Source organism: Canis lupus, chromosome 2 (assembly GCF_011100685.1).
Source record: "Canis lupus familiaris isolate Mischka breed German Shepherd chromosome 2, alternate assembly UU_Cfam_GSD_1.0, whole genome shotgun sequence".
Lineage (NCBI taxonomy): Eukaryota > Metazoa > Chordata > Mammalia > Carnivora > Canidae > Canis > Canis lupus.
The window spans coordinates 29,915,675-29,987,763 of record NC_049223.1 but is presented as its reverse complement, the minus strand read 5'-3'; the positions used below and the strand labels follow the sequence as shown (position 1 = coordinate 29,987,763).

At 38.1% G+C, this 72,089-nt stretch overlaps 1 pseudogene; it reads left to right on the top strand.

The window, feature by feature from the left end:
* The first annotated feature begins 13,553 nt into the window (after positions 1–13,553).
* Positions 13,554–51,208, top strand: LOC111094191 (annotated as a pseudogene).
* The last annotated feature ends 20,881 nt before the right edge of the window (positions 51,209–72,089 follow it).

Sequence of the window (72,089 nt, the reverse complement as noted above, 5' to 3'; positions counted from 1 at the left end):
GGGGAACAAAAGGAAAACAAAAAAACTGAAATAATGAGGAACTAATTCAAAAACCATAGAACAGGGGATCCCTGGGGGGCTCAGCGGTTTAGCGCTGCCTTCAGCCCAGGGTGTGATCCTGGAGTCCTGGGATCAAGTCCCACGTCGGGCTCCCGGCATGGAGCCTGCTTCTCCCTCTGCCTGTGTCTCTGCCTCTCTCTCTCACTCTCTCTCTATGTCTATCATAAATAAAAAAATCTTTAAAAAAAAAAAACATAGAACAGTAAAAAGGGGTCATCCTAACAGGTATCAGAATGTGTTATAAAGCCTCAGTGAATAAAGCAGAAAGTTGCTGCCACATGTATAGACAGAAAAACTTATGCAACAGAAAGGAAATCTAAAACCTGGATTAAGTTTATAAACCAATGTCGTGTATTTAAAGGATGGCATTTCAAATAGGCAGAAAAAGGTATTTCTGCTTCTGGTGGTGGTGGTGGGCCCAGATATTCAAGGCCACTCTTCTAATGAACAGAACAGTAAAAGCCAGATAAAATGTCTTAGAAATCAGACTGAAGTTGTCAGAAATCTATGAAAAATTATGATGCCAAGATCTGAGATAATAAGGCATCCCCAGGAAGTGATCTGAGATTTGGAACAATTTTACAACTAGAAGCATCTCCTGCCCCAAAGAGAGTGAGATGCAGGTGAGTATGTGCCACAGAATGGTGGAGTGGGGCCCCGAGAATGGAGGTGACTTCTGGTAAATGCCTAGCTTATCTGGACCCCAAAGATTACACCGGGGAAATGAGAATTACTTAGAAAAATACTGACTCGGCTTTAGGTCATACCTCTCTTTCAAATTGCAAAATGTGATTCAGGATGTGTAGAGTCACTAGCCTTCTATAAGAAGCTAAGAACCATCCTCCCAAAGGAGATAGCAAATTCCTCTGCATGTTTCCAATAAGTTTCACAACACATAATTCACAATAATCAGGCAGTTGAGAAGGAAATACACACACATACCACAAAAACAAAAACAAAAAACAAAACAACAACAAAAAAAAAACAACACAGAAACAGAGAATACAGATAAAAGATTTAACCTTCATGGACCTTGAAATAATTAGTCTTAATATTATCAGAGAAATGAAAGATGAGATGAAGAAATTCTCCAAAAAATTAGACTTTATAAAAAGCAGCAAGTGGTCATCTAAAAAATGAAAAATATAGCAACTGAAATTAAAGACTCACTGGATGGGTAAAAGTAGGTTAGACTCAGGAAAACAATAAAGAAGAAAAAACTGCTACATAGATCTATAGAGGGCCTCCTGGGTGGCTCAGTGGTTGGGCATCTGCCTTCGGCTCAGGTCATGATCCCGGAGACCCTGGATCGAGTCCCACATCAGGCTCCCTGCATGGAGCCTGCTTCTCCCTCTGCCTGTGTCTCTGCCTCTCTCTGTGTGTCTCTCATGAATAAATAAATAAAATCTTTAAAAAAAATGTAGAAAATGGGAGAATACAATGCACAAGAGAAAGAATAGCACAGAAGCAATACTTGAAAAAAAAAATGCTAGTAATTTTCTGAAAATGAGAAAGGGGATTGAGCTGCCAGTTAAAGGAGTATATGAACTACGAGCAAATATGTGATTTTCATGTAGTGCTTGATGACATCATGATAAAATCATAACCAAGGGGACAAGAAACTCTAAAAGCAACTAGAGGAAAAAATACAGACAACTTTCAAATGAATACCTTCTGAGAATAAGTAATAGGGTTAAGAAAACAATATATGGAATCCCTGGGTGGCGCAGTGGTTTAGTGCCTGCCTTTGGCCCAGGGCGCTATTCTGGAGGCCCAGGGATCAAATCCCACGTCAGGCTCCCAGTGAATGGAGCCTGCTTCTCCCTCTGCCTGTGTCTCTGCCTCTCTCTCTCTCTCTCTCTCTCTGTGTGACTATCATAAATAAATAAAAATTTAATAAAAAAAGAAAGAAAACAATATATTTGAAGTGCTGAAAGACACTCCCAATCCAGAATCATATATCCAACCAAAATTCCCTTCAAAAGTGAAGGTAAAATAATAATAATTTTTTATACAAACCTAACAGAGTTCATCACTGTTAAATATACACTAAAGGAAATAATGAGGAGTGACCTTCTGGCCGAAGGAAAAATGTCCCAATGAAAGCATTGAGCTGCAGGAAGGTGTGAGGAAGGAAAGGTAAAGATTTGGGCAAACCAAATACATATCAAGTGCTTGAAATTTTTAAAAATAGTATCTTCTGGAATGTAAAATGAATTTAGACTCAAAAGGAAAAGCAAAAATATCTTTGAGTTTGGGAGAGAGTTAAATGAAGTAAGAATTGCAAGATCTTTGTCTTGTCTTAAATGAGGTAAAAGTGTCCGTTTGTGTTAGGTGTTCATAAGTCAAGAATGCATACTATAGTGTCTCTGATAATCTATGAATAATAATAAAAATGGTTTGATTAAAAAGCTAAGGGGAGATAGAATATAGAAATAATCTAAAATATTTACTCTAAGGGCGAAGAAAGAGCCTAAAAATAGGAAGTGACTACTACGGTGGTAAATCTAAACACAAATTAATGAGTTATTACTTTAAACACAAAAAGTCTCTAAGAAAAAGGTCAAAAATTGTCAGAATTAAAACACACTTGCCTACCTGTTCACATTTACACACTAATTCTGTGTTGTTTACAAGAGATTCACTATAAGACTATGTATAGGTTCTACAGGAGATGATATGAGATCAAATAAATTGTGAATGCATATATTGGCGGGGGGGGAAAGGTTTGCAATCAATGAGCTAAACCTCACTTTAAAAGTAGGTAAACAACGGCAAATAAAACTCAGAAGGTACAATCATGAAAAACAGAAAAAGTAAAATAATAATTAATAAAAAAATAATAAAACAGAAAATGAATGGACCACAGAGAGGATCACTAGAGCCAAAAATGTGTTCGTTTTAGAGAGCTGGTAAGTTTGTAGTGAAGCTGTCCTAATAAATTGTACTAGGACAACCAGTTCCATCTGAAGAAAACAAAAGTAAACGTGATGTGTATCTCCAAATGTGCACCAGGTTAAGTTTCTGATGGATAAAGACTTAATTCTTAAAAAATGGAACCATGAAAATAATGTATGGAAAATAATGTACGGAACAAATAATGCTTCTTCATATGTGTGAAGTAGATATTTTATAATATCTGAAATCCAGCGCACATCAACAGAAGTTGATGAACTTGATTACACTTAAAGACACGGGTGGCTCGGTGGTTTAGCGCTGCCCTCAGCCCAGGGCCTGATCCTGGAGACCTGGGATCAAGTTCCACGTCGGGCTCCCTGCAAGGAGCCTGCTTCTTCCTCTGCTTATGTCTCTACCTCTCTCTCTCTCTCTCTCTTTCTCTCTCTCTCCCCATGTCTCTCATGAATAAATGAATAAAATCTTTAAAAAAAAAAAAGGTCTATTATATTAAAAAGGAAGCTCTTCATATGCAAAGATAAAACTACCCAAGAACTGAAAAAAAAATGTTTGGGTCCATATTTCAGAAAAAAAACATAGTTATCCTCCTAATAAACTGAAGGTTCCTAAAAACAAGATATAAAAAATTGATTGTAAATGATGAAGAAGTCTAAAGAAAACCGAGGAAAGGCCATGAGTGAAGAGGAACCTTTAAACAGAAGAAAAGGCACTTAGCTCCCCAGATGCTACCAGCAAAGGAAAGTTCTGATTCTCAGCAACCCTAGTTTTCACTTTTGGCACAGTTTCAAGTGTGAGCTAAGCCCTGCTGGTATGGCCTGGGCAGGAGGGACGTGCCCATCTGCCTTGGCGTCCACACCCACGTCCAACCCCTGGACAGGCACTGTGACAACACGGTCGAAATCTCAAATGCATAACTGCCTCTGAACCCACAGTGTAGCTCTTTGGATTTCCCATTTATCCATTGAAATATGTGCCATGGGACACGCAAGCAAGGTGACGCAAAACATTGTCAACAACCTCAACGTTCATTAACAGAAGGTTAGCGAAGTAAAGTATGATGAATCCATGCCGTGCTGAGCTATTGAATGGAAAGTTTGAAAGAATAAAAAAGGACTCAGTGCTGTAGGGAAAATCTGTAAGATACATATTTCTAGGTGACTCAAACAAGGGACACGGTAATGTGCCTTTTATGAAAACATTTTTTTGTTAAAGGCCTAACATAGCATTGTACACCTGTACCTACCTGTCTGAACAGGTGTGTGGAAATCCTGGAGACGCACAGAAGCAGGGAGACTAGAGGGCTGGCCTGGGGGCACTAGGAGGAGGAGCCAGATGCCTTGGGGACAGTGACCATAAGGCTTTCTCAGTGCACATCTTTAAACATAAATACGAAAGGCATAATAGATATGCACGTACCTGCATATATGCATATGAACAATGTCGTGGGTTGTGCAATTTCAGCCCCTCCTTGCAGATTCTCAGTGGAGGGCACCGCAGAGCAAAAGCAGAAGGGGAGTCATTGCCTTAGAACTCCATGTGACCAGGATACGGCGGGGCAGCCCTCAGCTCCCACCCTGGTAGCACGTCTGTTGCAGAACCATGTGATATATTACAAAAAAAAAAAAAAAAAATCACACGGAAATAGAAAATAATCATAAAATGAATTAAAAACATAAGGATTGGAAAGGCAGGACAAAGCAATCATTATTCGTAAGAGATATAATTGCCTCTATCGAAAAGGCCAAAGAATCTGCAAATATTGAACTAATGTTCTTTCAATTTGCTATCAGTGCAAACAGAAGTATGTTTAATGCCATGTTTTTCATTAAACCAATAAAAGCTAATTTAGTCCGCACTGAATTCTAAAGTGGGAATAATTCATTCATCTTAACCCTTTGCTGTGGGTGCTTCCTTGAAGTGTCCTGGAATGGTTTGATATGTTAGCTTGTTCTATCCACTTGGACCAAAAAACTGCAGAAAACAGGACCATATCTTATGCTGGTTTTTAAGCCCCTGGACCATCTCTGTCTTTGGGTGAAGAGTTTGTGTACAATAAACCTACCCCTTTGTAGACAGTATTCAAGTTGAGTAAATGCAACAGGACATCTGCCTCCTAGATGCTGTGAGTGATCAAGACCATGCAGTAACCTGGGGCACAGGGTGGTCTCCAGACCAGCAGCAGCAGCATCACTTGGAGCTTAGAAACACAAATTCGAGGGGCACTGGGTGGCTTAGTGATTGAGCATCTATCTGCCTTTGGCTCAGGTTGTGACCCCAGATCTTGAGATTGAGTCTCATGTCGGGCTCCCCAGAGGGAGCCTGCTTCTCCCTCTGACTGTGTCTCTGCCTCTCTCTCTCTCTGTGTCTCTCATGAATAAATAAATAAAATCTTAAAAAAAAAAAAAAAACAGAAATTCTACTTTACACGGAAGGTCTTGGGTGGGTTTTACCACACTCTGCAGGTGCTCCTATGCATGCTGGAGGGTAAGGGTTACTGGTCCAGAAGCCAGAGTCAGGGTCCTCAGTGAAGAGGCAAGATGGCACAGTTATCTTAGAAAATTAATCATCTCATGACTTGTCTCAGACAGTAATTGTGGGCACCAGTATTCTTCAACAGTCTTGTACTCAACTGATTATTTTGTGAACAGTTGCTCTTGACCCCCGATGCCTAATGTGCAATCCCCTTTTCAATCCTCAGTGTGCAGGAGCTTTCTCGTGCAGGGCTTGTTGTAGCTTCAAAGGGTCTGGGGCGATCTCTAATATTCTGCATTTATTTTTTTTTTTTAAGATTTATCCATATATTTGAGAGAAAGAAAGAGCAAGGAGATGGAAGGGGTGGGCAGAGGGAGAGGGAGAGAAAGAATCTCAAACAGACTCCCTGCTGAGCGTGGAGCCCAACACAGAGTTTGATCTCATGACCTGACCCTAAAGCAAGGGTCAGACACTCAACCTACTGTGCCACCCAGGTGCCCCATTCTGCATTTATTTTTAATAAGCAATGTAATTAATCTCGCTTCTGTTGGAGGGACCACAGTTGAGACATATCACTATGTGATTGTAAATCCTAACTGTGATTGTAAATCCATGATTGACGTCATCTGGGAGATTGTTAAAAAATCCAGACTCATAAGTCCCATCCCAGACCTACAGAATCATCATCTTCATTTTGGCAAGATTCCCCAGTCACTTGTTCTGCGCCCTAAAGTCTGAGAAGTGCCATTGCACGTGGTGCATGAGGACACCAGGGGCCAGGACTCTGGCAGTACATCGGCCGAAGGGAAAGTAAAACAATTTCCAAATCATTTTTGTCTGATTTCCTTTCCTGACACTGTTGAATTATACCATGTTTATTCTATTTCTTGATTTCCAATTACTTTTTTCTCCTTCATGACTGCAGCTCTGGAAAAAAAAATCTAATCTGTAATATGTTTATAATATTACACATATAAATAGCTCTAATTAAAGCTCAATGGAAAATATATGGAATTAGAGATGAAATTGATGCAATTAACAATAATTTATCTGGAACCCTTTATGTTTCAGTATATCAAAATAAATTAGTTGATTGTAGGAAGTTAATAATTAATTTGAGATGTTTATGGTAAGATATTGACCCAATAATGTATTCTGTTTTCTTTCTAGATTTTAATATTTATATAATTTAGAAGTTGGTTTAAAAAGGGGGGGATATTTTAAACTCTTATAATTGGATCTATTTCTATTAATTTATAGTCAAGAGGAGTACATTTATTTAAAATAGAGAAATACCATTTGCATTGCATTAGCATTTACTAAGAGGGACAAAATCTTGGTACTTATTAGTATAAAAGAGCTTATTAGACATAGCCTTGAATTGATTATTGTATTAGCAAACCTTTTTTTTTTTTTTTTTTTATCATGGCTGTTTGGATACCCAGCCATTTTTCTTTTACTTTGTCTTTGGAGTTATTTTTCTTTACCTATGCTTTTTTTTTTTTTTTTTTTTTTTTTTTTTGCTTGTGATTTTCATAATTGATTCATCCTTTTTTCCATATTTATGCCTTACGGACAGTCCTCTAGCTCTTGGAAGTATACTTTCATGGCTAAAAGTATCTAGATGCCTCATAATTAGTGATATTCTTAATTAAGTATCTAAAGGCTGCAGAAGGCTTGCTTAAACCAGGGCAGAAACTGTGGGCAGTGGGATGGCCACAAATCCTTTGGGAAACAAGATGGGATAGAAACAAGCATTGGATAGATGTTTGAGACACTGGGGCAGGAGGTACTGGTAGGTCTCTTCATCTGAATTACAAACATGACTACCTCACACTCCATCACCTTGGAGATATTTCTTAAAGACCACATCATCAGAATTACAAATGCCCTGGAGAGGAACACACTTTTAAGTTCCTTTGAGCGATCTTTAGATTTCAGAATGCATGAGAATAAGACAGCACTGGAAATGGATAAGGGACCAGACCAGGGAGCCATGAGTACACCACACATGAATTATCCCTACATAATAGATTTTCTAACTCAAGAGTTTTTTAAAGTAAAAGACAGATTCTATCAACAGGCCTGTTATGAATAGAGAAATTTGCATTCTAAAATTTACATTTACATAGAGAGAAAAGTTCGACTAAAGAACCATAGAGTAAGAAAAAGATGAGGACACTGGCTGGGATGCAGACCCTACTCTAGACGGGAAAGCCTGACTGTCCACTCTGCGTCGATCTGCTTCACTTTGGTTAATTTGCTTCATCTCTCTGGGCACAAGTTTGCTCACCTCTTCAGTAAATTGGACCAGATGATCCCTAATGTCCCCTCATTGCCTTTGTTTTCCAAAGAACAATAACAAGAGAAAAAGAAAATGAGTAATTTAAATTTTCCCTTTAACTAGTTTTAAAATTACCACCTTAGGCTTACAGATCTGGAGTTATTTTCTATGACTCAGTGAATTAAAAAAATACAAAAAAAAATTATTGGAGAAAAGGGAAAATGGTTTAGGCAAAGCAATAAAGTCATTATTTAATATTGAAGCTCCAGGCTTTGTGATTTTGAGTAGTTTGAAGCTGGGTGAGTATTTTATTTCTTCCCACATATTAACCCATTCTTTAAAAGAGGTAACTTCCTGCCTTCCAAGGACTGCAGTAATTTCTGACGTCTTTCAGACATTGTACTAATTACATTATTAACTGCATATGAATTTCATTTTTAAAAGTAAGAAATGAAATAATTGTTAAATTTTTGCCTGAAGACTTGAGAATGTCCTACATAAATTAATGACTCCCATTAGAATGAATTTCACTATGAATGCACACGTGAATAATAATTATTGATAGGAATAAAAGAAATCCACCTCGTTTTAATGTGCCAAAGTGGTAGTAATGAGTAAGTACAGTTACACCTGGATGAAATTAGCTAGAAAGATGATCACCAATTGTTTATAAATGTTGGTTTTAGAAGGAATTGCAACTTTCAAATAATTTTCTTTGAACAAATCGTATTTCTTTAAATAATCCCAGTATTTTGCTCCTTTACTATCTTAAGGCTCAAAGATGATAATAGTGTTTGGTGTTTGGACATAATACAGAGTGAGTGAATGCTACTGTATGAGATAAAAGCAAAAAACTGTGGGAAACAAGATGATAAGAAGCCGCATTTGCGCATATGGGGGAGCACCCTAAAGAGGCTCTTATCTCAGCATTAGAATGTCCTTTATCAATTTGCCAATTAATAGTTCATTATAGGGATGCCTGGGTGGCTCAATGATTGAGCATCTGCCTTCAGCTCAGGTAGTGATCCCAGTGTCCTGGGATCGAGTCCCAAATCGGGCTCCCTGCATGAAGCCTGCTTCTCCCTCTGCCTATGTCTCTGCCTCTCTCTGTGTCTCTCATGAATAAATAAAATCTTTAAAAATAAATAAATAAATAAATAAATAAATAATCAACAAAACAAATCTTTAAAAAAATAGTTCATTATAACAGTACTTTAATCAATAAATCCGTAACTAATAATGTAAGACTTAATTGAATTTGCACGTCTGCTATTTTGGGATTCAGCAAAATTGGGACTCTTCCTCACCAACTGACCAGGAGTTTCTCTGAGAAGGATATTTCAGGATGCCAAGAGACAAAGAATCAGCTCTATAGTTTGTTAAATGGTACTTCGTCAAGGAGGTGGTGATAACTCTTGGGTGTTACTCCTGCTGCTTTCTCTCCTCACCTCTGGAGAGCCTTGCCCCCACCCACAAACCTGCAAGCTCATCAGTCAACAGGGAAGCACAGGGATTTGCCCACAGCTCTCAGCTCAGTTTTGTGGAGAAGACCAGATGACCAGTCTTATAAAAGGTGTGTGCTGGGGGAGGGACACCTGACCCCATTCGGCACCGTGAATCTCATTGATCAGTCACGGGAGCCAAGCATTCACAATTCCCTTATTTAATCTGAGGCTCATAGGAAGATAGCATCTGATTGAAGCTCTCTTAATGAGGCACCAAGAGACTGTATTTCGCTGTTCTATAATAAAAACATGGAATAGAGGCTTCTACAGTCTCCTAACAAAGAGATTCTACAGGTTTTACGTTTCTTTCTTTCTTTCTTTCTTTTTTTTTTTTATAGAAAGCCTCTGGGAAAGAAGTACATCTTGGAATAATGTACTGAAAAGCAATAGACAATGCTCAAAATCTATTAATTCTGATTCCACATTTTTTAGAAAAGAGACATTATAACATGATGAATGCCAGGTTTCTGTTGTTACCATTCTAATGACAACAAAATGGACTTGGCCCGCCTTCATAACAGCATCTTAGAAATATTAGCATATTACAGTGAGATCTTATATTTTATGTATGTTATATAAGAAAGAGATTTGCATAAGTCATGTTTATTAAAAGTTTCTGGCCAATTTGCCCCATTCTGACATGTTAGAAGAGCAGAAATTATGGCTAGTGATTAAAAACCACTTTTTCCATGCTATACCTAACATAGATCATGAACATTGTGTCACAATGGTTTGGTTGGGTTTTTTTTTTTTTCTTTTCTTTTATATCATAATGGATGACTGTTGTCAGGGAGGAAAAACTTCTTCTGCCCCTCTAGGTCCTTCTAGCTGGACTAAGAGTCAAACTGATATGAGACCATATTCACAAGAGAAAATCCAATTTAATTTCATATGTACAGGGAATCCACACAGACATGGAAATTTCACAGTGAGGCAAAATGAAGTATAGAAGTCATCCTGAACAAAGGACAGAGGGTTGGGGTTCTGGGACTTCAAAGGGAAGGAATACAATTCACAGGAAAATGAAAAAGAGCAAGCGTTTGGTAAACCGATGTTTGCTGGGCCACCCAGAAGCCACTGGACAAAGAGAGGGCCTTGATGGAACAGACCTTGCTAGGTTCCTTCCAGCCACCGCACCTGCTTCCTAGCATAACGCAGTTATCCGTGGTGAGTGCCCTCTTCCTGGAGCAGGTCCTCTACCTAAAGTCTCTTTAACCTATTGTGGAGAAGGTAAAGAGCTTTTCCTGAATCTGCTGGATTTTGATTGCTTCTAATTCAAGATAATCGTTATGCCAAAGTGACCCATCTTGGGGCAACCTGCACTTGGCCCCTACATTATGTGTAAGAATATCTAACCCAAGGTTTGGAACCAGTGACTTATTAGAAATCTGTATCTCCCACCCTTGACTTTTTCACTTTTGCAATGAAATCTCCAGATATAGCCCCATAAGGCCAAAGGAACAGATTTGCAGTTCAAGACAAATCATGGACCATTATTTTCCCAGTTGGGGAAAGAAATGAAAAATGAAGAATGTCATCTATTAACCATATTGTACAGGGCAGCTGGAATATGAAGAAATAACCTGTGGATTTATTGATAAGGACGTTCTTTTGAGTTTAAAGAATTTAGAGAATACAGAATGTAGACGGAAATCAGAGCTTAAAACAATCTTATAATCTGATAAAAATTGAACACATTTCTTTTGAATTGGCATAATCATGAATCAGGTATAGACAAGGGTGTCCATAAAAGTCCATAAGACTTTTTTTTTTTCTTTTTGTCAACAGATAGATTCTGGAGGTTGGGTTGGCAGTTAATACAGTTTGCTCTCAAGATGAGACACAGAAACTGTAAAAAGTCAGCTAGGATTCCTTGGCACATTTAAAATGATGGAAAACCCTACCATTTTCCCCCATCATCTTCCCTTGCACTATTTTTAAGTCTCTTGGCTTGTGGGCAGGGATAGTTGGGGCAGGGATAGCTGTGCCTACTTTATTATTTTTCACAGCATCTGATTCTTTCCACTCACCCCATGCTGTCCACTTTCTTCAACCACTTTCACAGACACATTAGCTTGTGGGCAGTGGTTTACTGCTGAGCTATTCTCCACTAAAAGCCATCAGTAGCCCCGCTCCAACTGAGAACCAAAGAAGGTTACAATAGAGTACTTTGCTCTAATCAAAGTGGGAGACCATGGATTTATAGCTATGTCCGTGTGCCTGTTCTCAAGGGGGTTCCCATTAGAAACGCACAGGAAGCCTTAGAGCAGGGTCCCTAGCATGAGTGGTCACTGACGTTAGTGGACCATGTTGAGTCCTTTAAAGGACGCTGTCCCTTGAGCCCTGCTAGACCACATGTTCTCAAGTCCAAATTGTTTCTAAGTTATTTAGAACTGAAAGGCCATAATAGTATAAAAAACAATTTTGTAGATTACATAACCATCTCTGATTGCAAAATGCTTTCAACCCCTTAGATCCCTTGTTTAACAAAGTGTGAAAGATGTTGGTTATTGTGTGATGGAAATAACACAATTTGTTGTGTTCCAACAGTGCCAGCCAGTCATGACATCCAGGTGACTCTCAAAATTCATGTGAACAGTATATATTCATTCTCCAAAATCATGAAGGCATAGAGGAAAGACTAGGGAATCATTAGTGGTGAATGGTTGTGCAGCAAATTTATGTAAAAGTGCATGGCATCTATTTTTGATCTGAGACCAGTAACCCATGGAATCACAGTCTTAAAATATTTCACTTACTGTGCAATGAAAAAATTGTCATTAAATGAACATACTAACATGAGTATTTGACCTTTCCACCTGTCTTAGAAACTCTGAGAAACTATTTTAAATGAATAAGAAAGCACATTTATAGTAACCTTTTTCTCTCTCTTATAAGCTTATTATATATTTTAGAAATGAAGGAATTTCTTGTAATATATTCCTACAAGTAAAGTAACTTTCAGACTCATACAACATTTATATAATTTTGTTCAGAAGAATATATTATGGCTTATTTTAAACTGCCTAACTATTGGAATAGTATTTGGGCATAAATATGGACAGGACAAAGTGCATAGATTTTAGTCATATAAATATTTTCTATCCAATTCTATTGGCCAGAAAAGATAGAATTGTTATCCACTCATAGAATAGAAAAATAAGACATAAAATACTCTAAGTTGGACGTCCTTCAGCAGCTTTGGCCAAACTACACAGATGAGTTAAGCAAGCTGATTTTTTTTTTTTATACTTGATATTTGGGTAACACTACTTCCTCACAACTTTTAAAATTTATTTTGCAGTTTCCTGCACTAAAAATTACAGAAGCTATGACTCAAGTAAAAGAAAATTTAGAATTAGATAAAAACTCAAGAAAACTTTGATTGGGTTCCCGAGGCTCCTTGAAATTGAGTACCTCACCATTCTAATTGAACAAATAAATATCAAGATATTGAACTGAGTTCTATTCGCCCATCCAGGGAAGGAGATTTTAATACCAGATTCCCTCAATCACCCTATTTGGTTGTGTCTTCACTCCCCTCCACATCCATAGGTGATCTGCTGATTAGCCAGGGGAAATCTCCAGCGGTGGGAAGAGGGTTTTAGCCTCACAAGCGCTGTGTTTGGTATTTAGTTTCATTAATAGCAATTCTGATCTCCTGCCTGGTGCATCCAAAGAAATAGCGATACAGATGTGTTAGGTGGTAAGGGCAGTACTCTCTGTCCTATGCTAGTGTTCTGTTATTTCTCAATAGATTTTCAACAGTCTTTGCACATCCTCAATTGCTCGATATCTCTTCCATTATCCAAGGTCAGAAAAAACCATATGGCTTTATAAAGATCAAAAAGCAGAGTCAGGAACCCACACTTTTAAAAGTGAAGAACTCCCCCACTGCCTATTTTAGAATCAAATACACATGGCACACTAACTGTAAAAAATTTACATGGCCAACTGAACCTACTTGGAAGTAGAATAATGTGTCTGTTAGGGCTGAAAGCATAAGGCCACCTTCCAACAGGAAAGTAGTAGAGTGTAGACATTAAGGGAAAAGAAATTAAGGAAACTGGATTGAGAGACTCTGAATGGTAGGTACGAATGACAGAAAATGGAGAAATTAAATGAGAAATTAACCTCTCAGTCTCTGAGGTCACTCTTAGTGTTGAAATTCAGTTGTTTTAAAGAGTCTTTATTACTGGAGACATGATTTTCTCATAGCCAAGGGGAAAGTTCAATTACTGCACCCAACTAATCGTCCATTTTAAATCATTTTTGTGTAAAGATTGAGTGTATTGGATGGATTTGTCATACTCAGAATGAAACTGGTACAGATGAAATGCCTGTTAAGGAGCATTAACTTCACTATTTTCTCATTTGCTATAAAAGCCTGGTAAGTACCAAGATTTGGGATAGACTGGGGCTTATTATCAGCCAAGTAGGGGAGGGAAGAGCTTCCTCATGGGCTTAAAAACAAGTAGCTTCTGGTTTAGAGTCTAGGGAAATTAAAAAAAAAAAAGTCTCTGTCTTGTTTTATAGGGTTAATGAGATATCACTCTCTGCTGTTATAACTCACTTGTTTTCTACATCCCACTGCCCCATAAATTTTAATGGATTTTTTTTATGTCAACCCCATTTTTCCAGTCATTACCATCCATGTGCTAATCAACAATTATCTTGTCATTCCTTTTATAAGACCTTCTGTAAAGACCCACAGAATCCTTTCAGAATTATGGAGATCCAGTAATCTTCAGATCATAAACATTGTTTTATTGAACATTTGATGGATAATTTGAGTAAAGAAACAAATGCCAAACTAGTAAATATTCTATATAAATAAAGGGAGTATTTAAATATTATTGAAATTTATTAAAAGCTGGCATATGTTGTTTTTATGACTTTTAGAGATTCTCGATAAAAAGAACTGTGAACAATTTTAATTGCTGTATTTCAGCAGTTGTCCAGTATTAGCTCACAGCAACAACAGAGGACCTATAGGAACACGGTTACCAAAACTGGCTTCTTTATGATGTAGCTCAAATTATGGTTTTATACTTGCCAAATCTGATTTTGTGTTTGACTTTGGAACCGGTCATGATAATGGCGTCTGTGACAGTCCTCATGGACATATATTAGTACTAGCTAAATTTGGAAAGCTGAAGAGACAAAAAAAGTGTGAGATGTTATGAACTACAAAGTTATTTCTGATTCTAAATATGTCCCTCAGGTGCTCTTACAAGCTACATGTCCTCCCAGGTTCCATGTTAACATCGGGTACAAGATTTGGCATTAACCTATCTTGCACAAGTATGTGCCATCAAATGCAGAAATCTTGGCACCCATTTTTGGATGGACTATTTCCAGGAAAAACAATGATTTATCAAGCAGTTCCAAGTGAAGTACCTAGTGAAGAACATAAAGCTGCAATGGCTTACAGATGCCCAGGTTTAGGAAATAAACCAATCACCAGTTCTAAATGGTGTGAGGAGGAGCTACCTCCAAATGTAAAACCACAACCAGGAAATGAAAAGCTGCTATCAGAAACAACCCCTCAAAAGTAAAGGAAGCTTGAGGGCTAAGAAAGCTGAAGAGCAGGGAGTGAGAAGTGGCAAGAGTCCCGAGTGGCTCTGCTCCTGCCCCTCACAGCATACCATGAAAGACTGCCTCTCAATCACCTCTTGAGAGCACCAGACAGACCAACAGATCAAGAACCTAAACAAGAAGCTCCAAGCGATTGAACAACTGAGAAAAGAAGCAGCACCTGGAAAATAGCTAGAAAACACTATTCAAAGAAAATGCAGCAAGAGAGAGCCTTTCTCCAGGTGCTGGAAGACATGGATTTGGGGATTCAAAGAGTCAGAGAAAGCAAGTTATCAGAAATCAAGACAAACACATCTGTTAAATCCACCAGCATATATGGAGTACCCATGTGTCCACTCTTAAAGTTCATCTATAACTTTAACCATTTATCCAAGATTTTTTTTTTTAAGAAATAGGACAAGAAATGATAAAATATATAAGAATACATCTAGCGGGACATGTCTAAGAACTCTACAGAATTGCCTCTCCTGTTTCAGAATCACCAATTTAGAAGTTCAACTACATGTGCATGGTAAATTTATTTTTGACAAAGATATCAAGGCAATTCAATGAGAAGCAGAAAGTCATTTCGACAAGTGATACCAGAACACTAGACATTGACCCTCTACTCATAGCCACACATTTAAAAACTTGAATAAAACTAAATTATCTAGAAGAATATGTAAAAGAGAATAAAAGTTTTATGATTCTGGATAAACACACACACGAATCTTACAAGAAAAAATTAATAACTTGATATGTATTAAAATTAAAATGATTTTTTCTTCAAAGAACTAAGAAAATCACACCATCAAGAAAAAAAGGGAAATGAACAGCATGAGAAAATACTTCCAATATAAACATCAAAGATAGGACTAGTCTGTAGATTATAAAAATCCCCTTACAATTCAGCAATAGGAAAGCAAATAACCCAATAAAATGGGCAAAATATTGAATAGTAGTGCTTCACAAAATAAGATACAAAAATCCCCCCCAATACAAATGGCCAACAGACACATGGAAAAATGCTCAACATCACTCAGTATCAGGGAAATACAAATCAAAACTACAATGAGATGTCACCTCACACCTGTCAGAATGGCTAAAATCAACAACACAAGGAACATTGGGTGTTGGTGAAGATGCGGAGAAAGATGAACCCTCTTACACTGTTGGTGGGAATGCAAATTGGTGCAGCCACTCTGGAAAATAGTATGGAGGTTCCTCAAATAGTTAGAAATAGAACTACCTTACAACCCAGCAATTGCACTACTAGGTATTTCTCCAAAGGATACAAGCATAGTGATTTGAAGGGGCACCTGCTCTCCGATGTTTATAGCAGCAATGTCCACAATAGTCTAAGTATGGAACAAGCCCAGATGTCCATCGACAGATGAATGGATAAAGAAGATGTGGTATTACTCATCTATCAAAAAGAATAAAATCTTGACATTTGCAAAGATGTAGATGGAACCAGAGGATATTATGCTCAGCGAAATAAGTCAGTCAGAGGAAGACAAATGTCATGTGATTTCATTCATATGTAGGATTTAAGAAACAAAACAGATGAACATGGGGTAGGGAAGAAATAATAAAATCAGATGAAAATAAAGAGGGAGGCAAACCATGATAGCCTCTCAACTCTAGGAAACAAACTGAGGGTTGCTGGAGGGGAGATGGGTGGGGGTAAAGGATAACTGTGTGATGGGCATTAAGGAAGGCACTAGATGTAATGAGCATTGGGTGTTATATGCAACTGATGAATCACTAAATTCTATCCTTGAAATGACTAATACACTATATAACTAAATTGAATTTAAATAAAGAATTCTTTCAAAATCCCCCCAAATACACAAATTTCCCTTGAAAAAATACATTAAAGGATGCTCAATATCAAAAGTCAGTAGGGAAATGCAAATTCAAACCACAATCAGATACCCCCACCCACTTTCTAGAATGGTGAGAAGGACTTGCCTGAGAATGTAGAACCACTGGACTCTCATACACTGTGTGTAAGATTAGAAACAGTTTGACATTTTATTAAACAAGGTAAACATACACTTGTCACAAGAAGCAGCCCTTCCACTACTGGGTATTTACCCAAGAGAAGGAAATGTATATAAAAAAACTTATTACATGAGTGTTCATAGCAGCTTTACTTATAATAACCAAACACCGGACGCATCCCAAATGCCTATTAATAGACTTACAGGTAAACAAAACACAGTATATTTATCCCATTGAAAACCACGCAGTAATAATATGCAGCAAACTTTTGATATATACAACATGGATGGATCTCAAAATAACTGTGCTGAGTGAAAAAAAGACACAGAACACTATCACTGCTCTATGATTCCATTTTATGAGATTTCAGGAAATGCAATCTAATCCATAATGACAGAAAACAGATCACTGATTGCTGGAACAGGGTTGGAGGGAGAGATAGATGGCCCAGAGACCTAAAGTAACATCTGGGGGAGATGGAAGCGGTAGTATCTTGATTATGGTGATGGTTTCACAGAACATACAAATGTCTAAGTTCTTCAAACTGTGCAATATAAATATATGTAGTTTACTGTGAATTAATTATATCTTAGCAGAGTGGAAAAAACAAAGTTTAAGTTGACGTACAATTTAACCCACTGAGGCAAATTGTAGTTTTAGTCTGTAGCTTTATTTTCAATTTTTGAACAAAGCTCAGATGAAGAAATGATCTCAAGAATAACATTATTCCCAAATGTTATACATTCCTTGAGGTTACTTTTGGGATTCTTTCCCATCATGTAGTATCATTTCAGATTCTAATATAGTCAATTGCTGCTCAGAGAGGTCATGTGGTTTCCCAAAATTCCTATCACAGTTTCTAAAATTAAAATATCTGGTTAAAAAAAATATCTTTTGGAATGTCACTAGCAGGCTTTAAAAAGAAATGCTAAGGGAGAAATATAAGAATACACACATTTTTCAGTTAAAAAATTCAAAGAGAGTAGTTGCTAAATACAGAACTCTAAGTAGAAATTAATTCATTGTCATCTGATATTTGGTATTGTTCTTCACTCCCACATTAAGAGCTTTTTCTAAGGGCTGCAGATTACACCTGAAAGATATTAGCTAAGTCAATTGACACTAAAATGAATAAAATAAAGACTATTTTTTAAGTATGGTAACGTGTTGGACATGAATTAACACATGAAAAATGGAAATGAAATATCAGAGATTTTTTTTAACAGAAACTGAGGAGACAAGAGGTGTACAGGTCCCACATTTCAAAACCAAAACTGTCAATCATGATGAATGCAAATGTCAAGTGCCATCTTACAGAAACTCTTCTGTAGGATAAATATTTTCATTCCATAAATTGGACTCAATTGGATAAGAATTCTGGAATTTGATGGGAAACACAAGTCACACTAACATCTAGGAAACTTTACTAAGATCCAAATATTTATATGTAGTACTCTCTGCAAGTCACATCTGATATCTGGATCTTGGAGAAGCACTACCTTCATTACTAGAAAAGTTGATTGAGTTACCAAAGAGGGAAAAATATCAAAACCCATAATATGAATCACCAAACTTTTCAACCAGTATGTAACACACACACACACCCTTCAATAACACTAATAACTTGTTAAAATGAATAAAGGTTCCTCTGAGGTGAAATTTTGAGGTAGGTAAGTTATAAGTACATCAACTCTCCACTGCAAAATGATGCTGCAGTAACAAACCATAATAAGCTTTTATAGAAGTCATGGCTTTGTGAGTTTGAAATTTCGTCTGTCTCAGCTGAGCTGTTCTTTTTTAGTTGGCTCACTCACATAACCAGTTGTGAACTGGCTCTGGGCCAGGGCAGTGGGAGTATCTGGGCCCTGTCCCTCATCCTCTCTCAGACTAGCTTGAGTGTGTTCCAATGGTCACGGAGGAGGTGCCAGGGTGAGCAAGCATAACTGGCATGTACTTTTTTTCTGTTAGCATCACATTCTAACTTCCCACTGGCTAACACAGGTCACAAGACTGAGTCCAAGGTCACAGTTTGAGGCAACCACACAGTTGCACAAAAGAACTGTAAGTGTGAATCATCTTCTAGATGACCTAGATTGTTCCATCGATCTATTTAACTATTTTTCCTATGGTGTCTTAATTATTGTTATATCTGGTAATCATGTATTGTAAGAAAATGACTTTTCTTCATTTTCAAAAATGTTTTAGCTTGTGTAGGTTTTTTGCATTTCCATGTAAATTTTAAATCAGCTTGTCAATTTTTACAAAAATTCCTGCTAAGATTCTGGTTAGGGTTACATTGAACTCATAGACAAGTTTGGGAGAAATTGAAATTTTAAGGTTATTGAACATTATATTCAATGAACATGGTATATCTCTCCACTTATTTGATCCTCCTTAGTTTCTTTCTGAAATGCTTTCCTGAACCCATCTTGCATATCTTAAATTAAATGAATTTCTAAGTATTTTGATTTTTGCTGATACTGTGAGTGGATTTTTATACAATTTCTGATAGCTCATTGTTAAGAAATACTTTGTTTTTTTACATTGATTTTCTCCTTGTGATCTTGCTAAATTATTATTTCTAGTAGCTTTGTAATATTTTTCTTAGGACTATATATATGATATGTTATACATATATATATAATCATATCATATGTGAATGAAAATTGTACTATCCCCCCTTATTTTGCAATTTTTATTTCTTTTGCTTGCTTTGTTGTACTAAGATGTCTAGTATAATGATGAAGAGAAGTTCTGGGAGTAAAAGACTTTGTCTTTCCTCTGTTCTTCTATTAGAACCATCCAATTTGTCACCATTAATTTTAATGTAAACTATACATCTTTCCTAGATGCCCTTGACTACTGCTATTCTTATTTCTTGACTACTGCTATTCTTATTAAGCAGAGAACTTTTATCATTAATAAAAGTTGAACTATGTTGGTGCATTTATTGAGATTTCATATGATTTTTCTACTTTATTTTTTCAATGGAGAGAACTAATATTGGCTGTTTTAGACCAGTCTTGTATTCTTGAGATAAACTCCATCAGTCATAGTATATAATCCTTTCCACATTCTGCTGTTTAGATTTGTTAACATTTTATACAAAGTTTTGCATCTATATATGCATTGGACAGAGTCTCAGATGGCCCCATGACCTCTGACTATTCTGATCATCTTTTTTTGAATCCTGTGTCTTGTCCCTTTGCTTGACTGGGGGTATCTCCTGTGATTGACCTTTATAAACAACACAATGCAGCAAAGGGGATGGATCCCTGATTACATGTGTATGATTGTGTTTCAAATGATTGTAACTCCCATCTCACCAGAGGACTCTATCCCTTGAGCACTATTAAGAAACAAGCTATAGGTTAGGGGTTGGCATGTGGGGAGGGCCACAGAGAAAGCAGACTACAATAGCCTGTCCTGTAGGCAACATGAAGCAGACACACTGACACTTGTGTGGAACAGAATGTGACCACCACCAAGCTTGGAAGCAGATCCTCCCCTCCTCACTCCTGTCCAGCCTCAGATGAGGCCACAGCTCCCACTGACACTTTGATTATAATCTTGTAAGACTCTGGAGCAGATGATCCAAAGGGCAGACACACCAAGGGAGGACCAGGACAAAGATGTCTGGCAAGAGGGATGTTGTGTTTAATTTTGAGACCTACATGTACACTGGAGCACCAAGTACCTCGTGCTCCCTTTCATTTTCTTGAAAAAAGAAGACAACACATTGCTTCTAGTGGTTTTACAATTTTTTCCTGCTGTTTTTTCCAGTACTTCTTTTTTTGTTAGTGAATTAGTTGCATAAATTGATTTGATTCTTTGCCATTTGCCTTTACTTCTGTGATGCTTGCTTTTTGGTATTTGTCTTACTCATTGCTTGCATGTTTGCTAATGCTGTGATCAGTGTCTTACCCTGGGTTTTGGTTTTATTTTTACACATATAGTTCCCTACCTGGAGGCCAGTAAGTAGTCTGGATCTTTCACTTCTTCTGAACTCCTCATGCAGAACTGGATTCAAGCATATTTGAGTGTCCTTCCACACTGTCACACACAAAAGCATTCTATTTTACTTGAAGTAAAATTTTAAAAATCATAGTAAAAAAAAAAAAAAGTAGCCCAAAAGAATGTTATTGCTTGTCTTCTACTTTTCAAATTCCAAAAACTATCCCTCCCAATTTGTATCTTCACCTTCCAAAACAGAGCACACTTGTCTGTTTCTGTCCAAAAATTTCGGTCCTGAAATATTGTGAGTCCTTATTAGCAGTACCAAGAGCTTAGCTTACCATTTCTCTCAAGAGACTAAAAGCTCCAAGTACATGGGCTTTCATGGTTGGCCATGGTCTCCAAATTTTTAGGGTAGCCCAATAGGCTTTTACTCCAGATTTTTGCTGAGACAAAAATCATTTTTAGTATAGATTTTGAGATACCATTACCTTTACAAGTGCAGTAATACTTGTTGAACTACTTGACAGTATCTTTTACAACAAGCATTTTGGAAAAAAAAAAATCTGACATTAAGATATGACAACCTTTCTAATTTGGGCTTCTAACCACACTCCCATGAAACACCAGACACTGGGGATGGGGAGTGGTGTAGTGCCTAATGCTCAAAATTCAGGTTAGGCAGCAGGATCACAAGAGCATGGAAACAGTGGTAATAGAGATGATCAATGACTGGCCTTCAGGCATAACACCACTGATAATTGATCACCCAGGCATCAATGAGGATGGGTGGTGATTTCTGTATTATAGAATATGCCCTTTTGAAGGTCACAATATTAAACCTTTATAAGCTGGTTTTTGTGGTCTTAATGTTGAACATTTAAAGCTTCCAAATAATCTCAGCTTTTTAATTGATTTTGACAGGAACCCTTTCTTTATCACATCAAAAGATGTAGGAATATGTTGCCGAAAACTGACCTCTGTGCTCTGGAACCAAAATATAACACAAAGGCAGAGTTTGGGATAAAGAGGAACAATAGCTTTATGGCTCTTCTAGGCAAAGGAGGCTGCAGAGGGCTTTGATCTTCAACAACTGCAAGCCCCCCCAGAGGAAGGGGCTACAGGGGTTCTAGGGAAACACAGGGTCTAGCCAGTCTCCATAGGAATTGTGTCCATGCTATGAGCCTCCTTGGTCACTTTCAGGGTGGTGCCAGATTCTCTAAACAAAAGGCTAATAAAGGAGGAGGGAGGCCTGTGAAGGAGAGGGAACAGGTTATTTAAAAATCAAGTTTCCCTGAAGCATTAGTGCACTCATTTTGATTTTTGTTTATGCTTTATGCTTTTAAAGAGAGATTACAAATAGACATAAAAAGTTAATTGCTTAGATTCATAAAATCTAATTCTTAGACTCTGGTTAAAACACATAGATCAGCCTTCAGCACTTCACTGCTTTCATTTCCACCGGTATCAGCCCTTTTACCAAGATTAATGGTACTTCTAAAACATTATGGTCGTTATTGTAAAATGTCCAAGCTTTACTAAAAATAAACCCTTCTCTGACCGTTTACTGAGCCTAATTTTACCCTTCTTTCCTGCCTAATTACTTTTATAGGTTGTTTCCCTCATTAATTTAATGATGGGAGCCCTTTCGCTTAATATAGCAGAGTCAATACGGTGAGAATTGGTCTGTATCCAATCCATGTCTACTAGAAACGTGCCAGAAGTGATGTCGCTATAAATTCCAGTGCCGTACATTTCTGCAGGCTTGCACCTGTTCTACGTTTTCTCTTTCTTTCTATTTTTAATAACACAGTAGCTGAGAAAATTTAGTAGCAGTGGAAGAAACGTGGTGCCACCTTCAGAATCATTACACAGAAGAGCTCAAAGGTTCTCATTATTGCATTCTTTATAGACACGTTTCTACAGAGAGGATGCAGTTCATTACATCACAGTATGTCCTCCCATGAGCATCCCTCATGAAAAGTCTACTTAGTTTGGGGCCCACAGTGTCATACTTATCTAAACCTTGTAGACATTTTTAATTAAGTGGCCTGATCTGCCCAGAAACTGAGAGACAAGTCTGTGGTTAGGTGTCTCCTGCCTTGACTATAGATTAGAGCTGTTCTCAGATTCTTAACAACATAACCTTGCAAAGTCCCCCTGTCAGAGGACCAATCAAGTCAGACTCTAAAGGTGAAGGGGTCTGGGAATCTGTACTTTTGAGCTCCCTAAGCAATTTTAATCTGCAACTGTAGTTGAGAGGCAATGACACAATCTAAGAATATTCACGATCAGGAATGCATTTTAGCCACATACGTACACCCAGTATGTGTCTCTGCTTTTGTTTTATTGTCAATTTTAATATTCTTGTTGTAGTTTATACTTTTTTACAACCTGTCTTATACAGTTTTCATAATCAAATAAACAACACAGCATGATGGATATGAACAGAGATTATACTCAAAGAAGAAATTTGACTGTGGATCTTGAACTAGGTTACAGAATCCAGATTCCTCTGTGCTACCTTATCTGTCAAATTAATGTAGAAGGGAAAAAATTATACAGTTACTTGAAATTTATGTGTCTTTTATATTTTTAATATTTTAAAATTTTATCAAAATCTAAAGAGTTATAAATGCTTCCTAATAAAGCATTTATAGGGTGAAGATAGGGTGCTTCCTAATAAAGATAGTACTTCTAAACTGTAACAAAATAGAATCAATCAAGGAAAAAGTGTCTTGCAAGTAATCATTGATACAAATGAAACTAGAGTTCAAAAAGTGCCAATTTTATGTTATCTCCTATGATAATAATATTTTTGATACTGATAAACCCACAGGTGTGTGTACCTGCTATACCCCAAGTAGCAACAATGAGTCAAGAGCTCTAGAAATGACAGCATGTAAGATTCATGAGGGAAGAATTTTGGTCTAATGTTTATTGAAATATCCCCCAATCTAGAATAGTGCTTGACAAAGTAGGTACTCAATAAATATTTGTTAAATGTATGAATGCATAAAATCCCTATGTGGTCATTTATAAACACATTAAGGGATTCCCTCCTTGTGCACAGGTATATATTTAATACAAATATTTATGCTTAGATATAAAATAAATATAAGCATATGAATACTTACACTCAGCTATACATATAAATATCAAAATTCAAAATACATAAAGTAAAAAATAAAGTATGTAAAATCTAGGCATAAAATATTTACACTTGGATATGATCTTTGTGTGAAATACGTACCTACATATACATACACACATGGACGCACAGAATGAAAAACAATACTCATGCAGATTGGAAAGCCATGTTATATATTTAAAAACGACTGATTAGATGACATGGAGAAAATGGGGAAAACGTGTTTCCATCTTTTTCTGGGTCTCAAATTTACCATTCTGCTTTCAAATAGTAGAAAAGCATCTTCTGTGACAGAGTATGAATTATGTTGCATAACTTATCATTTTGCCATGAAGATTCAAGGTAAAATAGTTGAAGAATAATATCCATCCACTGATGGTGTTGCTAAAACAGTCTTCACAGGAAAGCAAGTAGGGAAACATTGAGATTGTATTTCAGGCTAGAAGCCTATTTTGCATTTAACGGCCACTTCCTGGAGTGGCCTTGCACCAGTAAAGCAGAGGACATTTGGAACCGGTCACGTCGCACTCTGTCATAGGCCTGGAATGCCGAGCATTCTTTGTACTTGGGAAGTTTCCAAAGAGGCGATTCAGTCCAGCTTCGCTTCAAATGAAACTCTGCCCTCACTTAAACTCAACTGCTCAGTGAGTTGTAAAGAACAGGCCTCCAACACAGAAAAAGAAAGGAAACCAGAAAAACAGAAACAAGACAGTCCGAGTTCTTTTTATTATCGCAGTTTTTAACTAACTGCTCCTTTATTGAAAACGTTGACATTTTTCTGGTGTGTTGGCCTCGGACATGTGATGGAGACACCCAGAACATGAGGTCTAAAAGCAAGAAAACCTTACTGGGTTTGTCATCAACTGCAACACATCGGCCTCACCATACTTTGTCGTCACCTGAGAGTTCATGCGTGTCCTCAGAGGCTCTGAAATTCATAAGGAACCTTGTGATAAGCAATGAAGGTGCATACTTGGTATGAAGTGTGGATTCTGTTGTTTATGCTAAATAGAGAGCAAGGCACAACCCCTTTTGTCCTGGTCCAATTTAATGGGTCAGCATACAGAGCTTCCTGGCACCTCAGAGCTCCTCCGCAGCCCACAGAGACACAGGGTCCATACGTGGGGGTCCCTGGCTGATGACAATACACAACTAGTTACAGATTCTAGGCAAACAGCTTTTTCTCCATTTACAGATTGGGCTTTCATGCCATCCTCTGCCCAGAGACCATGGTCAGGAGGTGACAAATAATGTCTTCCATGTGGAATGCTAATCTTTGGTTCATCTCCCCAAGCTAGGCAAACCAAAGCAATTTGTTATTCAGTCCATTCCATAAAAACCCTACCTAGCCAGACATGGGAAAGAATCAAGCTATAATTAGGATTTATATTTTCACAAAAAATTTTTACCCAAAACAAACTTAGGGCAACACCATATATTCAATGGATTCATAGAAAGTAAGCATTTTAGGGATGGTGGGCCTCATAGGTGGGGGTCCCTTTTTTAATGTATCATATTTTTAGTTTTTTGACCAGTGGCCTAGATGTTCAGACATAGGAAATGGTTTACACAGGCTCCTAATTTGGTTTCTGATGGAGCCAGCACTACGGCTTGAATTGAAATATGCAGCCTACTGCTTCATTCCAGTGGAACATGCTGCAGTGTCAAAAACCTCAGTAACTCCTTTGTAGCAAAACTGACACATTAATTAGAACTTTACACCATTTCTTAGCTCTTTAAGTTCTTGATAGACATGAAGAAATTGTAAAGTCATCTCCAGGAGATGTACCCCGTTTTTCAAATCTTTACAGATGTGGCATAAACACAGTGCAGAAGAAACAGGGATGCGTAGCTGTGGAAATACACCTTCCACAGCCCTCATGAGCACATGTAACTCACCCAATGGAGGTGATAAAAACCATCCTTTCAAGATACAGTGTTTGTCTAATGATCGGAACTAAAGATACCAACTGTTGAGCATAGACTTTGACATGCCAGGATTTAGCATACATTTTTAAAACATTTTTTAAAGGTTTTATTTATTTATTTATTTGATAGAGCGAGCATGGGGTAGGGGGCCAGAGGGAGAAGCAGACTCCCCATTGAGCAGGGAACCTAACACCAGGCTCTATCCCAGGACCCCGGGATCATGACTGGCTTCACTGACTGAGCCACCCAGGCACTCCTGTCATACATTTTAAATGATGATTGGAAAACCGTCTATAAAGTTGTGAAATACTTAACCAACCCTAGTTCACAGGGTGATATTGATAATGTGTCACAACCAGATGATGGCCAGGAACGTACACTACAACGGGTCTACATTGCATAGCTGGATCTCAGGGAAATACATCCGTAAGTGATCTGGTCTGGTTCGCCACACTCTGTGAAGCTGGCGTACTTTGTGCATCACATCTGAAAATCAAGACCCGAGTGTGTTTCTCAGCTGCACTGGTAGCATGCAGCAGCCCGGAAATGACACCTTTTGTTGCAAGTAGGAGGAATCTGGTCTGTTACTAGTGACCTGTACCCTGAAACTCAGGACAGAAGCAGAGCAACACTGCTGTGAATTGTGCCAGAGACAGGTCTTCATCCGTAACATATATGTGAAGCATGGAACAGTACAACCATTGTGGGTGACTGACATATGACAGAGGACAAAATAAGAAAAAGAAATGGTTTTGAGGGTTTTGTGGAAGATGAAGAACTAACTGAAGGTAGTGAGCTTCCATGACAGAAGAAAGGTCTAGTGATCAAATGGACATTCTGACCATCAGGGTGGGCCCTGCCTCCCAGAACCTCATGAGCTCTGCCTGCCATAAGTGCTGTCCCCAGATCATGGTTTTGTTCGCAATAACCACTTACTTCTTCACCCTTTCAGGCAGCCTCATGTGTCACATCAGCCCCTCAGATGAAGGCAATGCTCTAGACTTCAGGAAGCCATAGCACCTAATTTAGTCCTAAAAACTTCCTTCCTCCAAAGGGCTAAATTTACTTTCCCATTTATCCTGGTACCACACAGGACCTACTCTGAGTAAATTGCTCTCCTATAAACACAAATCAGCTTTGCCTGACCTCCACTTGAAAACTCTGCATTGTGTGCTTTTTGATAAACATTCTGGTAACTATACTTGCCTGAATAATTCCTTGGGTTAACACTGCAGATGTCGGCCATTTCTTCAAACTGCCTGGCCAGGGAGGTAACTTTTTCTCAGATTGTGGGGTGCATCACAATGACATTTTAAAACGCGGACTTGTGGGAGCTTGCATTACATATTCTGATTGGTTGGTCAGACATGTGATCCAGCAGTCTGCAGTTTTAAAGAACATTCCAGGTGATTCTAATGCATGTACCACAATCATCATTAAATTTGACACTAGGAAATTATGGGCTCTGTAGTGCCTTATCTTAGAGTATATTTTGATATCAGATGTGAACACAACAACTTTCAGGAATGGAAAAGAAGAGACTGGATCTCCATGATTTGAGACTCTGCAACATGCTATGAGCAAATACATAAAGTAATGATTCTTCCAAGGCTTTTTCAAAGGAACACACAGACATTTACATCAGGAGCCACGTGTAATGGGAACATTACAGGGAATAGCAAGACATGCTGGGAGCCATGGCAGAGGGCCACGTTGCCCTCATACTGAGGACCTGGAGCCCTGCCATGGAGCCCCCATAGAAATGGGGCATCAGGGTCAGGACCCCCTCCCACTGGTCCCTTGAGTCCATGGAACTATTCAGGAGTCATTTCTCTATCCCCGGTATGTACAGAAGTAGCACACTTGACGTCTTAATGACATTGAATCTTCCAATCCCTGAACATGGTATAACTTTCATGTTATGTAGTTCCTCACCTCTCATATCTCTTCAAAGTCTTGTCATTTTCAGCGTAGAGGTCTTGTATATCTTTTGTTAAATTTGTCCCAAATACTTTATGATTTTTATGCTACTCTAAATAGCATTTAAAAATCCCCTCATAGCTACAATTTTCCCAAGTCTTTGCTGCTACACTGTAGAAATATAATTGCTTTTGTTTCTTGACCAGGCACCATACTGTTTTCATTTCTTAGTCTGATAAATGTTTTGTTGGTTTCTAAGGATTTTATATATAAGTGATAATGACCCCAGAAAATAAAGACAATTTTGCCTCTTTGTTTTCGATTGCTTAGATGTTTTCACTTTGTCAAGCCTCATGGCATCATCCTCCAGTACAATACCAAAGAGCAATAGTGAGAGCCCACATCCTTGCCTTGTTTCTGATTTTACATAAGATGTTAGCTGAACATTTAGTAGTTCACTAAACATTTTATCAGGTTGAAAAGGTTCCTTTCTATCCCTCATTTGCTGACAGTGTTTATCATGAATTTTTTCTGGCAAGTGATTTTTCTGTATCTCTTTAGATTATCATATGGATCTTTTCTTTTGTTCTGACAAGATGGAGATTTGTGATTTTGTGGCTTTTACACCAGGAAGGTAAAATGCATTTTATTTTTAGATTTTTGCTGGATTTGATTTGCCAAAGTTTTATTAAGATCTTGCTATTTATGTTCATAAGGGATATTAGCCTGCAATTTTGTAAAAATGTCAGGGTTTGATATCAGACTGGTACTAACCCCATAGGATAAGTAGAAACTATTCTGTATTCCTCTAATATCTTAAGGAATTTGGAATATTTATTTCTGAAATGCTTGATGAAATTTACCAGTGAAACTATCTGAATGTAAAGCTTTCTTTGTGGGAAGAATTTTAATTAAGAATTTAATTTTCTTTATAAACATGGTGCTGTGAAGTGAAAACTACTTACCCCCAGTCCTCAGCCCTACTGATTCTGACTACATCAGCAGCTTTGAATTCCAGCTTCTGTCTCCTAAGTTCAATAAGAAAACAGTGCTCTCCTGGGGCTCCTTCCCCTCCAGCATCCCAGTTTCAAAGTCACCTCTTGTGGAAAGGCACCCTGCCATCATCCAGGATTATTTTAAGTTCCACTGCAAAGCAATTCTCTATCGAATAGAAACAAGTCTCCTCTTTTCTTCTCCACTGACTCATACACAAACTCCTTAAAAGACTGTCCTGTTTGCCACCATATACAAGAGAATGGAACATGGAGCATAGACCCTAGTAGCTCCTTAGTCAATGGTCCCTAGACATAGAGAGAGGCAGAGCAGCAGAGACAAAGATAGACAGTGAGACAGCAGGAGAGAAAGAGAGAGAGTAGGGCTGGGTTTGGGGAAAGAGCAGAAAACAAAAGAGCCAAAAAATTTTACCAGAATGATGAAAAAAAGAGAAACATTTGTAGTCACTGAATATTCAAGAAGACATTCACAAGATGTAATCTTTCTAAAAGGACAATTATCTTAAGTGTTTGGAAAGTTTGTGCACCCTGTGTCAGTGACAGATCTACCACCCTCTATAAAAGACATGGGCTTTAGTCATGACATCCCTGCAACACAACTGCTCTCCATCACTTTTACGATTTGTTTGCATGCACTGTCTTCTGTAGTTTCTAACCATTTCAAATGAATTTGTTGGAACCTTAGAAACTTATATGATCAATATTTGATCACTATTGACCTACAAAAGAGTCATGTCATAGGGTTCAGCTTAATACACCAATTCCAGGATTTTACTTTAGGAAATCTCTTTCTTCCATGACAACAGAAGGCAATTTTATGCATATTTTTCCCATTTCAGCCAGAGTGAAACTGTGGTAGGAAATATACACAAGGTTTAGTAATCTTGTTCATCTTACATTACGAGTCAGTTTCTTTGATGATAAAATGTAAATAGAGTATGTTTCATGGATCGTTTTGAGAATATGAAGTGCTTGGCACAGTGCCTTAAACATACACTCAGAGTAAATGTTAGCTGTTACTAACATTATCACTATTATTATTAAGTGGCTTTTTCCTTTAAAATACTCTGGATGAGATTGTTAAAAATGGGTCATTTTTCAAGTGTTTTTCAAGGACGAGGATTTTTTTTCAAAAGAAAGAATTTTTTTAAAAAAAAGAACCTTTAAATTTTTATCCCAGTTACTTGCAAATGGGCTCTACCAACCATCTATTTCCTGACCATTGGTATATATAATTGCTCCTGAGTTAATGCTCACAATGTGTGCAAAGGTTAATATAAAACAAGTCTAAATGTGCGCAATGCAATGTGTCAGCTTTCTTCCTCTATTTAACTCTCATAAAAGTCATGTAAAAAATGTCAACACTACAACAGAAAAATGGGTAAAGTATGAATATATGAGGAAAAGCAAATGACAAACACATAAGACATTCAATCGTTTTAGCAATAAAAGTTGCAAATTAAAACAGCAGTAAACCATGACTTCACCAGCAAGCCAATGTGATATGGTAATACTCCACATTTGTAAGCATGCAGGAAAATGGGCATCTACTCTGTTTGCCAAGCTGCAAATTAATGCAACCTTGATAGAGAGCAGTTGTGAGTATATATTGAAGCAATAAATATTCAAACCTTTTGACCCAGAAATACCATTAGGAATATACTTGAAGACAATGACAAGAGATAAGGATAATTGTATTTATTTTATACTTATTTTGCTTTATATCAAACGTTTATCACCACATTATATGAGTACAAAATAAACAATAACACAAATGTCTAATAGTAGAAAACTGGTCATTTAGATGATAAAGTCAGAGAAATGAGAATTTAGAAGACCATATTCTGTGTATTAGCAGAACAAATGTTCAGGTACTTCTAAACTAATGTAGTAGAGGATCCTAGTTGTAAAGTTCACTTGACTAATGGTGGTGGAGTTACAGAATGTTTTCCTCTTCTTCATGGTTTTTAGCATTTTATGCTAAGCACACATTATTTTAATAATTGAGGAGCTCGTGCATGCACACTTATTTTGAGAAGTGTGCTACTAAGGTAAGAATCCTGGCGGATTTCAAATTCTCTTTCAGTGTGACAATTATTTTAATATAAAATCGTGATGAAACTTCTATAGCATTTATCTTCCATTAATACTTGTTAGGAAAGATGTTTAAGGAGGCTCGCAGCTTTAGTGGTTCATCTAACTGGCGTAAAGGAAACGGTGCCCCCTACACAGCAATGCAGTATATGAAACCAGCAGGTGTTCTGCTTGGCCCGAGGGGGTGTTTATTAGCCAGTCATATAGGACATTTATTAGACCAGCAGACTTTCTACTGGAGAGTCCTAAGATCAGTTGCAGAAAGAAATGTAGCATTCCCACAAGTGACCTCTGTTTCAAAAATGGATGTAAATTAGTTTCATACAGTAGCTGTGCAATCTAGGTCTCCATGAGGCCTTTGAGGGTCCACAAGGTAACCTCCTGGCATTCAGGATCTGTTAAGAATAAAGATCTGGGTCCCTAGTGTGTTGGCCATTAATGTGATTCCGCCTTGATAACTGCATCGCATGGTGTATCACTAAAAACTGAACAAGAGGTCTATAAAAATAAACATCCTTTTGGGCTGTATTACTCTTCTGACATATGATTTTAATACTTTATGTATTTCTCATATATTTTACATATGTATTCAATACTTATTCTAAAAATATTCAGATTTCCAAGAAGCTTGGGCACCTTCATACAATCAGATGATTTTTTTGACAAGCAATAGGTGATAGAACTCATAACCTCTTAATTTCCTTCTGGGTAAAATATGGATTATTTTGCTTATGTTTTAGAACAATTATAAGAATTAAATATAATCATATAAATGTATATGTATGTAGCTGTTACCACAATGTCTCAACCAATTTTACAAGAATTGTCAATTCTTTTGAAGTCACTTAATTGGCATTCTATAGCAATAAGTTATACTTTCATATCTTTAGAATTGCCCAAAGAAATATAGTAAAAATTATCCTCATGGAAAATTTGAATCTCAACCCAACCATGCTGGTAGAAGGACAGATTTTCATAAGATAAAGAAGGATGACTCCATATGGTCATTAAGGATGAGAGTGTCTCTCACATACACATGTACACACACGCACACATGCTGGGGGTTGGGGCACCAAAGCCTACCACCCCTCCTTGGATATTAGAACATCTATGTGAGTCTTCTTGTTGTCACTATAAACTAGGGCATTGGCACACACCATGATTCCTACTGTGTCAATATTGATATAAACCTTTACCTGGGATTCTTTTAGTGCATCTACCGTAGTTCGGAATACCACATAAATTGATTGTTCTGTGTTCAGGTTTTGATCTTAGATTGGAATGCATAAGAGAGAAGGGACCATTTGTATAGTTTTATCCCTTCTACTTTCTGATTTTGTTGCATGTAAGTGATCACGCAAAAATTCTCAGAATTCAGCCAACCAGTAAGCATTTTATTAAACATCTATTGCAGAAGTTTACACACTTTGGCAAGTTTTATATTGACCAGGGGAATTTATTCAAAATACAACAACCAATGTGCTACTTTAGGAACCTCCTATTGGAGTTGCTATAGGACATTAGTTAGAACATTATCTATCACATCACACAGTGTCTGCACTATAATTTTCCATAAGAAAGATGTGTTCTGGGGGATTCCAGGTGGCTCAGTGGTTTACCATCTGCCTTCTGCCCAGGGCATGATCCTGGAGACCCGGGATCAAGTCTGACGTCGGACTCCCTGCATGGAGCCTGCTTTTCCCTCTGCCTGTGTCTCTGCCTCTCTCTCTGTGTCTCTCATGAATAGATAAATAAAATCTTAAAAAAAAAATATGTGTTCAATAGAGTTCTATTTTCTTTCATGATGGGGTAATCCTCCTTCCCTGTGGGTTGGAGTACATAAGGATTGCAAAAGGCTTGCTAAAAAGAAAACCAGCAATACCCATTATCATATCACTGTTGATCTCGATAAAGAACTGTCCCTAGAGCATCCTTGAGCCAAAAACACCATCCTGATCCATTTCTTTTTTTTTTTAATTTTTATTTATTTATGATAGTCACAGAGAGAGAGAGGCAGAGACACAGGCAGAGGGAGAAGCAGGCTCCATGCACCGGGAGCCCGACGTGGGATTCGATCCCGGGTCTCCAGGATCGCGCCCTGGGCCAAAGGCAGGCGCTAAACCGCTGCGCCACCCAGGGATCCCTGATCCATTTCTTGTACACAGTGGTTCAGACAAGGAGTCCAAGGGAAGCAGACACTTGGATAGTTGGTGATATCGTTGTTTGTTCAAGTATGGTGGGATGAGGGAGGTGGGGAGAAGGGAAGGCAGAGAACCAGCATGTAGATTTGAGTTTCTGTCTTCACTGCCATGAATGATGCAAGTCCCTGCTTGGAACCGTGTGTTCCTTGGATCACATTACAATACACTTGAATAAGAGATCTTTTATTCAACAAAAAAATCATGGTTCCATTTTTTTTAAAGTTCCATTTAGTAATAAGACATAAAATATGACAATTGCTTAAAGAAATTTATGGTGCATTTTTATTTTATTTTATTTTATTTATTTTATTTTAAAGATTTTATTTATTTATTCATGATAGTCACAGAGAGAGAGAGAGAGAGAGAGGCAGAGACACAGGCAGAGGGAGAAGCAGGCTCCATGCAGGGAGCCCGATGTGGGATTCGATCCTGGGTCTCCAGGATCATGCCCCAGGCCAAAGGCAGGCGCTAAACCACTGTGCCACCCAGGGATCCCTATGGTGCATTTTTATTATTACTTTTGCAGCCTACTACTGCTCTTTGATTCATAAGGCAATTGCAAAAGTGGAAAAGAAAGTTGTCATTGTTTGCAGTTGCTGTGAATAAGATTCTACGTAACAATTAAGTACTAGACTCAAGTTTTGGAACAAAAAGAAATAGTCCTCATTAGTTCCCAAAATTCTTTGTGTGTATTTTCCATCATAACATATAGCTGAGAGGAGTATAACTTTACCACAAACCCATCTGCACAGAGTTAAGGGCTACATGTCTAAAATTACTGTGTCATAATACACACACTTATCTATGATAGATGCAAATTTTGTGGCTTGAAGAGAAGATTCGTTTTAGTTGAGTTGTTTCTATTTTAACCAAAAAGCATTTATTTTAAATATATAGTCATATACTAATAATTCATTAATGACATATTTTAAGGTGACATAGATTTTATTCAAGTGGAATGCCACTCATCTCAAAACATGTAGAGGAATATAGTACATTGTTAATTCTTTATGAGCAAAACATTACATCCACCCCCAATTCACTAGTTTTTCCTCCACTGTTGGAACAATCTCATGAGAACTCCTTAGTAATCCAGACAAAGTTAGTTGCAAAGCATTCTATTAATTCTTGTCAGTCTTTACCATTTCTTCCTAAAATCATCAGTGACATGAAAATAAATAGCCCACACTCTATTTCTTTTAAAACAGTCAGCATATGATAGACATTCTGGAAACTAAGTCTTTTTACCCATCCACATGTGTCATCATATAGAGGAAGTGTGTAACTGTGTGTTCTCGTGTGTAATTGTGTGTGTGATGGTGTGCCTGTGTGAGGGTGTATGTTCCTACGTGGGTGGGTTGTGCTGTGTGAGTGTGCCTGTGTATGTGTATGTGCACCAGTGTGTGAGAGAGAAGGAAAGGGAGAGAGAGAGGTAGAATGAGAAATCATCTGCTTTGAAGTGACCTTCAACTTGAAAAATGATGGAACTTAATACATATTCAATTCATATATCCACTGACACATTCTTCAAAAGCAAAGTTAAGAGTCTCCTACAGCCCATGATGTGATCTTGCGGCTTCTTTTAGCTTCTCTAACAGTGAGCACAATTGTTCCTTTCATTCTTGATCTTGTTGAGAATTCATTGGTGAATTGTCTGAAACAGAACCAGAAGACTCCCTCTAAAGTAGATACCAGAAAGAGACAGCATAAAATAGCAATGCATCCTTTTCCTTTCTTTTTCTTTCTTTTCTCTTCGTCTTCCTTCTTTTCATATTAAAACATTTGTCACCTTATGCAAAGGAAAATTTTTGCAATAAGTAAGAGTCTTGAGGTAATGTAGTGATCCAGAACCTTCCTGAATATGCGTCAGGTTGAGTCAGCATTGATGCTGCTCATTGCATTAATTATCTGCTCCCACAGCAAAACAAGTTTGATATTATTTTCCTGACTTTATTTCACTATACTACAGGACACTTTAGGAGGTCTAGGAAAGCACTTGAACGTCTACTTATTCAACTATGTTTGTTTATATTGAAGAACCTCACTTTTTCTAAGTAAACGGTCTAAATACATGTAGGAAACTAAAAACTCATCTACAATTAAAACAGTACCAATTTCAAATATTTTTCTTGATTTTTATTTCACATTTTTTATTTTCAACTTTCAGTTAGCTATTGGGTCGGAAGACAGAGTGTTTTCATATTTTATTCCAGGCCTATATAAAATGTATTCTTCAAAGGTAAAAGTAAAAACAAACAACTCAGATGTAAATCCTACAGGTATCAATTCCTGATCTCCTGCTTGCTTTGGAACTCCAAACCAGTACTCTTATTCTTTATCTTGGGTGTTTTTCATTCCTTACTCACTTTAAATGTTTGATTATACATTAAATCCTTTGTCAAATTTATCTTTACTATCAGTCCTGCTATATTACACTAGACTAATTCAATGCTAACATTTCATCAAGTATTATTTGTCATTGACTATCATTAGACATGATTGACAAAAGCTTATTGGCTAATTTAAATATTTTATGTAAATTCATTTTCCAAAGGTAAAAAAAAAATATTTAAACAAAAAATAATATTCTAAAGTATTTCAAATGTAATAATATTGAGGAAATAAAATAAGGGATTAAAAAGCCTGTTTTCTCCATGCTTTGTCCCTTTGTCCTAAAGACGAAAGTTAGTGAAAGGGATTGATTTCTTTTTTAAACTCACTTAGAAGGTATCCTATGAGAGATAACTTGACATTAAAAGTGATTGATAAGTTTATCTTTAAAAGTTGAAGTGAAGGATAATTTCAAGTAGCTCCCTGGAATTGGAATGGATTACAGATTATACCTAGTTCTCTGACAGACTCAATTCCCTAGTTGGATATTGAAAGAGCTTTGCAACTCATGTGATCTAAAATTAGGATCACCAACACTTTGGCATTCATAATTAAGATTCTGAGAAGTAAAAGAAAGACATACCTAATAATTATACAGAGATAATAGGCATAAATGCAGATTGTTTCAATCTGAGCTACCTGAGATATATCACTCCAGCTGCATATTTTTCTCTGGAAATTAATTACAATAATCCAAATAAAATGCTTAGTTAAAATGAAGTGAAGAAAATACAAGGAACCAAGAATAGCCAAAACAATGTTGGAGAAGAACAAGGTTAGAGGGCTCACTTTTTGACTTCAAACAAACTATGGGAATCAAGACTATATGATCCTGGCATAAATGTAGCCAAATACACCAGTGGAATAGATGCAAGAGCCTATAAATAAATCCTTACATTTATGATTCAGTCATTCCAACAAGCGTACCAAGATAAGTCACTGAGAAAGCAATTGTCTTGTCAACAAGTGGTGAAACAAATGTGCATCTACATGTAAAATAATGAAGTAGAGCCTCTGCCTCAGACCATATTAAAAAATTAACTCAAAGTAAACCAAAGACATAAATATAAAAGCTAAAACTATTAAAACTTTTTTTTAAGATTTTATTTATTTATTCATGAGAGACACTCAGAGAGAGAGGCAGAGACACAGGCAGAGGGAGAAGCAAGGCTCCATGCAAGGAGCCTGATGTGGGACTCGATCCCAGGACTCCAGGATCATGCCGTGAGCCAAAGGCAAGTGCTAAACCTCTGAGCCACCCAGGGATCCCCTAAAACTATTAAAATTTTTCAAAGAAAATTTAAAAAGAGATAAATTTTTGTGACTTTTGATTACTCATTGGTTTCTTAGGTAAGACACCTGAGCATAAGCATAAGCAACCAAAGAAAAATTAATTAGACATCATAAAAAATACAATGTACATGTGTCAAAAAACACTACCAAGAAAGTGAAGAGGCAACTCATGGAATGGAATAAAATGCTAACAAATCCCATAAGAGACTTGTATGCAGACTGTGTAATTCTCAGAACTCTATAATAAAAAAGACAACTCAATTTTCAAAAAATGAACAAAGGACTCAAATATACATTTTTCAATGTAAAGGTGCAAATGTCCAATAAACATCTGAACAAAATACTATCTGTTGGGAAAATGCAAATCAAAAACACAATGAGATACAACTTTCACCCAGTAGATGGCTATGCAGGCATACCTCATAGGTATGTCAGTTTGGTTCCAGACCACCACAAATAAAACAAATGTCACAGTAAACTGAGTCAAATGAAATTTTTGGTTTCCCAGTGCATAGAAAAATTATGTTTACACTATAATGTAATCTATTAAGTGTGCCAATGACATTATGCCAAAATAAACAATGCATATACCTTACTTTTAAAAGACTTTAGGGGACCTCTGGGTAGCTCAGTGGTTTAGTGCCTGCCTTCGGCACAGGGAGTGATCCTGGAGTCCTGGGATCAAGTCCCACATCAGGCTCCAAAACATGGAGCCTGCTTCTCCCTCTGCCTGTGTCTCTGCCTCTCTTTCCCTCTGTGTCTCTCATGAATAAATAAAATCATTTTTAAAAATAAAACATTTTATTGCTAAAAAAATGTTTAGCATCATCTGAGTGTTCAGTGAGTCATAATCACTGGACACAGGTCACCATAACAAATACAACAATAATGAAAAAGCTTGAATTACGATGAGAATTTCCAAAATGTGATACAGAGATACAAAGTGAGCAAAAGCAGTTGGAAAAAGCACTGATAGACTTGCTCAACAGAGTTACCACAAAACGTCAATTTGTAAAAAAAAAAAAAAGGAAAGAAAAAAGAAAGAAAGAAAGAAAGAAAGAAAGAAAGAAAGAAAGAAAGAAAGAAAGAAAGATCTACAAAGCACAATAAAGTGGACTGCAATGACACATCATGTGCCTGTAATTAGAAAGATAGTAACACATGTTAGCAGGGGAGTCAAGAAGCGGAACCCCTCCTACATTGCTGGTGGAATGTAAGACGGTGCTGCCATCTTGGAAAGCAGTTTTATAGTTCTTCAAAAAATTAAGCACAGAGTCGCCATATGACCTGGCAATTCTACCCCTAGACACAGGCCCAAGAAAACTGAAAATGTATGTTTACGCAAAAAGGCATACATGAATATTTAAAACAGTATTACCTGCTCTAGCAAAAAAGGTACAAACAGCTCAAATATCTATCAACTGGGGAAGGAAGAAACAAAATGTAGTGCCTATTCATACAACGAAATACTATTTGACAATAAAAAGAATTACTTGACAAGCGACAGCATGGATGATCCTTAAAAATACCGTGCTAAGTGACAGAAGCCAGGCACAACAGACTACATTCTGTGTGAGTCTGCTGATCTGAAATACCCAAAATAGATATAATCCATAGGGACAGAAAGTAGATTAGTGCTTGCCTGGGGCTGGGCGAAGTGGGGAATGGATAGTGAATGCTAACAGCGTGTAGTGTCTTTTTGAGGTGATGGAATGTTCTGGAATTAGATAGTAATTGTATTCATTTGCTGAGGCTGCCAAAACATAGTACCACAGACTGACGGGCTTAAACGACTGAAATATATTTTTTCTCCAGAGTTTGGAGGCCGGAACTCTGAGGTCAAGGTGTCAGCATGTTGGTTTCTTCTGAGGTCCTTCTCCTTGGTGTGTAGATGGTCATCCTCTCCACGCGTCTTCGCCTGTCATTCCTCTGTCCCCATCTGGGTCCTGATCTCCTCCTCCTGTAAGGACAGCTGGTCACATTGAATCAAGGCCAGCCAACCATCTCATTTTATTGTAATCATGTCTTAAAGGCCCTGTCTCACAATCTGAGGTACCGAGGGTGACGATTTCAACATAGGAATTTGGGGGGCACACAAGTCAGCTCATAACAAAAGTGATGGTTCACAACTTTGTGAATATAGTAAAATCACTGAATTATAGCCTTCAAGTTGGTGGATTTTCTGCCACGTGAGTCATATCTCAATGAAGCTGTTATAAGAAAGAAGTAACAAAGTGTGTGATTGAACAATAACATCACCACTGATGGTGATACTGACTGCCTTGCCTGTCTACCCATGTCAGGCCCAGACAAGAAACAGCATGCTTCTTGCTACAAAAAACCTAAGTTGTGGGACACATGGGTGGCTCAGCAGTTGAGCATCTGCCTTTGGCTCAGGGCGTGATCCCGTAGTCCTGGGATCGAATCCCACATCGGGCTCCCCACAGGGAGCCTGCTTCTCCCTCTGCTTGTGTCTTTGCCTCTCTCTGTGTGTCTCTCATGAATAAATAAATAAAGTCTTAAAAAAAAAACCTAAATTGTTATTGTCATATTCCAAGTCGCTCTTACATGCGTGTTTATGCTAGAGGTGAAAAGCTCCGCATCTGCCTTATTCAGTTACTCACTGCCCTCCTGGGATGGCAGAGGTCACCGCCCTCAGCTAACAGGCAGACCTGGGAGGAGTGCTCATCAAGCCGTTTGTGCACATCATGGCACCCCATCCCTGTACTGACCCTCGCAGTGGACGTCATTCTCCTTCTTTTCTCCAGGAGCTGTGGGAGCACTGACCAGTTCTCCTAAGGCCGCAACCTGGAAGCAGTGCATGTGGGGTTCAGACTCATATCTTCTGGAGCTGGAACCATTACTTGAATCCTAGGCTATAGTTTCATAAGAACCAACATGATGGTCTTTTCTTTCTTTAATCTTTTTTTTTTTTCTTTATCTTTCCTCCCTAGTCCCATTGTTTGTCTCTATCCTGGTCTTAATGTGGAGCCTTTTAATTTACTCCTGGTAGGACATATCCACATATGAGCCTATGTGACCCCTGGTAGGACACATCCTCATATGAGCCTATGTGACCCCTGGTAGGGACACATCCACATATGAGCCTATGTGACCCCTGGTAGGGACACATCCACATATGAGCCTATGTAACCCCTGGTAGGACGCATCCACATATGAGCCCATGTGCGCCCTGCTGGGATGCATCCACATATGAGACTATGTGACCCCTGGTAGGACACATCCTCATATGAGCCTATGTGACCCCTGGTAGGGACACATCCACATATGAGCCTATGTGACCCCTGGTAGGGACACATCCACATATGAGCCTATGTAACCCCTGGTAGGACGCATCCACATATGAGCCTATGTGCGCCCTGCTGGGATGCATCCACATATGAGACTATGTGACCCCTGGTAGGACATATACACATATTAACATATGTGATTCCTGGCAGGACACATATTAACACAAACTTGTTTATATATTTATATGTATATAACATACACAAGTATATGAACTTGCATATTGACATATACACATTTACATATTTACTTGTATGTAGCATATACACATTTATATCTCAACATATGTACATTTACATATTCGTATGTATATAGCATATGCACATATAGATACTAACATACACACTTTACTATTTAAATCTATATAACATATACACATTTACACATCAATGTATACACATTTACATATTTATATGTATACAACTTACATATAAGCAAATTTTTTAAAGGATTATATTAATCTACAAGGCTTCTTTTGTTCCTCAATATTTTTTCTTTAAGTTTTCATTTAGATTCCAGTTATTTAACATACAGGGCAGGTAATATTAGTTTCAGGTGTATAGTATAGTGATTCAACACTTCTGTACAACACCCAGTGCTCATCACAAGGTCACTACTTAAGGCCCATCCCCTACCTAACCCTCCCACCTCCCCTCTCATAGCCATCCGTGTGTTCTCTAGAGTTAAGAGTCTATTTCTTGGTTTGCCTCTCTATTTCTTTCCCCTTTGCCTTGTTTGTTTTGTTTCTTATTCCATATATGAGTGAAATCATATGACATTTGTCTTTCTCTCACTTATTTCACTTAGCACAATACATTCCAGCTCCATTCATGTGGCTATGAATGCAAAGATTTCATTCTTTTTTGTGATGGAGTAATATTCCATTATATATATATATATATGTGTGTGTGTGTGTGTGTGTATACATGGAATATATGTGGAATATGGATATACACACATACATATTCCATATATATATATATATGGAATATAGATAAAACCTCTTTCTTATCCATTCCTCAGTCAATGGACACTTGCGTTGTTTCCATATCTTGGCTATTGTAGATAAAGCTGCTGTAAACATCAGGGTGCACATATTCCTTGGAATTAGTGTTTTTGTATTCTTTGGGTAAATACCCAGTAGTGCCATGACTGGGTTATAGGATGGTTCTACTTTTCACTTTTTGAGGAACCTCCATACTATTCTCCAGAGTGGCTGCACCAGCTTGCATTCCCACCAGCAATACAAGAAGTTTCCTTCTTTCTCCAGATCCTCGCCAACACCTGTTGTTTCTTGTGTTGTTAATTTTATTTTATTTTTTTAAGTATTTTATTTATTTATTCATGAGACACACAGAAAGAGAGGAGCAGAGACACAGGCAGAGGGAGAGGGAGAAGCAGGCTCCATGCAGGGAGCCCGATGAGGGACTCGATCCTGGGACTCCAGGATAATGCCCTGAGCCCAAGGCAGACACACCCAACCGCTGAGCCACCCAGGCGTCCCTTGTGTTATTGATTTTAGCCAATCCCACAGGTGTGAGGTGGTATCCCACTGTGGTTTTGATTTGCATTTTCCTGATGATGAGTGACGGTGAGCATCTTTTCATGTGTCTGTTGGCCATCCGTACATCTTCTTTGGAGAAATATCTGTTCATGTCTTCTGCCTATTTTTAAATAGGATTATTTGTTTTTTGGTTGTTGAATTGTATAAGTTCTTTATATATATATTAGATCCTAAACCTTTTTCAGATGTGTTCTTTGCAAATATCTTCTCCCATTTGTAGGTTGCCTTTTAGTTTTGTTGACTGTTTCCTTCATTGTGCAGAAGCTTTTTATTTTGATGTAGTCAAAATAGTTTATTTTTGCTTTTGTTTCCTTTGCCTCAGGAGACATATCTTGAAAGAAGTTGCTAGGGCCAGTGTCAAAGAAGTTAAAGCCTGTGTTCTTTTCCAGGATTTTTATGGTTGCAAGTCTCACATTTAGGTCTTTATAACCATTTTGAGTTTGTTTTTTGTGTATAGTGTAAGAAAGTGCCCCAGGTTCATCCTTCTGCATGTAGTTGTTGACTTTCCCCAACACCATTTGTTGAAGAGATTGTCTTTTTTCCATTAGATATTCTTTCCTGCTTTGTCAAAGATTAGTTGTCCATAGAGTAGTGAGTCCATTTCTGGGTTTTTTATTTTGCTCCATTGGTCTGTGTGTCTGTTTCTATGCCAGTACCACACTGTCTTGATCACTACAGTTTTATAATGTAACTTGAAGTCAGGAATTGTGAGGCCTCCAGTTTCACTTTTCTTTTTCAAGATTGCTTTAGCTAATTGGGGTCATTTGTGGTCCCATACAAATTTTAGGATTGTCTGTGTTAGCTCTGTGAGAAATGCTGTTGGTATTTTGGTAGGGATGGCATTAAATGTGTAGATTGCCTTGGGTACTATAGACATTTTAACAATATTTGTTCTTCCAATCCATGAGCATGGAATGTCTTTCCATTTCTATGTGTCATCTTCAATTCCTTTCATCAATCTTTTATAGTTTTTAGAGTACAGTTCTTTCACCTCATTGGCTAGTTTATTCCTAGGCATCTTATTATTTTTGGTGCAATTGTACACAGGATTATTTTCATAATTTCTCTGTGTTGCTTCATTATTATTGTATAAAAATGCAACAGATCTCTGTTCATTGATTTTGTATCCTGTGCCTTTACTGAATTCATCTCTCAGTCCCAGCAGTGTTTTGGTGGTCTTCCAGGTTTTCTATAGATAGTATCATGTCATTTGCAAACAGTGAACGTTGTACTTCTTCCTTGCCAATTTGGGTGCCTTTTATTTTTTCTGATGTCTGATTGCTGTGGTTAGGACTCCCAGTATTATCTTGAATAAAAGTGGTGAGAGTGGACATTCCTGTTGTTCCTGACCTTAGAGAAAAGGCTATCAGTTTTTCACCATAGAGTATGATGTTCACTCTGGGTTTGTCATATATGGCCTTATTATGTTGAGATATGTTCCTTCTAAACCTATTTTCTTGAGGGTTTTTATCGTGAATTGATGTTGTAGTTTGTCAAATGCTTTTTCCACATTTATTGAAATGATCATATGGTTTCTATCCTTTCTTTTATTAAAGTGATGTATCACATTGATTGATTTGTGAATATTGAAATACCCTTGCAACCCAGGAACAAATGATCATACCAAATGATTCTTTTAATATATTGTTGGATTTTTGTTTGCTGGTAATTTGTTGAAGATTTTTGTATCTATCTATGTTCATCAGAATATTGGCCTGTAGTTCTCTTTTTTAGTGGTTTCTTTATCTGGTTTTTGGTATGAGGGTAATGCTGACCTCATAGAATGAATCTGGAAATTTTCCTTTCTCTTGTATTTTTTTGGAATAGTTTGAGAAGAATGAGTATTAAATCTTCTTGAAATGTTTAGTAGAATTCACTTGTGAAACCATCTTGTCCTGGACTTCTGCTTGTTGGGAGATTTTTGATTACTGATTCAATTTCTTTGCTTCTTATAGGTATGTTCAAATTTTCTATTTCTTCGTGTTTCAATTTTGGTTGTTTATATGTTTTTAGAAATGTGTTCATTTCTTCTAGGTTGTCCAGTTTATTGGCACATAGTTTTTGATAATATTTTCTTATAAACATTTGTATTTCTGTGGTTTGGTTGTTATTTCCCTTCTCTCATTCACAATTTTATTTATTTGGGTCCTTTCTCTTTTCTTTTTGATAAACCTGGGATGTTTATCAATTTTATTAATTTTTTCAAGGAATAAGCTCCTGATTTCATTGATCTGTTTCATAGTTTTTTTTTTGTTTTTTTTTACTTTCTATGCCATTTATTTATACTCTAATCTTTATTATTACCTTTGTTCTGCTGGCTCTAAGCTTCATTTTTTGTTCCTTTTTCTAGTTTCTTTAGGTGTAAGGTTAGGTTGTCTATTTGAAGTTGTTCTTGCTTCTTGAAGTAGGACACATAGCTATATACTTTCTTATTAGAACTCCTTTTGCTTCATCCTAAAAGTTTTGACCATTGTATTTTCATTTTCATTTGTTTCTATGTATATTTTTTAAAATTTTTATGTGGGGTTGACCCATTCACTGTTTAGTAGCATGTTTTTTAACTCCCATATATTTTCAGTCTTTCCAGATTTTCCTTGTGATTGATTTCTAGTTTCACAGCATTGTGGTCAGAAAAGATACATGGTATGACCACAGTCTTCTTGAATTCATGAAGCCTCTTTGTGGCCTCATATGTGATCTATTCTGGAGCATGTTCCACGTGCACTTGAAAAGAATGTAAATTCTGCTGTTATAGGATGGAATGTTTGAATGTATCTGTTAAGTCCATCTGGCCCAGTGTGTCATTCAATGCCATTGTTTCTTTGTCGATTTTCTGTTTAGATGATCTGTCCATTGATGTAATTGGGCTGTTAAAGTCACTTACTATTATTGTATTACGATTGATTTGATCCTTTATGTTTATTATTAATTATTTTATGTATTTGGGTGCTCTCGTGTTGGGTGCATAAATATTTACAATTGTTATAACTTCTTATTGGATTGACCTCTTTATTATTATATGCCTTTCTTTGTCTCTTATTATAGCCTTTTTTTTTTTTTAAGATTTTAATTGATTTTAATGGGAGTTCTTTGTGTCTCCTGGATCTGCATGTCTGTTTCCTTCCTTAGATTAGGGAAGTTTTCAGCTATTCTTTCTACAAATAAACTTTATGCCTCCTTTTCTCTCTCTTCTTCTTCCGGGACTCCTATAATATGGATGTTATTCTGTTTAATGGAGTCCCCAAGTTCCCCAAGTCTATTCTCATGTTGCGTGATTCTGCTTTCTCTCTTTTCTTTAGCTTCATTACTTTCTATTACTTTGTCTTCTAGATCATTAATTTGTTCCTCTGCTTTACCCAGCCTGCTGTTCATTGTATCAAGCATGTTTCTAATCTCATTTATTGTACTCTTCACCTCTGACTATTTTTTAACTATGTTATCATAGTGGTAAGGGTTTCACTAATGTCTCTATTCTTTTCTCAAGCCCAGTGAGTAGCCTTGATTGTTGCTTTAAATTCTCTATCAGGCATGTTACTCATATAGGTTTCACTTAAATCTCTGGCCATGGTCTTATCTTGTTCCTTTATTTGGGATAAATTCTTCTGTCTTCTCATTCTGTTGTTTTTCTTGCTACCCTGTCTGCAGTCCTTTGCACCCTCAACATTGCTTTTAAGATTTAAACATATTGACTAATCTTGATCTTTCTAGCTAATGTGGGTATTTTATTGTGTGAATATTATAACATTTTTAATCTTTCCATTCTCATTTGAAGGATGTTACAGTAAATATTTTTGTATGGATCCATTTGGGTATATTTGCAAAAGTTTTTTCAGGAGGAATTACCCAGCTAACCTTAAAATGCAGAAATTATCCTGGATTATCCAGCTGGGCCCAATATAATCATAAGGGTACTTACATGAGGAAGAGTCAAAAGAGTCAGATCCAGAGAAATGGGATCCTTAGAAAGACCATAACAACTATTGCTGGCCTTGAAGATGGAGAAACTGCCCTGAAGCAAGAAACTTAGATGGGCTTTAGAAGTTTGAAAGACAATAACAGGAATACACCTCAGATTTGGCAGAAAGGAACACAGGCCTGCTAACAACTTAACTTTAGCCCAGTGAGACCACTTTTGAACCTCTGACCTTCTGAACTATAAGATAAGAGATTGTATTCTTTTAATCCACTGAATTTTTGGTACGTTGCTAGAGAAGCAGAAGGAAATCAATAGAATAGGTATTCTTTATATCCTTTGAATAATAAACTTCTTTTCTAATACAGAAATATCAAATGTATCTTCTTATCTGCTGCTTGTTTTAAATTTATAAAACCATTTGAATTTCATATTTTCAGCCTTTTAAAATATATCTTTTTCATCTTTTCTACCACAAAGCTGTCAAGAGCCTGTATATTTTTATTCTAATAGATATAATGAATTATTTTGCTTGCAGGTTTTAATCGTTAATTGCTCTTAGGCGCTTAAGGCTGAGTTCTTGCCTCCTTTGTATTGACCTCTCTACCCTCTTCCTATTTATCAGCTCCTTGCTTAAAATTAACTTTATGATAACAATTAATAAGATATAATAATAATGGTAATACTCACTGAGTTAAAATGCATAAAATCCCCACAATTATATATTTTATCCCCCTTCCTCATGGTGGCTTTAATTTGCATTATAGTTTTGTTTTGCTTTGTGCAAGTAATTGGATTTATTTGAGTGTATATTCATTCTATATTTAATCCTGTATTCATTAAATGTGTTAGGGAAACTGTTTTACCAATTTTTTTTAAAAAATGACATTAGATTTTTTTTTTTTTTTTTTTTATGATAGTCACAGAGAGAGAGAGAGAGAGAGGCAGAGACATAGGCAGAGGGAGAAGCAGGCTCCATGCACCGGAGAAGCAGGCTCCATGCACCGGGAGCCCGACGTGGGATTCGATCCTGGGTCTCCAGGATCGCGCCCTGGGCCAAAGGCAGGCGCCAAACCGCTGCGCCACCCAGGGATCCCTAATTTTTTTTTTTTTAATTTATGATAGTCACAGAGAGAGAGAGAGAGAGAGGCAGAGACACAGGCAGAGGGAGAAGCAGGCTCCATGCACTGGGAGCCCGACGTGGGATTTGATCCCGGGTCTCCAGGATCGCACCCTGGGTCAAAGGCAGGCGCCAAACCACTGCGCCACCCAGGGATCCCGACATTAGATTTATAATTCATTTCTTATATGAAAATAAATTCCCAGAGATATAAATATTAAACTTTTAAAAATAAACTTACAAAGTTATAGAGGAAAGCTTTTCTCTATAAGCATGGAGTAGGGGGATGCCAGAGTGGCTCAGAGGTTTAGCACCTGCCTTCAGCCCAGGGCATGATCCTGGAGTCCCAGGATCGAGTCCCACATTGGGATCTCTGAATGGAGCCTGTTTCTCCCTCTGCCTCTGTCTCTGCTTCTCTCTCTGTGTCTCTCATGAATAAATAAATAAAATCTTTTAAAAATAATAGAGTAGGGAAGCTCTTTCTAAGCTGGACATAAGTCTATATACCTTAAATACAATTATACAAACATTTAACTTAAAAGTATGGTAAAGTCATAAGAAAAACGTTTGCCAAAAAAATGCAATGTAATTTTTAGGCAAATAACTAATGATCTCATTTTAAAATTTAATAAGAAAAAGAAAACAAACCAGTAAGGGAAAAGGGCCCTGGCCTTGATCAAGATTTCACAAAAAAAAAAAAAAAATCTATCCAGTTGGATTTTACAGAAAAAGCATGATATTTGCACTCTATCTTATGATTGAAATAACATGGTAGGACAGTGAAGATTTTCAAGTTATAGAAGATAGTATGACTTCTGTTTACCCTTTGCCCTTCTCCACCATAGCCGGAAAGGCAGCAGGGTTCATGGATTCTCAACTGAGAGAGCTCACTTCCTTTTGCTGCTTCATTTTTACTGCAAAGAGGTCTACCACCTGGACCAGCTCAGGCTGCAGAACCTGGCATGGCTTTTTTTTTTTTAATTTTTTTTTTAATTTTTATTTATTTATGATAGTCACACAGAGAGAGAGAGAGAGAGAGGCAGAGACATAGGCAGAGGGAGAAGCAGGTTCCATGCACCGGGAGCCCGATGCGGGATTCGATCCTGGGTCTCCAGGATCGTGCCCTGGGCCAAAGGCAGGCGCCGAACCGCTGCGCCACCCAGGGATCCCTGGCATGGGTTTTAAGAATGCTGAAGATAATGATGTAGCTTCTGTATCATTTTATCTGCACTTTAATTATCAGAAAAAAAAAAAAAAGCAAACAAAAACCAGAAGAGGCATGAAGAACATACACCAGAGACTAATACTTGGGGGTAAATAGATCTAGCTCTCCAGTGCTGTTCTAGCTCCCTGACCCTGTTCTAGCTCCCAAATTCTGACCCTCATAGAAGGAACCTACAGGATCAGGGAGTGTAGATCTTGGTCTTCCTGCCCTTGAAAGAGTAAGGTCCTTGCAGAAGCCACCTTAAAATGGGAAGATCTGCTTATGATAATCATGAATCTTCCTTTTCAAGCCACATTGCATTCCATCCTGTGGTATGAGGCCATCAGCAGGCTTGCCACTGAGCTATGCAAAGCTCATCTTCAGCTGCCTTTTGTGTGTAATCACTGGTTCACAAGGACTGCGCAGGTGGCAGATCCTGCCAGGAAGCAACAGGGGTGAGCAGGGCCAATGGGGCCAGCATGGCTCCTGGCAAAGCCCAAGACAAGCACCTGTCCTTCTAGGAGTGAAAGTATCAAGGGAAAATCCCATACTCCCTTCTCATCTGCATGCAAAAAAATCTCCTGTTCACTCCTCTCTTCTAGATCCAAAGGAGTTTTTTTCTGATTTCCCCCCGAATGGAGGAAGGAAATTAAATTTCATCCCTTACTAGCCCATAGCCGTGTTTTGCTCAGTGTTGGCACCGAATCTTTGCTGATTTAAGTGTGAATTGTTTGAGCACTAGGCCACAGAAGTAAATATTCCAGGACTATTTCATGACTTCACCAGCAGCCACTGATTCTAAATTTTTGGCCTGGATTATAATCTCCTTGTGGACATACCTGCCACTCAACACCTTCCACTTTATTACCTTAGCATGAAAGAAAGAAGAAAGAAAGAAAGAAAGAAAGAAAGAAAGAAAGAAAGAAAGAAAGAAAGAAAGAAAGAAAGAAAGAAACTACTTTAACACAGAAGCTGACTAGAAATGTGAGTTGAATTTAGGATATTCTCTTGATTGCATATGATGGGGCAGGCCCAGTGTGTAATAACTAATGAAGGACTTAAGAAAGGGGAACCTGGGCGGCTCAGTGGTTAAGCATCTACCTTTGGCTCAGGGCATGATCCTGGGGTCCTGGGATCGAGTCCTGCATTGGGATCCCCACAGGAAGCCTGCTTCTCCCTCTGCCTGGGTCTCTGCCTCTCTCTGTGTGTCTCCCATGAATAAATAAATAAAATCTTAAAAAAAAAAAAAAGAACTAAAGAAAGTCATGATTATTTTCTGTAAGCAATTATCAAGACACTATCTTGGCCATTTTTCTAGATCCTCCGTATTAATGGGTATCTGTGGCTTAGAAGCACTAGATTTATAAGAGAGAATACTGAGTATTAACTATGAAATCCTATTGTTTATTCCTAAATCAGTATCCATAAAGCACTGAAATAGTTTTCACATTTTGCTGCCCTTGAATTGACAGTGTTGTTCACAGCTCTGTGAAAACATGGCACTTTTTGACATTTGTAGAAATAGCAATTACCCATAGTAAGAAACAAAAAGGCCCCAGTCAGCCTGTCTTACTTTAGCTGTGTCCAATGACATGATCAAAATTGCTTCAGAAACACAGTTACTCAAGTGAATAACTGTTTAAGAAATAAGCCTGAGGAAGAAAAATCCATCCCTGCTGAACCAAGTGGTAGTTAAACACCAGGCCAGCATCCCTGCAACTAAACAAAGCATATGTTTATCTTAAAACAAGATAAAACAAATACAAATTTTCAGCATTTTGCCTTATTTCTCCAAATTGTCCATTCCTGAGACATAGCGTAAGGTGAATAACGTGGCCATGGAGCTGGGGAAACAAGTATGACATGCTTGGGATTCCCAAGACCTGGTACCGATCCTCGGGGGTAGAGTTGTGTTTTCAATTACTGTAGATGCTTACAGCCCAGAGCTTTTTCACCAAACACTAAAGCTGCTGGTCCAAGTCCCGTGCTGCACTGCTGATTTTCAAGGCAGTTCTGGCCATTTCACAGCCTGCTCTAACCCACTCTCCTCGTCTGCAGGCTGGGTCAAAGGAGTTCCCTCTCATTCCTTCTTCTAATCTTAAAATGGAGTTAAAATACTCCTTAATCTCACAGGTATATTGCTGAAAGCGTATTGTTCAACTTGAATAAATGCAGGGAAGAAAAAGAGATAAAAATCACTGCCACACCAGCGCATTGACAGTTACCATTTTAATTCCCTGGCTGACCTTGCAGTTCTGAAAACAGAGTATAATTAAATATTTTTAAATCTTCAGAGTCCATTATCAATAGTACCTACCCTAGTTTGTTTACCTTCTGTGTTCTGTCTCTCTCTCTCTCAACAAATTGCTATATGGGAGGACTGTGCACGTTTTCATTGCCACTGGCAACTTTCTATAGGTCAGGCATTTCCCCAGGGGACTCTCCATCACATAGGTCAGAACTGGACATCCTGCCCATTTCTCTACAAGAAGAATGAGATCTCTTTTAATGGGAATTTCCCACCGTTGTATCAAGTTACCATCACATGTCATGAGTAGGCTGTGGGTGTGCCAACGTGTTGACACCCCTCATCTTCAGGACCAGAGAGCTAAGACCTCCTACTGCTGCAGCCTTATCTGTTGACCTCAATGCTCTATGTAATCTCTTATTTTTCAGAAGGGATCGGAGACAGGTCGGGAAGGACTGGATTATACTATGCATCATCTCAGATGCACTGTGGTCCTTGTCCAGATACCCCCAGAATGTGATGTGCAGAATGTTTGTGTCCCCGCCTCAAAATTCATATTTTGAAACCTACCCCCCAAGGTGATGGTGTTAGGAGGTGGGGCCTTCAAGAGGGCATAATAGGATTAGGGTCCTTAGGAGGAGACCTTAGAGAGCTCCCTCACTGCTCCTGCCATGTGGGACACAGCAAGAAGTTGCCCTCTGTGAGCCAGCAACCAGCTCCTCTCCAGCCCTGGAATCTGCTGGCACCTTGCTACCAGACTTCTAGCCTCCAGAACTGTGAGAAATAAATGTCTGTTGTTTATAAGCTGTCCAGTCTGTGGCATTCTATTATACTGGCCCCAAATGGGCCGACAAGAAACCAGAGGTTCTGTTCTCCAGCATCTGGCAGCGTTGCTGGCTGAGAACCTTTGCAAGAGCTCCTTCTGTGGCACAAGAGTGTTGCCCACCTGTATGTCCCACTGCAGGTGCAGCTCACATTCAATGCCCGGCTGATATCACCTGGATTGGGGACACTAGCAAAAGGCCCCCCATGGCTTCGGAGCTCTCCATGAACTTTGCCAAGAGCTCTGCTGTACCTGTGTAGCTCACTCCCACTTCCTTCAATCCCAGGAGAGTTCATCACGAGAGTGCTTCCCAGTAAGTACCCGCAGAGACAGCTCTCCACCTCAGGTTCTGTTTGCTGGAGAGTCGAACTTCAGGACTAACCTCTACAAAAATGATACAGTCACTCCCCATGTTGGGTAGATTCTTAAGCCAGATCAGTGTTGTGTTCGCAGAGGAGAATGGGAAATGAGCTGCAGGTTAACAACATCTGTCAATTTTCTGAAAATTAATTGGCTTCATTGCTAATCCCATCACAGGGCCTTATCAAACACATTTCAATCACGATATTAAGGACATTTAGCAGCAAGTCATCAGTGATTACAGGCCTGTGAGAACTAGTATCATCCTAATGTAGGTGTGGAGATCATGCCAAGTTTTATTGGTCATAATCAACCGTAAATGGTTCCAAATTGGAAATATAATCCTGTTTTTAACAGCTAGAGTAATGAAGGTATGAGGGTGGCATGGCTCGTTGGTAGGATCGTACAGTATCAATGGCACAAGCAGACTTAGAGTTGTTCAGGAGAAGATGGCACTAGCCTCACATGGCGGGAGCTTCCGCAGGTGCTCAGTCCCAATTGAGACCTCGGGGAAGACTTAGTGCGAAACATTCAAAATAAAACATTCATTTTATTCAAAAGTGAGACATTCAAATCATTTCATCTTAGCTTCTGCTTGCTGGGATGCTGTATGCATATTCTTGGTGAACTGGTTGTCATTAATTTCACCTGTGTGTCCTTTTCCCTTTCTTTCATGTGGCTAAGAGGTTATTTAAAATTACTTACACGGCTTTCATTTGCAGCTCCCCTCTTTCTCTTCCAATAGATGGTGCGGTGCTCCAAACACGCCTCTCTCTTTTGCTCGGAGGACGTTTATCTCCTGTTTAACACGCATGTCTGCACACCCATGCACACACACTCCTCTTCAGAATCTAGTTTGTCAAAAGAAACATATATATTTGTTTGTTGGTTACTTGTCTCTTCTTCTGTCTGAAATTTCAGGTGCCAAGTCCCCGGTAAATTCAATTTGTCCACAATTAGAATTGGAATGTTCCACCAAAAAGATACCTTTGGGACCAGCCACTCCTATTACTATCTTTAGGGTAATGTAATTTGGCATAATCACATAAGATGAAGATTTGATATTTTCAAGTCCCTCACCCCATGAATGAAACAATTGCAAAGAACACATCATATAATCCTCAAATTTTACATTTAGCACAAAGTTCAAATCTATTGTTTTTCCCCCTTATCGAATTGATGTCTGCAGTGACAGCCCTAGGAAGGATAAAGGTATAATTTAGGTTCGAGGTATCGTTTTTTTTTAATTGATGGAAGCAGTTACCAGATTTATGTAATACAGCATCCTCCTAACAGATGATAGTGTAGGAGGGAAAGAAGATGATACAAAACAAAATATGAAAGAGACCAAAAGGAATTTTAATTGCCTTAACCTCTAACGATGGAGTGTTGGAGCTGCTACCTGGCTATATTTAAGGATTGAAATTTGAATTCCATATACTCGAGGAATACATTCTCTCACCATGTCCCCTGTCACCAGCATTCTGAGGGCTAAGCTTGCAACATGCTGAGTACATCGCCTGACTTAATGATAGCGAGGCTTGTCAAAGAAGGTGACCCCTTCACTCTGGCAGGCCAGCGAAGCTGGTTTAATTCAGCTCTAAATTGTCCTGTATCATGAATTTCAGTGTGTCATGTGCAACAGCTTTCTTTCTAGGAGTCATCATTGTCATTGGGTTTGGATGTGTGTGTGTGTGTGGGGGGGGGTGTTTTCTCTTTATTCTTCATTCTCAAAGATCCTCAATGGATGCCCACTTACAATTACATGATTAATGACACTGTTAGCTACATGATAAAATTTGAAAAGAATAAGCACAAACCAATTAACTAAAATAAACAAAATTTTTTTGGTTAATTAACCGTGACATATTAAGGTAATATGTTAATTCCCAAATCACCCTTTATTTCCATCTGGCTTAAAATTCTTTTCACCTGTTTGACTTATTATTAAGGAAATTTCATACACACACACACACACACACACACAATTTTCTCTTCTTGGGAACTCATAATTTGGGATTTATGGCCACTCTGTAAAATATTTTCTTATACAGTCATTAATGGCAATGCAATTTAAAAGTCACAACACTCCCTTATAAAAATATACATCCATGTAATATCAAAAGACATATTTTATTTGATCTAACAATTAAGTTAGTTGTGTATTATCCTAGACCCCCAGAATCTTCTCAGCATCTTCAAGAGCCTGGTCACTGGTGGTGGCGGATGCAAAGGGTGCACTTTGCTCATGTGCTCAAATCCTGCCTCTACTGCAGGTTCTTTCCCTATGAAGCTTGTGGGAATTAAAAACTAAGCAAAACCAATCCTAAGACAATATTACACTGTCCCCTAAAGTCAACAGAAACTGCCTGAATACTTTCATCTCTTTATATGTATCATTCTGTTGCCCCACACATTTACGCCGTGTAGGGAGCCATTTGGGGAATATTGGGGAAGAGCAAAACGCAGTCTCACACCTACTCTGTGTTCAACCACTGGTGGAGACAGGACACCTCTGTATCCCTCAGTGTATTGCAGATCCATGGATAAATATAACAGGCTACAGAAAGATCTGCAGGCTACAGAGAGATGGCATTTCAAGGCTTTCTTATTTTTCTTTGCATTTACTAATATTCAACAGAAATATATTTAATTACTATTCATTTTGAACTGTAGTAGGTGCTGGCATCCTGCCTACATCCACAAATTATCCGGATGGCAAGCAACTCAGATTCTTTTTTTTTCTTTTTTTTTTTTTTTTTTTTTTTTTTAGCAACTATAGATTCTTGCTGCCTGCTTTATGGGTCTGCAACCCTTGCCATTTGCAGTGGTTTTCCACATGCATTTTCTCACTTAGCAGATTTGACCTATAACAAATAAAATTACGATCTAATGCTAATGTTCCTTTTATGCATTGGTTAGCTACTGCACTAACTCAAAATACTGATTATGCCAGATGTGGTAGTTCAGAAGGCATAAGGAGCCCTGATTCAATGACTGTAGAATCTAGATAATGTGCTGATACATTAAATGGACTGACAAGTTTTTTCCTTCTTCCTTCAAACTGATTTAAAAAAGTCAAATTGGGTAAGATATAATTGAATAATACATTTGATTTACCCAACAGATATGTTCTTTTAGTATAGCCTAATATTAAAAACTAAAGTTTACTGTACTGTTTATGAAGTTCTCATTTTATCTAGAACTTCCAAATGTGTCCAGAAAAAAACTTGTATTTTCCAACCTGAATCATTGGGAAAATTTAGGACAAGGAAAATGATGTATCATGTCTATACCTCTTGTATGAAAACTTTGACCATTACATGGACGCGTGTCTCATTATGTCTGTTCCAAATCAAAGTGTTGCCAAACTCAAGTATTCAATGTGCTGTTCCCAAATTATAAAATAATTTTCAATTGGTCCTTACCTTTTAAAGAAATTGTAACTGTATTGATCATAGCGAGGTTTATTTTTTAAAGGAAAAAAAATCATTTGAAGAAAATGTCTTCCTTTATTATCCCTTCATGGGTTTCAAAAAAATTCTAAATAAATTTCCACATATAGTTTTCTACTCTATTTCTCCCTCTCCCACCCAGCTTTTAAATTCTTAAATTTTCATGGGTGGTCAAAGTAAATTAAAATCTTATTCTTATTTGTTTACAATTAAATCATACAAATGAGAGCTATTTGATGTTTAGAAAACCTCAAAACCTCTTATAGATGTCTTTCTTTGAAGAAGCAAGTTGTTTTTTGCCAAGCATAAACCAAATTCAGACCCCAAGAGCTTTTAAGTTCACAATTACACTATAATGAATCTTACTTAGAAAATGTATTTATTTACCTTCCACGTGAAGAAGATTTTACATAAGTCTATTTGGCCATTTTCTTTCAAACAGAGACAGTATTATATGTATCATTTCTTATTAATTATCAGAAAGTTGTAAAGTCTAGAAAAGGAAAATAGAAATAGGATCTTGTGATAATTTTTAAACGTTAAAACACAAAATCTCTGCTACTTCATTGTGCAAAATATCTGGTTCTGCTTTATTTTTACTTCTCCCTGTTTCTGCATTATCTGTGTCTGCCAAACCCAAACCCAGAAGCGCCAAGTCGCAGAGAAGTAAGGAACTGAAAAAGCCCATTCATATCCATCCCAATCTACCTCTTGTTTTAACATGAAGTAGAAGAAAATGTACAAGGCCAAGATACTGGTGGAATTCCAACACTAATTATTTTATATCAATCGATTTTTCAGTTTTTTACTTATTCATTTTTTTCTGTAAAATTCATAAACTGAAAATTTCACCTTTTTAGCATACTATTCAGTGAATTTTAATATACACACAAAGTTGCACAATCACTGCCTAATTTCAGAATACTTTCGTCACCTGAAAAAGAAACTACATGTCCCTTGGTAGTTAATCACTGCCCACGCACCTTTTCCCTCAGTGCCTGGCGATAAGTGATTGACTTTCTATCTCTACAAACGTATCAATTCTGGATATTACATGTAGGTGGGATCGCACAGTATGTAACTATTCATGACTGCCTTCCTTAACATAGTGTTTTCAAGGCTCATCCATGATAAAGGTTGTACCTATACCTCATCCTTTTTTGTGGCTTCATAATATTCCCTTATATGGATTCAGCATATTCCGTTTCACCATTCATCCATCGATGGATCTTAGCGTTGTCTTTACTTTTTGGCTGTCATGAACAATGCTCCAGTGAATGTGCACATACAAGTTATTGTGTTGACATATGTTTTCGATTCTCAGCTATGCACCTAGGAATGGAATTGTGGAGTGGTATGGTTACTCCATGTTTAACATAGTGTTCAACTGCCAAAATGTGTTCCAGGATAGTTAATACTGAAGGTCAGAATGCACCGTAGTGATTATATATCCTTCTAAACATATAGTTGCCATATTCCACCCATATAGTCTACAGGCAAGTTTTTCACCTTAAATTATATGGAGCCTACATTCTACCCTTTTTACATGTTGTTGATATCAGCAGTTTTACAAAGTAGAAATTTAAAAAGTAGGAATTAGATTGATTGTAAAAAAAAAATCTTTATTTTCTGAGACAACAGTGGGGGATGTGATTTCCAGGGAATATGGCAACTGTGACTACATTATTTGCATTCATTGTCTATCAAATACTGTAGTTTTATTCCCAACAAACTATTTCTTTAGAAATACGCAGGCTTTTGCAAAAGTATCTTCTTGGCAACAATTACACGTGAATTATTTCAATATAATCATTCATTCAGAATAAACCAATAAAAAATTCAGCCCATTTTCCATAATGAGCACAATCCGTGAGGACCATAAAAAAGTGCGTGTCAAGAAATTAGCATTGTGTCATTGACAGCAATGTGAAATAGCACATAACTAATGGAATGAGTGACATGAAATTAATGAAATCCCAAGGAGAATTAATACGATGCCCTTCCTGTTTCTAAAAGCATTTAGGAAAAAAGGCCCAAACTCTAATGGATCATACAGGGTGATTATCTCCAGCTTGTAATTTTAAAACAATCATTGATCATGTGCAAGAGATTTGCTAAAAGCCATGCCTTCACAGAAGTTAAGAACCTCTGCCTGCAGTGACTTTGAAATATATGACATGTCAGCTGCCAGTTATGCTAATTTAAGAGCAGAAACCAACCAACATGAATTACTGGAGCGCCTACCAATGTTAGCACCATGTTGCATTGTCAGTTTGTCGGCCTTTGTTCTGATTTCTGGTTTAATGAGAAATATTAAGTCTCTGTCTGTGTGTGTGTGTGTGTGTGTGTGTGTGTGTCTCCCTTTCCTTCTCCCTGTTTGTCAGCCTCTCTCTCTGTCTCTCCAAACACATCTTTATAAAATTAATGTACTAACACCTCAAAGCAATAGCTATTCCTGACAATTTCATAGCCGTTCTTTCATAAAAATTATTTTTGCATCATTATTCTATAAGAATGAATACTTTGGTAAGTGAGCATGCAGGTTGAAGATAAGTAGGATATGCTTTGGAGCAGTTAGGATATGCTTTAGGAACCAAACTAGCCTCTAAAATGCAAAAAAGGGGGAATCCCTGGGTGGCTCAGCAGTTTAGCGCCTGCCTTTGGACCAGGGTGTGATCCTGGAGTCCTGGGATCAAGTCCCATGTCGGGCTCCCGGTATGGAGCCTGGTTCTCCCTCTGCCTGTGTCTCTGCCTCTCTCTCTCTCTCTTTCTCTCTCTGTCTATCATAAATAAATAAATAAATAAATAAATAAATAAATAAATAAATATTTAAAAAATAAAATGCAAAAAAAAATTGTCTCTGGCTCCTTGATTATGATATGAAGATCCAATAGATCTTCTTGCATCTATATTTTTAGTAAAAATTTCCATCACTTTTCTTACAATCATGAATTTCTCTAATTAAAGAAATTCTATTTACCCTCATGTGGGAAAGACTACCATGTATTTATTCATCTACCTCTTTTAGCCTTCCTTCTTTTCCTCAGTTCTGTATGTTTCTGGTTTTGTGCAGAAAACACTTCTGCTGTGGTTTCATGTCTGGGAAGTGTGTTTGTGACAAACTCACCACATGGAAGCTGAGTTCTTCTCCCCTTTCTAGGGTCTGTGTTACCTCACCTGCTCCTACATCTGGGCAGGTTTCCCAGGCAGCACCCAGTAATCTGGATTAGGGAGCAACCGTTGACTGATTGGTGGCCTTGCATTGCCACCAGAAACCTGGCAGCAAGTCTCTAAAGGACTGAGGTCAACATGAGTGTCCTCGACTTGCAGACAAGAAAGCCGTGGCTCATAGAGCCTGACACACCTATTAACAGGCAAGGGCAGAAATAGAACTTGGGTGTTTTGGATTCCTGGCCACTGCTCTTTGTATGACACTGTCTGCCAAATTCAAGAACTTCTGAAACTTACAATAGTACTTGAAGAGATAATTTTTTTTTACTTTTTCTAGACTTGTATCTATATGGTCATGATAAAAATGTACAAAGGCTTGACCCCACAAATCCACAACACGTTAACTGTGAGTGGGTTAGAAAATACAGGAACGTGTCAAAGAACAGAGCGTCACAACGAATTGTTTGGGAGCCCCTGAAAGAAGGGTAAAAATAAAACTTTGATGAATAAAGGAAAACAAAACAAGCAAACAAAAAAGAGAGCAAATAATAGGACACAGGATCTAAAACTAAACCTAAATGTAATGAAGGTTGCCAAACGAAACAAGGATCATCATCTCCCCTTTGTCAGTGGGAAGTTAGCTGAGCTGCACGGTGAACGTCCAGGGAGGGATGCAGGGACACAGCCCCTAAAACTGCCTGGAGGCATCCATGCCGCCCATCCCGAGGTGTCGTGCACAAATCTATGGACATTGCACAGCTGGAACACTTCTGGGTTGAGGGTAAGGGGGCTGGCATGTTTCTTAGCGCTTAATTCGCTCTGTCATAATTCATACATGTTTTCATGGAAATTGAATTTGCTAAATTTGCTATATGTTGAGGGATGGATATGACACAATTGCAATATTCCAGGAAAGCAGACATCATTGCTAAAAAACTGTTAATGTGGGGTTTAGCTGAACTCAGAATCAATCATCATATGTACTCAGTGCTAAACCGTCATTAACTCTCTCCTCCTCTGCTGGTAATAGTAGTAACAAGAGAACACAAAGAAACTATGGATGCTGTTCTTTTGCTGGGAAATTAGTGCTGCCATTGACAAAAGAGGGACGCCTGAAATGTTTCATTGACCTGCGGAGGAGGTGGTGATGAGTTAGTCCATGGCCATGCCCATGCATGGAAATATTCCTTTATGGACTCCTCTTCAGTAACCACACGTGTAACCTGGCAAAGCCAGATCTCCTCGGCCCGAGATCACATTCAAAGAAGCCATATGCTAAAACCAACATCCTTGAAAAATAATCTGTTTACTGTGGATCTTCCTAAAGTGGTGAATCAGGGGGTGACATAGTCATTCACACATCCAAAATTTCCAAAATTATTCTTCAGACATCTCTCACCCTCCCCCATGTTTCACACTTATGAGTAAAATTTAACAGCAGCTGTTAAAATTCTCTCCCCCTCCTTCTTCTGGTTTCTTAGCTTAAAAAATGCATATGTTTTCTTGCCCTCCCTCTACACCCCTGCCCCTACTCTGCTCATGATGGCTCCTGCTCTGACAAGTGACACCTCGTCTCAGTGGTGTCTGGGAACTGTCTTCTGCTCTTACTTAGATGGATTTTCTCATGAGCACAACTGTGCTAGAAATTTGTACATTCTGTCTTCCATCACATCAATTTTCCCCAAAGAAAATGATCTATTGTAATATTCTCTCTCAGAAAGTTGGGTAAAGAAGAGAACAAAGAACAGTGTTGCTTGTGATCACTGAGACTTCTCTGATGAGCAATCCAAGTTCCCTTTTCTTTTCCTTCTCCTATTGCTTGGGTGCTAGGCTGTCCCGACAGACCTGGGGACTGGAAGGTATGAATCGGCTGCTGTTCCGTAAGCAAATGGCTTCCAATGCTTTCTCTCCCCTACACCTCTCATCCTATGCCTTTCATGGGCCCACCCTAAAAGTGACACAATATTGGTTTCATCTTGTGTTTTGACTGTTGCATGGCACTTCCTGTCAAACTTCTCCAGATCACTCTGACAAACAGACAACACCTAGGGCCAGAGCAAGGCAGTCGCCAGGCCTCTGGCTTGCAGTGCCGAGCAGGGGAGAAGCCTCCACCCACTTCCCTCGGTCTGAGAAGAATCTGAATTTTTAAAGCAATCAGCTGCCTATAGCATTTTTATTAATAACTAATTTCCCAATTGTGACTTCGTGAAATAATTTAGTAGATGTGCTCAATTTAAGGACATTACATAATGCATAAGTTTCATTTTTGATATGGTTTATCTGATCCTTGACTACGCATTCTCCCCCAAAGTGCAGTTAAAATCTCATGGTGATCTGCACAATTTCTTTCTTCCTTGGATGATATTTTAAGAGTCATAAAAAATATGGTCGCATAAGCCCTAAATATGCCCCAGATTTACCCTTCTTGTATGATTGTCAGCAAATAACCTAATTCCCGTGATGTTCCTTCTCCACGGGATGAAGCCTACTCATTTGGAACTGAATCATTGAGTTATTAAGGTTTATTAAGATGTCTTATTTCTGAACTAAAATGAGCACATTGCTGGAATTTATAGGGGGTTTCAGGGAACTGTTCTACTAGAAAATCTGACCACCTCTCTAACTAGGGAAGAATTCAGTGTTTTCCGGTCAAAGAGCATAAAGGATTCCTTGTAGGTGGGGTATAGCACGCTATGGTTGCATTTGTATCAGTAAGTCTTGAGGTGGGATTTAATATGGCAGTTCCCTCCCTTTGTAAAATTTTAAACAATGTACACTTATCATTTTCAGGTTAATTGTTGTGACTTGGTTAATCCATAATGTATGGTATAATCTTGCATATTTTCATCATGTGTTATATCAATATTCATTAACTGCTCCTTAGACATGCATGTGTAATGGTGAAATTATTCCTTCTCCTTATTTCATTAAAATCATTTTAACATTCTTTCTCCCAAAATGTCATTGGACGTGACATTTCCTTGTGTTTCACTGATGTCTACTTCTAGCCAATTGAGGAAAAACTGGATTTTGTAATGTGGAGTCCTCTGCCCCTCTTCAGTGGGCCACCATTCAAAAAGTGTAGAATCACCATTCTGGAAAGTGGTAGGTTAATAGTGTGAAAGGTAAACTGAGGAATATTAAATTTTTTTTTTCAGGAGTTTGAGCATGCATCGATTTAAATTGAACATTGCCAAAACAAAGGCAATTAGGAGTGCCCCATAGACAGAAGCTAGGGGCAAGGTTTTGACACAAAAGATGCTGAAGCAAAGCAAAGCAATTATTTTCTTGGCTATAACTTAAGCAGTTGCCCTATTTGGGACAGCCTCGTTGGCTGCTGGTGACTGATTGTTCCAAAGTTTTACTTCCTTGTATCCAAGTGCATTGAGTCTAGCTCAGGTTTTGGTTTTCTTACACAGGCTACCAAGGGATTAGAGCCACTCCCGCTTAATGGCCTCCTTGTTTAATTACTGACATAGTCATAGGAATGATGGTGTTCATTATAAAGATCACAATAAAATCATCTGAATAAGCTCCGTCTCATTGGCACAGTGAAGTTATCCAGGCAATGGTCCTTACCACTGGAAAGGTAAGGACCTCTGGCTTGGTGCCCTTTTATTTATAAATTGGATGATGAGTCATTTTTTGTTCTCTCTCTCTCTCTCCACCCTTGATGGGGAAACAGGACTACCAAAACTTCATCTTGTAGAAGTAGAACATTCACTTTGAGATTACATAATTGATCTTGATTTTACTACTCCAGGGGATCCCTGGGTGGCGCGGCGGTTTGGCGCCTGCCTTTGGCCCAGGGCGCGATCCTGGAGACCCGGGATCTCCCGGTGCATGGAGCCCGCTTCTCCCTCTGCCTGTGTCTCTGCCTCTCTCTCTCTCTCTGTGACTATCATAAATAAAAAATAAAAAAATAATAAAAATACTACTCCAGGTTAGCATGCAGTGTCAACAATTTATTTTGGCAGAAAATTTCCCAAGGCTTTAGTAACCAGAGGGGAACAAGTGACTCCTAACCTCTGGTGAACAAGAAAATATACTCCAGAAACTTTAGCACAAAGCAGGATTACAGGTCACTCACCTGGAAAATTAAAGAGAATATTCCCTTTTCTTAACCTAACTGGACATTACTATGCTTTCACCTTGCACTAGATGGCTGAAATGATGCTTCCTGGAAGCATAACACACTTTCATTTACAGGGAAGCAATTGGACTTTGAGAGATTTGATTGCATCAGCACATCTATACCCAAAGCCTGCCGAATATAATGTTGGTTTCCTCAGTGTTAATTTATGGAACAGCAGTACATCTCAGGGCTTCGGAAAAGATGGGTAGAAGGAGATAATACAAACTTGTATAGTTTCAAGACCTAACACTGGCTCCAGGTCAATCTGTCGGATGGGGCTGAGTGCTAAGTGTGGCTGGGAACATAGTAGGAAAGAGATCGGTAAGGATTTTTATGGGTTTCTCATCCAATGGGACAAATTCCTGAAATTGCTGGTGGGTGACACACAGTTCTGATGAAACCAGCAAATGTACTGAACGAAAAGACTTTGAACTTCTCAACTTTCCAGCTGAAACCCCAGATACCCATAACTTCTCTGAGCCTCAGCTTTCCTATCTGTAAAATGCAGATAATTCCAGTAACACAAAATGTTCTTGTTATTCAGGTGGATGAATGCACAAATGGGCTCCCACTGTCAGGCCTGGCACTTGGTAACTATTAGTTTAGCAGAACGCTTACAGGCCAATAAGGTTATTCTCTGAACCAGACAATGTGACCAGCATTTTGACATCCCACATCCCACACACACACCCCATCCCACACCCCAAGATGACTGCACCTTCTGGAACTCTGATTAGGCTGTAGAATTCATCAGTTAGGATCTGTCTCAGAGCTCCACCCTGTTTTTAATGGCCTGCTTTTGAGGTTATTGTACATAAGAAGCTTCCTGGAAGTTTATTGTCTTAAGGAGAATCATTTATTGGAAATGAGGAGTGGGAAGCAGGAGTTCTGAGCCTGGCAGTGGAGGCAGGTGGCCAGCTTGATGGTGGTGTCACCATGCTTCTGCTGTAAGAAACAATGTGAAGCTTTGGGATAGATCTCTAACAAATGACTCTCTGGCTTACTTAAAAAGTCCAAAATTATTTAATGATTATAGAATAACTATAACTCTCTTAAAGAGTTCATTTGGGCAGCTATAAAAAAACACCACAGGCGGGGTGGCCTATAAACAACAGATGTATATTCCTCATTGTCTGGAGGCTGGATGTCCAAGATCCAGGCTTTAGTAGATTCAGTGTCCCCTGAGATCCTGCCTTCTGGTTCACAGATGTTGTTTTCTCATCATGCCCCCACATGATGGGAGAGGGGAGGGGATTCTCTGGGGTCTCTTACAACCTCATCACCTCTCAAAGATCCCACTTCCTAATGCCATCACACTGGGGGTTAGATTTCAAGATATGAATTTGGGAAGGACACAGACTTTCAGACTATAATATATTGTGAAGATGAAATGGGATAAGATAGAGAACCCCATGGCTCTCCACCATCTTTTGAAAGTGCTTCATGTCTGGGTATTCTGAGTCATGGACCACACTGTGCACAGTGGCCTCTCTCAGCTGCTTGCAAACTAGACTCACTGTCCTTGAAACCACACACTGGCTTTTTCTCCAGGATGAAGGACCTACTTTTATTCTCTACTGTAGACACTCCTTAACATACCTTTCCTTCATATTATCAACTCTTTTTACTGAGAATCCCCTGAGGGCCTTTTCTTTTCCTAAAACACAGGACATTTACTGGTATCTCAGTATAATTTTTTTAAAATTTTTTTAAAATTTATTTATGATAGTCACAGAGAGAGAGAGAGAGAGAGAGAGAGAGGCAGAGACATAGGCAGAGGGAGAAGCAGGCTCCATGCACCGGGAGCCCGACATGGGATTTGATCCCAGGTCTCCAGGATCGCGCCCTGGGCCAAAGGCAGGCGCTAAACTGCTGTGCCACCCAGGGATCCCCTCTCAGTATAATTTGTAGAGGTAAGAGATCAGTAGACTCAGCTCTCTGTTTATCATCCTTTACAATAAAAGTTAGTTTTGTGATACTCTACAAGTAAAATAACAATAAAAAAATGAAAAAGTAAATAGTTACCATCTTTATGATTACCTAAATTGGCAGCTCCAAGTAGAAAGGAAAAGCTCCATCCCTCATTTTTCTTCCCAACTCCTATCCTTCTGGCACCACATCTCTGCCCCTGGACTAGTTTAGTCCTATGAGGCTATTCTCACAGATCAAGAGAGGAATAGGCAAAATGAGACAACCATCATGAGTTTCTTAATAAATTTAGGTTTCTTGAACTCAAAAGACAAAATCATTTTCAGAAATGATGCATTTCCTCCTTTGTAGGTATTACGTTATCCCTTTTTTTGAAACAACTCTGTAAGGAAGTGCTATATTTTGTGTTTTTAAAGTCCTTACCTGGAAAAACACTAACTTAAGAACACTCTGTTGTTTTCTCCAAAATTTGTTCTCAAACGTTTCCTTGTCTAGTGTACTTAAAATCTTAGTGCAACCTCTATCTTGAAACTTATATAATTAGATCAAAATTTAAATGAAAATTGGCAGTGGATCTTTGGGGGATATTCTCATGCTAAATCACCTGGATTCTTTCTTTTCTCTGGAAAACTTTTCTCTGGTGCACACTTCACCTATTTTAAATGATCTGTACAGATATACACTCAGTGCACTTAACAGAATCAAGTGCATCAACAAGGTGACATCAGCAAAGGACAGTGCAAGGGCCATGGGATCACAGAAGAAGTAGCAAGTGGAAGATATTAATAGAAGGTGATTTCAAGACAGTCTGAAAGGAATCCTTAAAAAGTGGACTTGGGGCATTGCCATTTCCAAACCACTAGAAAACCCAGTTCTGGAGCCTACTTTGTTATAGGAGTTCTGATGAATCTCTAAGATTTACTGCCATTTTGAAAGAGCTGCGTCTTTCAGAATCTTAGTAAATGTCGCGGGTATTTCTTAATTCTCACACATAACATAAGACTGTAGATTTATCTTCAAAATATTTCCACAATCAAGGCCTTTCTCCCCATCCCCAGTATAAGAATCCTAGCCCAGCTTATCAGGATACCTCACCTAGTGACTGCAACAGCCTGTCCTTAGTTCAGAATAATCTCCTTTAGAGCAACTAGCCAAAATCTTCCTATCAATGGCTCCCAACTACACCTAGAATGAAAGAAAGACATGCAAGCTCCTTCTCATGAACTAAGTTGCCCCTAAGACATTTTCCCTGGCTACCCTCTCAGCCTCATGTAAGCACCTTTGCTCCCAGTGGCTCCCAAGTGTCTTGCTTCCCACTTCCAGAGCTTGGCACAATGTGTCCCTTGCCTGAACTACCCATCCTTTCTCTCCTCTCTTCAGATGTCTGCTCTGAGAAGATTCCGGTGACAATCTTATAGAGCATACCTCCCTCTTCTCTGCTCCAGGACTATTATATCCTCTTGGTCCAGCCTGCAGGGGAGGGTTGGAGGTATAGGGAACTGGTGTGCCTTTAAAGGGATTGGGTAGGGGGAGTTATAAATTAGACATAACAGTGAAAAATAAATATAGAACGAGGCAAACGAAAAGCTATAAGGCATTCTAACAGAATGCACCATGCAAGTCTGTGCAATGACTTTCAAAAGCTCAACAAGGCAAATGGTTTCCTAGGTCTTCCTAGAAAAGGTAGTTGCTAAAATGGAGTTCAGATGTGTAAAACAGACCAATACCCTGAGAGAAGGTGAAACATTGCCTTTCTAAATAAAACTATCTCAGCTTAATGAGTAACTTTTTCTCAAACTTTTAATAAAAGAGAAATTCCCTCCATTTTAGAAACTCCTCTATAGCACAGAGAAAAAGTAGTGATATATAATTATTTTGGTGTGAATCCAAGTTAGCTGATACCAAAATTGAGGTTGGCAAGTGGTCTTAAATGAGAGAAAGAAAACTATAGACAAAATGGACACACTGAACAAGCAAGCATTGAAACAAGGCATACTTTAAAAGCATATTAGAAGAATAACATACCTACCAGCTACAGTTCATTCGAAGAATAAGTTACTGATTTGGTTTTTATAGTATTTAGTGCCAATATTAATATGTTGAAGAAAAAACTCATATGGCCACTTCATATTGTCAAAAAGCCATTGATAATCCCCAGCTTCCATTCCCAAGGAACAAAATAAAGCAATGAAACTTGTTAAAAACCTATCTCAGACTAACACCCAGTATTATGTTTCACTGTGTGTCACTGGAAGGACCCCCAGGGAACTAGGAAGAGTCAGGGATGCCTGCAATCATCTTCATCATGTCATACATTTCTGGAAATACTAACTAGAAAAAACCAGGGGAAAAAATGAATAAAGTAAAATAGAAAATATTGAGAAAATAGGCACAGCCCTGTTTGCAATTTTCATTTTCAGATGATTCATCTTTATTATATTAAATAAGACCATGGTCCTGGCACTGTTGTAGTAGGTAAAGTATCACAGCAAAACAGACAGTAGCCTGGACCTCAGGGAGCCACTGTCTAGTGGTGAAGTGAAACATCCAGCAGTATAAAGATGAATAGTACAAATCACATCGTGCTGAGTGCTGCACAGGGTCCCAGGTGCCAATAGAAAAGTTATAGGAATTACCAAATCTTATCATGGAGAGAGTAGCTGAAGGAAAAAAATGGGAGAGAAGAGGCAACACCTGGATTTCATCACCCTCTTCCCACTCTCTAGGTCCTTCTCAGTCACAAGGTAAACTGAGAGATGGAGAGAAGAGAAATCAGGAAATGGGTAAGAGAGGAAGAAATACCATCATGCCAGTACTTATGTGAAGAAGGGAGCTTTGACTACAAAGATGCCCCAAGCAAATGGCAAGGTGGTCTTTGCTTACTCATGGGAATGGTAGTGGCTCTTCTCTGCCAAAGTCACTGACACTTGTGCTAAAATGTCAGACTTCTCTCCCCCACAAACTTGGAAAGCAAGACTCACTAGACATCAATGTGGTACTACAACTTAATATGTGTGCCTGTAACAGACAATTGCCAAGCTTCAGGTTCTTCATACTGCAAGTTGATTTTGTAGATTAAAGGCAATGAAGATTTAGAAAATAAAGCAAACAACATCAAAAATTTTAATAATCCATGTGGCACCTAACAGGGGCTCAGGATATGTATCTATCTCTCATAGAAGTTATAGTGGGGACAAAGGAGATAATGTTAACAAATAACTTTGAGTCTAATAAATGTTTAAAAATCTTAAGTCAGCAAACTGAGTCCAATAATACATTTTAAAAAATCATGCACCACAATCAAGTGAGATTTATTCATGGGATGCAAGGGTGGTACAATCAATCAATGTGATACATCACATTAATAAAAGAAAGGATAAAAACCATATGACCATTTCAATAAATGCATAAAAAGCAGTTGACAAAGTACAACATCCATTCATCATAAAAACCCTCAACAAAGTAAATTTAGAGGGAACATATCTCAACATAATAAAGGCCATATATGATAAACCCGTAGCAAACATCTTACATGATGGTGAAAAACTGGCAGCTTTTCCCCTAAGATCAGGAACAAGCCAGGGATATTCCCTCTTAGCACTTTTATTCAGCATAATACTCGAAGTCCTAGCTACACAAATGAGACAAGAGAAAGGAATAAAAGGCATCCAAATTAGTAAGGAAGAAGTAAAACATTCACTATTTGTAGATTACATGATGCCACTCAGAGAAAATTCTAAAGACCCCACAAAAAAACTATTAAAACTAATAAATGAATTTAGTAAGGCGGCAGGATACAAAATCAATGTACAGAGATCTGTTGCATTTTTATACACTAATAATGAAACAACAGAAAGAGAAATTACAAAAACAATTCCATTTACAGTTGCACCAAAAATAATAAAATACCTAAGAATAAACTTAACCAAAGAGGTGAAAAACCTGTACTCTGAAACCTATAAAACATTGGTGAAAGAAATTGAAGATGACACAAAGAAATGGAAAGACATTCTATGCTCATGACTTGGAAGAACAAATGTTGTTAAAATGTCTACACTACCCAGAGCAATCTACGCATTTAATGCAATCCTTTTCAAAATACCAGCAGCATTTTTCACAGAGGCAACAATCCTAAAATTTATATGGAATCACAAAAGACCCCAAATAGTGAAAGCAATCTTGAAAAAGAAAAACAAAGATGGAAACATCACCATTCCCAACTTCAAGTTACATTACAAAGCTGTAATGATCAAAACAGCATGCTACTGGCACAAAAAAAAAAAAAAGAAGGAAAAAAAAAAGACACATAGGCCAATAGAACAGAATAGAAAGCCCAGAAATAAACCCAGAAATTGACCAGTATATGGTCAATTAATCTTTGACAAAGGAGGAGAGAATATGCAATAGGAAAAAGTCTCTTCAACAAATGGTGTTAAGAAAACTGGATAGCTACATGCAAAAGAATGAATTGGACCATGTACTTACACCACACAAAAATAAACTCAAAATGGTTTAAGGATGTTAATGTGAGATCTGAAATTACAAAAATCCTAGAAGAACATATAAGCAATAATTTCTCTGGCATGGGCTACAATAACATCTTTCTAGCTATGTTTTCTGAGGCAAGAGAAACAAAAGCAAAAATAAATTATTGAGACTACATCAAAATAAGCAGCTTCTGCACAGTGAAGGAAACAGTTAACAAAACTAAAAGACAACCTACTGAATGAAAGAAGATATTTGCAAATGGTGCAGCTCATAAAGGATTAGTATCCAAAATATTTAAAGAACTTATACAACTTAACACCTCCCAAAACTAAGTAATCCAATTAAAAATGGGCAGAAGACATGAACAGACATTTCTCCAAAGAAGACACAGAGATGGTCAGTAGATACATGAAAAGATGCTCAATATCAGTCATCATCAGGGAAATGCAAATCAAAACCACAATGAGATCACCTAATACCTGTCAGAATTGCTAACATCAACAACATAAGAAACGACAAGTGTTGGTGAGGATGTGGAGAAAAAGGAACCCTCGTGTACTGTTGGTGGGAATGCAAACTGGTGCAGCCACTATGGAAAACAGTATGGAAGTTCCTCCAAAAAATAGAAAATACCCTATGATCCAGAAATCACATTACTGGGTATTTACCCAAAGAACACAAAAATACAAATTCAAAGGATACATGCACCTCTATGTTTATTGGAGAATTATTTATCATAGCCAAATTATGGAAGTAGCCAAAGTGTCCATCATAAGTGAGTAAGGGAGGTGTGGTGTGTGTGTGTGTGTGTGTGTGTGTGTGTACCCCACATATTTATATATATATAGAAATATTATTCAGCATTGAAAAGAATAAAATTTTGCCACTTGCAATGACCTGGGTGGATCTATAAAGTATAATGCTAAGTGAAACAAATCAGTCTGAGAAAGACAAATATACCACGTGATTTCATTCATGTGTGGAATTTGAAGAACAAAACAGATGAACAAATAAAAGAAAGAGACAAACCAAGAAACAGACTCCTAATTCTAGAGAAGCCACCACTGGTTACCAGGGGGCGGTGGAGGTTGGGGATTAAGAGTGCACTTACCTTGATGAGCACCGAGTAATATATGGAATTGTTGAATCACTACATTATACCCTGGAAATGAATATAACACTGTGTGTTAACTATACTGGAGTTAAAATAAAATTTTAAATACATCTTAAGTCATAACATAACCAAAGGCAACCATCTCTGGCATAAGAAAGAGATAAATTACTGTAGTCAGTGCAAAGGAGAGGACAATGTTTCTCTCCACGAAGGGTCATCAGAAACTCCCTGGCCAGGGGCGTCTGGATGGCTCCCTCAGTTAAGGATCCAACTCTTGATTTTGGCTCAGGTCATGATCTCAGGGTGATGGGTTCAAGCCCTACATTGGTCTCCACGATGGACGAGGACCTTGGAATTCTCTCTTTCTCTCTCTCTCTCTCTCTGTCTCTCCCTCCCTCCCTTTGGTCCCCCACCCCTTAAAAAAGAAAAGAAAAGAAAAAAAGAAATTCCTTGGTCAATTATCATATGATGTGACCTGAGGTCTGGGTGGGAGAGGAGGCTCTCAGACCAGACCTCTGAAGTGGAGCTTTATCCAGTCCTTCAATGTTAGGTTAATTTGATTAATTAATTAACTGAACATTTACAAAAATGTTTTCTGCTAATTTTTTTAAAGATTTTATTTATTTATTCATGAGAGACACAGAGAGAAGCAGAGGGAGAAGCAGGCTCCCAGTGGGGAGCCCGGTGCAGGACTGAATCCCCGGACCCCAGAATCACGACGCTCAACCACTGAGCAACCTAAGTGACCCATTTTTTGCTAATTTTGTGCTAATCTCAAATGATCTCATAACTCTTCAGAGTTCTCAGTCTGGGCATTAGCTTTTCAAAGTTTCATTATTACAAGGAACAATATAGAAGTTATAGTTTATAGGGCACTTAATAGCCTTTATATTGACTCCCAAATAGGCAACAATTTTTTCTTCCCTTTTTTCTTTCGTTTTTGCTTACGTCACTTACTTAAACACTGGCCTCACCTGCCTTTACTTAGATTTGTGTGGCATGGTTATCTGGAAGCTGTATCTTTTCAACGATTAACTGTAGCAAGCCAGCGAGCATTGTAACTGCTTCTCCCCCATCGTGGTTATACCCTCTGTGTGCAGAAAACTTTAAATTTAAAGAAGAAAAAAAATGAGCCTGTGTCATGTTAGAAAGTAGTAAGAAATTCGTTATTTGCATTTTCCAGTGTGAATTTCCATGCCTTCCATCATCAAGGGGATGTGAAGCCTGACACTTCCCGTATTGGTGTTTAGAGGATACACGGTGACTGTAGGCAGGTTCATACTCAAACACATGGACACTGACAGCTTCCCTTTCTTTAATGGTCTCGAGTACATGAATGTTTCCACTCTGATGCAGAATGCCTGGCTAATGCATTTTGAAGGCCTTAGTACCCAGTTGTTTTGACACCATTTTATATGAAAAGCAATAGGAGGATTGACCTCCACAATTCAAGGGCTTTATTAGATTAACAATCAAATTCTTACTGTTTCTGAAGAGCTAAGCTTATAATTGTTATTCCTTTCTCTTTTGGCATTTTTTAAGCCTGTGATTATAAAACATAATAATGATAGGTCCTGAATCATAGAGAACATGTTCTCTGAAGCTTTCAAATATATGCTAATTATGAATGACCTAAAAGCAACCATCCTGGGCACATGTTTTGCATATAATTTGTTACTCTGTTTAACCTTCAACATGAAAATGTAAATAAGGAGAAAAGTGGAAGTCCACTTAGCATTATTTAAAAACCCACACATACATTTTCCAGCTCAGTAACACATTTCTAGTGTTAAATACACTGTATTAAAAGAAATCTGTAAGAAAGAAGGTAGTTTGTAAGTAAATAAAATTTAAGATTTCATTTCTCCTGCAGTAACCCTGTAGGTATGTCTCAAAAATCGAGACATTAGGAGTGCATGTTGGTATTGCTGTGTCAGTTTAAAAAGAAAAAAATGCAGTCACAAAGAATATTTCACTTCCCTGAAAGTCACAGTTACCGTGAAACCTATTTTTTTCCTTCACTTCCCAAACCACCCCAAGCATACCTTGACCTAAATTTTGGAGTTCAGAGAAAAGAACAAAAATTACATAAATTTTAATGTGGTTTTTTTGATGGGGAGAAGTACAAATATTTCTGTATTTTAATAGAAGAAATTCCATGAAAGTTAATTACTCATATTAATAAGCAGTTTGGTAATGGAACCCATCGGCTGAAATAGCAAATCCCAAATTGCATGGTTGGGGGCAGTCACTGCAAGAGGCTTTCACATCCTTTTGTTGAGGGCCACCATCCATGAGGAGTTGAAGGGACCCCACTCCCAGGAAGAGGAGTCTGTGCTAAGTCCCAAGAATGACTTGCCTCCAACATGCCACGATGTTTTTGTGTATGTGGAGGAGTGTGAGATCCACAGTGGCCACCACAGCTTTGGGAGCTCTTCCTCTAAGCCTCACTTGGGGAACCCAAGGGTGAGGGGGGCCACAAGGGGGTT